General features: G+C 44.1%; 2 protein-coding genes across 5 annotated transcripts; one reads left to right on the top strand and one right to left on the bottom strand.

Annotated features, from left to right (window-relative positions):
• The first annotated feature begins 7,409 nt into the window (after window positions 1–7,409).
• LOC138754768 (butyrophilin subfamily 1 member A1-like) lies at window positions 7,410–38,189 on the top strand. 4 transcript variants are annotated; one of them, XM_069919564.1, is made up of 10 exons: window positions 7,410–7,680; window positions 9,719–9,809; window positions 12,690–12,783; window positions 14,873–14,954; window positions 16,488–16,835; window positions 20,040–20,324; window positions 30,779–30,898; window positions 32,213–32,239; window positions 34,371–34,397; window positions 36,805–38,189. In XM_069919564.1, exons 4-10 carry the CDS (start codon window positions 14,891–14,893, stop codon window positions 37,431–37,433), a joined length of 1,500 nt encoding a protein of 499 aa, XP_069775665.1. In that variant the 5' UTR covers window positions 7,410–7,680; window positions 9,719–9,809; window positions 12,690–12,783; window positions 14,873–14,890; the 3' UTR covers window positions 37,434–38,189. The 4 variants fall into 4 exon arrangements, with proteins under 4 accessions (XP_069775665.1, XP_069775663.1, XP_069775662.1 ...); XM_069919562.1 differs by lacking the exon at window positions 9,719–9,809; XM_069919561.1 differs by lacking the exon at window positions 12,690–12,783.
• Window positions 38,190–44,677: 6,488 nt separating this feature from the next.
• Window positions 44,678–51,319, bottom strand: LOC138754767 (zinc-binding protein A33-like). Its single transcript, XM_069919560.1, is given in 7 exon segments — window positions 44,678–46,319; window positions 46,322–46,845; window positions 48,305–48,420; window positions 48,504–48,526; window positions 49,883–50,116; window positions 50,202–50,297; window positions 50,846–51,319. Coding segments are annotated over 7 exon segments (1,548 nt in total). The 5' UTR covers window positions 51,305–51,319; the 3' UTR covers window positions 44,678–46,223.
• Window positions 51,320–64,042: the final 12,723 nt, after the last annotated feature.

Below are 64,042 nucleotides of genomic sequence, written 5' to 3'. Positions count from 1 at the left end.
CTCACAGTGGAATTCCATTTCAAAGTGTATCTTCAGATAAATCCCCATGGCTGAGTTTAATTACATCTGCTAGTTCTGAAAGTAAGGTGACCTGAGAGTGGACCCAGTGTCGTCAGTTCCACATAAGCAAAAAGCATCTGGGCACATGGTTTTAATCCTCCATTACACCACATGAACGTATGATTTCCTTTCCCAGGAAATCTGCAACAGGGACCATACTACTGGTGTGCCTGATGTCCCCAGAGCTCGTCCTACTCCAGAAGCATGTGAGGAGCCGTAAGTCTGACCCATTGGTCAAAAGGGTCCACCTCCTCCATGCCAAACCCTCCCCCCCCAAATATGCCTACGTGGTATACCCTGACAGACATGAAGACGCTGTCTCTGTCAGGGACTTGGCTCCCTCATGGGCCCTGGAGACCACTGCTGACCACCCCACACCGCCCTCTCTGTTGAACACACACGATGCACCTGACCCCTGGTTCCTTGCCTCTGCTCCAATGTAGAATATACCAAACCCACCAGCACAACACCGATGAGTATGTACAGGCACCCGAGACCGTCCAGGATCCTGCCACTCACCGAAGCTGCAACCAGTACAATGGTGGTCCCAGCGAATGACCAGACCACCTGAAAGGCTGAAATTGTGACTTTGAATTGTAACCTTGTAAGTTCCACATCACCCTGCTGGACTCTTTTTTTTTAAAAACAAGGGTTGAATGTGGTAAGCCACTATTATAATTGTCTGGTCAGGCACACCTATTGGCCGATTGTACCTGTGGCTCCTCCCCACAGGCTCCTGTATAAAGGTGGCTGTTCCACAGCCTCCACCACAGTGCAGGACAGTTGAACAGCATGAATGTGCCTTTGTTCTTCTTTTTGTAACTTTTTATTTATTGCACTATATACAAATGTTCTTCATTAAATATATACAGTGATATTTTTTTTTCTTCCCCCCCCCCCCTTCCCAACCCCCTCAAAAACCAATAAATATACAAAATATAGAAAAGAAAATCCACACAGAAAAACTTTAGGAGATGGAGGTCCGAAGTCATAATTTTCTGTCATATTTCATATATGGTTCTCAAATTTGTTTGAACAATGTATGTTTATCTTTTAGGTTATAGGGAATTTTTTCTAATGGAATACACATTAATTTCTAGATACCATTATTGTATTTTCAGGTTCTCTTCCATTTTCCAGGTTGTCATTATGCATTTTTTTGGGCTCTATCTAATTTGAGACCTAGTTCTTTGCCTCATATTATTTAACAGAAAAATTTCTGGGTTTTTTTGGTATGTTGTTCTTTGTGATTTTGCTTAATATCTGACTTCGTTCTTCCCAATAGGCTTTTATTCACTTACGAACAAAGGCACATTACAGGACCAAATTAAAAGAAAAAGACTATTAGCCTATTTGTTTCTCAACAACAGTTTTTCAAATAATTGATGGTGCATCAGGGATCAATGTGGGGGCAATGGGATCAGTGTGGGGACTGATGCGGGGCTGTGGGGAGAGAACGAGGGCAGTGGGATCAGTGTCGGGACTGATGCGGGGCTGTGGGGAGAAAGCAGAGTGGTGGGATCCATGTGGGGACCTAGGCGGGGCTGTGGGATCAGTGTGGGGATTGGAGCGGGGCTGTGGGGAGAGAGTGGGGCGGTGGGATCCGTGTGGGGATTGAGGCGGGGCTGTGGAGAGAGAGCGGGGCAGAGGGATCAGTGTCGGGACTGATGCGGGGCTGTGGGGAGAAAGCAGAGTGGTGGGATCCGTGTGGGGACCTAGGCAGGGCTGTGGGATCAGTGTGGGGATTGGAGCGGGGCTGTGGGGAGAGAGTGGGGCGGTGGGATCCGTGTGGGGATTGAGGTGGGGCTGTGGAGAGAGAGCGGGGCAGAGGGATCAGTGTGGGGACGGGTGGGGTGGTGGGATCAGTTTTGGACCGCGGTTGACTGCCAGTAAGTGAAACCATGGAAAGCAGAACAGCGGATAAGGGGGGAATAACTGTATTTATTTTTAAATATAAAGTAAAGACAAAGCAGGTCAAACATTGTCCTTTATATAGCAAAAATAAAGATACATAACCAACATTTGGGGCTTGAGCCCTGTAATGATATGGTATTGTATGTACTGACCAATACAGGCATGTGCTGGCCTGCCCTCCTGTTAACATCCTCTCCTAGACTCCTCCCTGGACTTCTCCCCTGTCACCCAGGTCGAGCCACTTCTTCCTTCCCTGCACTTCCCTAGCTTGGACCTGGGCCAGCAGTCTTGTGTGTAATAAAGCCTATCGTTCCCCTCAGAGTCTTTGTCTCTGTAATTATTGGGGCAACTGGTAGTGCCCAACAATTTATTACATACCATTTTTTAAAGTCTCCGGTAATGGAGAAGTTGCTGTGCCCTGATCAGCTAGAGGGAAATCCTCAGGTCCCAGGTGCATCCGAACTCTTTGAACAGTGGGTGAACTTCTTCAACAACTTCCTCGAGGCGCCACTGGAGTGGTCGATTCGGACGAGAAGAGGCTGAAGGTCCTACAGGCAAAAGTCAGCCAGAGGGCTTTCCAGGCCATCCGAAGCAGCGCGACCTACATCAAGGCGATGGCTGAACTACAGGCGCTATACAAGCCCAATGTTAATGAAATCTACTCCCCTTACCTGCTTGCGTCCCATAAACAACAGCCTGGTGAGTCAACTGAAGAGTTTATTTGATCCCTGGTCACACTGGGAAAAGACTGTTTGGGACACCCCACGGCAATGATATCGATGACCCAGTGCGTGGAAGATCTGGTCTGGGACACCTGTGTGTCGGGGTTGAGGTCGGATTATATCCGACATCGTCTCCTCAAGGAGGATCAAATCCTGCTAAAAAGAGCAATCCGATTGATCAGAACTTTAGATTCAGCCCAGCGCCACGCGGAGTTGATCGCAGGCAGAAGCGGGCCTTCCACGTATGTACCACCAAGAGGGCCGCCGTCCTGGGAATCAGCATCGGGGGCAACCGACCCGACCATGGCTGCGGTGATGCCAGCATTATCGAGATGGCTTGGAGGAAGAGACAAAATGTGGTGTAGCTAAGTTTGCGGATGACACCAAATTGAGTGGAAGAGCAAATTGTAATGAGGATGTGGAGAGTCTGCAGATGGATATAGTTAAGCTGGATGAGTGGGCAAAGGTCTGGCAGATGGAGTACATTGTTAGTAAGTGTGAGGTTATCCACTTTGGCAAGAAAAATAAAAGAGCTGAATATTATTTAAATGGGGAAAAACTACAGCATGCTGTTGTGCAGAGGGACTTGGGAATGCTTGTGCATGAATCGCCAAAAGTTAGGTTGCAGGTGCAGCAGGTTATTAAGAAGGCAAATGGAATGTTGGCCTTCATCGCTACAAGAATTGAATTCAGGAGTAGGGAGGTAATGTTGCAACTGTATAAGGTACTGGTGAGACCGCACCTGGAGTACTGTGTCCAGTTCTGGTCTCCATATTTGAGGAAGGATATACTGGCTTTGGAGATGGTCCAGAGGAGATTTACCAGGTTGATCCCTGGGATGAAGGGGTTGACTTATGATGAAAGATTAAATCATCTAGGATTGTATTCGGTCGAGTTCAGAAGAATGAGAGGAGATCTTATAGAAACATAGGATTATGAAGGGTATGGATCGGATAGATGTAGGAAGGTTTTTTGAGCTGGCTGGGGAAACTAAAACGAGAAGACACAGTCTCAAGAATCGGGGGGAGTAGATTTAGGACAGAGATGAGGAAAAATAGTTTTTCGCAGAGAGTAGTGAATGTTTGGAATTCTCTATCCAAGGAACTGGTTGAGACTGCTTCATTAAACATATTTAAAATTCGATTAGATAAATTTTTACATGATAGAGGAATTAGGGGATATGGGGAGAAGGCAGGTAAGTGGAGTTGGGTCATAAATTAGATCAGCCATGATCTTATTGAATGGCGGAGCGGGCTCGATGGGCCATTTTTTGCCTACTCCTGTTCCTACTTACTATGTTCCTATGTTCGAGATGCCTCTGATCCGCGAAAGTAGCCACGTGCTCGGGCTGCGGGAAGAAGGGCCACTATCAGTAGGTCCAGAACCTTGTCCAGAAGCAGCGCGGCATCTGCAACCGACTGCATGCGTGGTAAGGGGGGGGGCGCCATCTTACTTGCTACTGCCCCCATCATCTACACCGCGGCCTACCTCATCAATGACATCATTTCCACCCTCGATGACACCATTTCCGCCTTTTTTCCCCGAAAATGGCCACGTGGTCAACATGGAGGTCACCATCTTGGGCATCAGGCCTCCCCACCAATGACGAGGAGATACCTTTCCTGGCGTCAGTCACCCTGAACAAAGCCAGCCCTCACCCGATCACGAACTCCATGACGCAGATCAAGGTGAATGGGTACAAGACGAACTGCTTCTTCGACAGCGGCAATACTGAAAGTTTTATCCACCCCGAGGTGGTCCGCAGACTCTTCCCTTCCCATCTGGCCGATAACTGGATTGGTAATGATGGCAGCGAAGGACCAACAGACTTGTATCGGGGGTACAGTGTAGCGTCCCTAACGGTGGAGAGGAAATGTTACAATGACTTTGTACTGTTGATCAAGCCCCAGCTCTGTGCGCTGATCCTCCTGGGCCTCGACTTCCAGAGTCAGTTCAGGAGTGTGACGATGGCGTTCGGGGGCCCCCAACTGCCGCTTACCATTCACAACCTCCAGCTCTCGGACCCCACTCCCCAACCAAGCACCCAGTCTCTGGCACCGCCCTGAAGCCTCACCACCCTGTGGATGGCCCCTCTGTCATTATTTGCGAACCTCTCCCCAGACTGAAAACCGATCGCCACCAAGAGTAGGCGCTATAGCACTGAAGATATGGAGTTCATCTGGGCTGAGGTTCAGAGACTCTTGGCGGAGGGGATCATAGCCCCTAGCTCCAGCCCCTGGAGTACGCGGGTCCTCGTGGTCAGAGGGGCAGGCAAGCCCCGGATGGTGATTGAGTATAGTCAAACCATCAACCGCTTCACCCAGTTGGACGCATACCCGCTACCCCGGATAGCCGACTTGGTCAACAATGTCACGCAATATAGTTTTTTCAAACATTAACCTCAAGTTGGCTTACCATCAGCTCCCCCTCCGCCCGAGTGATCGAATCCAGACGGGATTCGTGGCTGACGGCAAACTATTTCACTTCCTGCGGGTGTCTTTCAGTGTTACTAAGTGTCTCTGCTTTTCAGAGCGTTATGGATCGGATGGTGAAGGAGCACAAGCTGACGGCAACGTTCCCATATTTTGACAATGTCATCATCTGCGGCCACGACCAGCAGGACCACGACGCTAACCTCGTCAAGTTCTTATGTACGGCCAAGTCCGTCAACTTGACGTACAACAAGGACAAGTGAGTGTTCAATACAGATCACCTGGCCCTTCTCGGATATGTTGTGGCACATGGTGTCATTGCCCGGACCCTGACCACATGAGACCACTCATGGAGTTCTCAGTCCCAAACACCCTAAAGGCACTGAAGAGGTATTTGGGGCTATTTTCCTATTATGCACAATGGGTGCCCAATTACACCGATAAAGCCCACCCCCTGATTAAGTCCATAACCTTCCCATTATCGGCGGAAGCCCAGGCTGCTTTTCACCAGATCCCAGGAGACATCGCAAAGGCCATAATGCATGCCGTGGACGAATCCATCCCCTTCCAGGGGGAGAGCGATGCCTTTGACTTCACACTGGCCGCCACACTTAACCAGGTAGGTAGGCCGGTAGCATTTTTTTCCCGCACCTTGCACGGTCATGAACTCTGGCATTCCTCCGTCGAGAAGGAGGCACAAGCGACCGTTGAGGCGGTGCGCCACCGGTGACATTACCTGGCCGGTAAAAGGTTTACCCTGCTGACAGACCAGAGGGCAGTGGCCTTCATATTCAATACGAAACAGCAGGGTAAAATCAAAAATGACAAGATTCTTAGGTGGAGGATCAAGTTATCGCCACCTATAATTACTATATCTTTTATTGGCCGGGTAAACTCAATGATCCCTCAGTTGCCCTATCATAGGGGGCATGCGCCTGCATGCATCTCAACCGTCTCCAGGCCCTACATAACAATCCGTGCCACCCCAGAGCCACGAGGTTGTACCATTTCGTCAAGACTCGGACCTCCTGTACTCCGCAGAGGACGTCTGGTCCACGAACAGATGCTGCCAGATCTGCATGGAATGTAAGCCATAGTTCTTCCAGCCAGAAAAGGCACACCTCATTAAGGCCACACGCCCCTTTGAACGACTCAGTGTCGATTTCAGGGGTCCCCTCCCAACCTCTAATAGCAATGCCTACTTCCTGACGGTGGTGGATGAGTTCTCCAGGTTCCCCTTTGCTATTCCCTGTCCGGATATGACCTCGACGACAGTTATCAAGGCGCTGCGTAGCATCTTCACCCTGTTCAGGTACCCCGACTCTATTCATAGCAACTGGGAGTCCTCGTTCATGAATGAGGAACTGCGACAGTACTTCTTGGCCAGAGGCATAGCCACCAGCAGGACCACCAGCTATAACCCCAGGGGTAATGGTGGTGCTCCTGGTCCTCAGGTCCACAAACATGCCAGTGTCCCACTGGCAGGTCATTTTGCCCGAGGCGCTCCATGCCATCCGATTGCTGCTGTGCACCGCTACTAACACCACCCTGCATGAACGCCTCTCTGCTTTCCCGAGGAGATTGGCGAACGGTTCATCCATCCTTCCATGGTTGGCAACCCTAGGGCCGGTCCTGCTATGGAAGCATGTCAGGGGCCATAAGACGGACCCACTGTTGGAAGCGATGCACCTCATACATGCCAACCCCCAGTACGGGGGTACAGTGTGAGGTACCCTGATGGCCACGAGGACACGGTGCCAATCCGAGACTTGGCCGGAGACCCCGAAACAGCCCTGCCTGCGGCGACCAGCCCACACGACACAGGAGTGCAATCCTGGAGTCCGAGCCGCCCGGCTCCTCACCCCAAGAGTCGACCCCCACCCACAAGACATCGGACCACCCCTTTCCCCGGGAGTTCCCCACCATCACCCCACCCCAAACTGTTCCCACCCCAGCCTCCCCCGTGACGGCCTCCTCCCCCCGAGGAGCAATGCACGGACACGCCTGCCACCCCGCCAGTCCGGCAGGAGGAGGAACCTCGACTCAGAGAGAGGGTCTGCCTTTCCCATTTTTTTTTCTTCTTCCCTCTCTCTCTTCCCCTTCCTCATGATCGTTGCTGGTGGTTTCTATTTAAAAAGAGGGGGTGAATGTAATGATATGGTTTATTGTATATAGTAGCCAGTGGATTCTCCCCCGTGACCCAGGCCATAAAGGTGAGCCACCTCCCCCTTCAGGCTGTCTCTGTTATTGTGAGGGCGCCTGGTAGTTTTCAACAAGCCCTTCATCGGGGTTTTAAATAGGATTTAAAGGGATTTGTAATTTAAAACAAATTTTGCGTCTAAAATGCTCAATGATGCCACAACAGAACCAATTCCGGGCTAGTTATCCTGGTTCTGGCTACAGGGCGCAGTTCGGACCATTGAAACGCCAAGTTTCACTCTCTCCGACCCGCCCCCTTGGAAGCGCCCGAGACTCCGGCGGCTGCTCGCATTCACGCAGCAGAGGTGACCCTGAGGGAGGGAGAGCGGGGACTTGGGTGCCGGACTGACCAGGTGAGAGGAGCGAGGGGTAACATGGCCCCGCACGGCATCCCCCTTCCTTTTACCTTCGCCCTCCCCCCCTCCCTCTCCCCCTCCCCCCCTCCCTCTCCCCCCTCCCTCTCCCCCCTCCCCTCTCCCCCTCCCCTCTCTCCCCCTCTCCCCTCTCTCCCCTCTCTCCCCCTCTCCCCTCTCTCCCGTCCTCTCTCCCTCCCTCCCTCTCTCCCCCCCTCCCCTCTCTCCCCCCCCTCCCCTCTCTCCCCCCCCTCCCCTCTCTCCCCTCTCTCCCCTCTCTCCCCCCCTCCCCTCTCTCCCCCTCTCCCCCTCCCCCTCCCTCTCTCCCCCCTCCCTCTCTCCCCCCTCCCTCTCTCCCCCCTCCCTCTCTCCCCCCTCCCTCTCTCCCCCCTCCCTCTCTCCCCCCTCCCTCTCTCCCCCCTCCCTCTCTCCCCCCTCCCTCTCTCCCCTCTCTTCCGCTTTCTCCTTTTCTCTTTCCCTCCCTCCGTCCCTCCCCCCGAAAGCACTGAAGAGACAGCAGGTCGGTAGAAGGGATCCCGTGGATTCCACCCTCTCCCCGCTGAAACGCTGCAGAGCTCTTATCTATTGATCTCAAGTCCAAATGTGCAGACGTTCCTGATGAAATGGTTCCCAGTCGGGAAGGAGCGGCTGCCTTGAACTCGCGTTTCCAGTAAATTGACGAGGCTGCGGGAGCGGAAAATATATACAGTAATTACGGTAGCCCAGCCCTCGGCTCCTAATGCAAATTTATGTACATTGCCGTATATTTCGGCGTATAAGACAGCCTTTAGATATGCAATTTCAGTCTGAATGGCATGGTTTTATGTATATTGGGTGTATAATACGACCCATAAATATGTGCGTTGGCTGAACTGTTGGACTTGGCCGGAAGGTGGGAGCATCTACAAAACCGAGAAAGTGGGAAGCCAGTTTTAACTTTTAATGGAGACATACATTTCGGCCCACGAGTCAGTGCCACCCATTTTATACCCCATTAAAACCGACACCCTGATATGCCTTTGAAGGGCGGGAGGAAACTGGAAGCGCCCGGGGGAACCCACGCAGACACGGGGAGAGCGCCGCCTCGCAGAGAGCGCCGCCTCGCAGAGAGCGCCGCCTCGCAGAGAGCGCCGCCTCGCAGAGAGCGCCGCCTCGCAGAGAGCGCCGCCTCGCAGAGAGCGCCGCCTCGCAGAGAGCGCCGCCTCGCAGAGAGCGCGGGATTCGAATCCTGCTCGGTGGCGCTGTAAAAGTGTTGCACTAACCGCCTGATGGGCTTGCTAAATTCGTCTCAGACGGCAATCATGATATTGAAGGATTTTAGATGCAGTTTTTGTTTAAACAATAACAATTTATTTCAAATAGCGTAAAAATTTCTTGTAGGGTGAGGTCTGAGTGGGTTATGGAGTCAATCAAGTGGTATTTTGGGCAGAATTTTAAGGATTTTGCAATGCCTTCTAAGACAACCCCTGTTTTTGACGTTTTTTTTCGGCATTTCAAGGGTTGTCTTAAACACTGAAATATACGGCATGTATTTGGAGACCTCAAGACCGACACCTGTTCTGTTACTCCACGACAGAATGCCAAGCCATGTTTTCATGATGTTATTATTAACTGTTTGAAAAATCAATGGGGTTCCTTTCACTCCCTTTCTTCTATCGTTATCATTTTAAAAGTATTGACAATGAAGCAGAATTAGGCCATTCAGCCCATCTAGTCTCCCCCACCATTTAATCATGAGCTGATCCACTTTAGCCCCCTTGCCCGGCCTTCTCCCCATAAGCTTGAATGCCCTATCATGGCAGCAAAAAATTCAATTAAACACATCGACATAAGGGATTACCTAATGGCAGTGTCTAAAGACATCACAGTGGAATACAGGGTCAAAAAAAATTTTTTTTTACCCAAACATAAGTTTTGAACTCTTAAAGAGGAGGAAGGAGTTTAATACAGCAAAATCGATTTTATGGAAAAAAGGTTACAAATTCATGTTAAGACATCCAGCTGTACTTAAAATATTTATACCCGCGGAACAAAACAGACTGTTCTCGGATCTGGAGGAAGTGCAAGAATTTGCAGAACGTTTGCACGACAGATGAAGAGATGTAACGAGAATGAAGAACGGCAATAAAGTATATATAAAGATGTAAAAACAATGTATATGTAAAGAACTAAAGAGGGAGAAGGGAAGGAAGAAAGTGGGGAACAAGAGAGCTTTGTTATTTGTGTTTGTTTAAAAAAAAAAGTGTTTCCTGGGGAGGGCTGGGGGGGGAGAGGGAATAACCATCACTGCAAAATCAGTTGACACTTGCGAGCAAGATCGCAATCTAAATTGAAAGGGGAGTTGTGTTTGACCGGCAAGGGATAAGGGGCTACTCGAGGGGGGGAGGGCATTTGGGGGTTATGGTATTTGTGGGTGTGGGAACTGCTGTGGTATTTTATGTTTTAAATGTGTTGTCGTACATTAAGTTTAATAAGGGAAAATTAAGAGATGAAAATGGGAAAAAGGGGGATGGAGGTGGTGAAGAAGTGAAAAAGAAATATAAGCAAGATTTAAGATGGCCATGTTGAACTATATGCCTATAAACATTAATGGAATACATAATCAAATCAAAAGGAAGAGGCTACTAAATTTGTTGAAGGAAAAAATAGATATAGCATTTGTGCAGGAAACGCATCTAACTGAACTAGAACATAACAAATTAAAGAGAGTCTGGGTAGGACACATAACAGCAGCATCTTATTATTCAAAAGCTAGAGGTGTAGCCATACTATTTAACAAAAATATACCAATTAAAATAGAGTAGGAAATATTAGATCTGGCAGGGAGGTATGTAATGATAAAATGTCAGATATACTTAGAATTTTGGCATTTGCTCAATATATATATGCGCCTAACAAGGAAGATCAAAAGTTTATGCAGGATATTTTTTTGAGGATTGCAGACACACAAGGAAATATATTGATAGGAAGAGATTTTAACTTTAATTTGGACACAATGTTGGATAAAACTAGACAAAAGACAAGTAATAAGAATAAAGTAACCAAATTTATGGTTAAATCAATGCAGAAAATGAAACATGGATATATGGAGGAGGCAGCACCCAAGAGAGAAGGAATATTCATATTATTCGAGTAGGCACAAAACTTACTCAAGGATCGATATGTTTTTATTGTCAGCCTACATTCAAGGGAGAGTTAGGAAAACTGAGTATAAAGCTAGGGATTTAATATATCCTGTACTTTATGGTTATTCTATTATTGGCAATAGAACTGCAGGACATCCCACCAAGAACATATAGATGGAGGTTAAACTCCATGCTACTTAAAAGGCAGGAATTTGGGGAGTTTATTGAATGCCAAATTAAAACATATTTTGAAATAAACACAGGATCAGTGAAAGATAAGTTTATATTATGGGACGCAATGAAAGCCTTCATTAGAGGGCAGATAATAAGTTATGTGACTAAGATGAAAAAGGATTACAATTGGGAAACAGAGCAGTTGGAAAGGGAGATAGTAAGTTCAGAAAAGGAATTAGTAAAAGGGGATGATATAATGAAAAGGAGAGAATTGGTGGACAAAAAAATAAAATATGAAACATTACAAATGTATAAGGTGGAGAAGAACATAATGAAAATAAACCAAAAAACACATAAAATATTAGCCTGGCAACTTAAAACAGAACAAGCTAAAAGAACGGTATTGTCATCAAGGAAAAAGGACAAACAAATTACATATAACCCAACAGAGATTAACGAAAACTTTAAGGAATTTTATGAACAATTATACCAAACTGAGAATGAGCGGAAAGATGATAAAATAGAGGAATTTTTAGCTAAAATTGAACTGCCAAAATTGCAAGAAGAAACTAATAAAACCATTTGAAATAGAGGAAGTACAGGATATATTAAAAAAGCTGCTGAACAATAAAGCATCAGGAGAGGATGGATTTCCAATAGAATTTTGTAAAACATTTAAAGAGTTATTAATTCCTCCTCTCCTGGAAGTAATGAACCAGGTAGAAGAAGCACAAAATTTATCAAATTCATGTAAGACAGCAATAATTACAGTAATACCAAAGACGGGGAAGGATCCATTATCACCAGCATCATGTAGACCAATATCTCTACTTAACTCAGATTATAAGATAATAGCAGAATTGTTAGCAAACAGATTGGCTGATTGAACCAAAAATAGTAAAACAAGATCAAACGGATTTATTAAGAAAAGACGAACAGTGGATAATGTCTGTAAACTTATTAATCTAATTCATGCAGTTCAAGGGAATAAGAAACCAACAGTGGCTGTTGCTTTAGACGCTGAAAAAGCCTTTGACAGAGTAGAGTGGAACTATTTACTTAAAGTATTACAGAAGATTAGTTTACCAGAAAAATATATAAATTGGATTAAAGCATTGTATAATGGACTGTTAGTGAAGGTAGCAGTGAATGGATATGTATCGAATCAATTTAAATTAGGTAGGTCAATTAGAGAGGGATGTTCATTATCCCCCTCATTGTTCGCCTTAGCAATAGAACCTTTGGCAGAACTGATAAGAATAGAAAATAAAATAAAAGGGATAAAAATAAAGAAGAAGGAGAATAAAATCAGTTTATTTGCGGATGACATCATAGTAAACCTAACAGAACCAGAGATATCAATAAAAGAATTATATAAGAAACTGAAGGAATATGGAGAAATATTGGGGTACAAGATCATCGCAAATATAAGTGAAGTGATGCCAATGAGTAATGCAGATTATACAGAATTTAAAAAAGAATCACCATTTAAATGGCAAGCACAAGCAATCCGATACCTAGGTATTAGATTAGATAATAACTTAAGCCACTTGTACAACCTAAATTATCAGTCACTAATAAAGAAAGTCACTAATAGAGAACATTAGAAAGAATTACCGCTAAAGTTGATAGGAAGGGTAAACTGCATTAAAATGAATGTGTTCCGAAGGATACAATATTTATTTCAAACATTACCAATTCCCTTAACAGAATTTTTTTTTAATGAACTTCTTCTTTGGCTTGGCTTCACGGACGAAGATTTTTAATGAACTAAAGAGAACAATAAGGAGATTCTTGTGGAAAGGTAGGAAACCGAGGGTAGCGTTAGATAAATTAACAGAGAGGTATAATCAAGGTGGTTTGCAGTTACCAAACTTTAGAAATTATTATAGATTATAGATATTTATCAGATTTTTACCAGACGAGGGAAAAACCAGACTGGACTAAGATAGAACTAGATAAAATAGGCGAGAAGGTACCAGAACATATAATTTATAAATGGGATGAAAGGCTGGTGCAATATAAAAGCTCACCATTATTGCATCATTTACTTAATACATGGAAGATCCACTTAGAAAGGAAAATAACAAATGACCAAATACCAAAAGTATTATTGATAAAAAATCAGCTAATCCCTTTTACGATAGACAACCTTTCCTTTAGAGAATGGAAGAGAAAATGAATCAAAAGAATAGAAAATTGTTTTTTGGGAAATAATTTATTAACATTTGAACAGTTGAAGTACAAATATGAAATAACTCGTGGTACAATGTTTGCATATCAATTGAAAGCTTATTTAAAGGATAAATCGGGAAACAACTTGAGATTACCTGAAGGAAGCAGCTTTGAATATGTGATTACACACACAATGATGATTAAAAGATTTATAAGGAACATGTACATTAAGCTGCAAGATAAGGAAAATGATGAAATAAACTATAAACCTAAGCAGAAGTGGGAAAAGGATTTAAACATAAAGATAAAAAATGAGGCATGGAAAAGTTATGTTCTGGAACTATGAAGAATACAATAAACACAAGGTTACGTATGATCCGTATAATTGGTTACACAGGGTATATATTACTCCTCAAAAATTAAAAGAATGGGATTCAACATTATCAAATAGATGTTTTCGCTGTAAGAAGGAAATGGGAACAACATTACATGCAACTTGGGCATGCACGAATGTGAATACGTTTTGGGAAGAACTAAATAAAATTACAAAAAATAACATACCAAAAAAACCAGAGATCTTTTAAGTAACATAAGAAGTCTGGTGCCTGTGACATCACAGGCCGAGTTAACAACCCTCATCTTAAGCATTGTACCAGACAGTGATGCAACCAGCCAGAATGCTCTCCATAGTCCACCTGTAGAAGTTTTCGAGATTCTTCGGTGATGTACCGAATCTCCTCAAACTCCTCACAAAGTATAGCCGCTGGTGAGCCTTCTTCATGATTGCGTGAACATGGAGGCTCAGGGACAGATCCTCGAGATGTTGACACCAAAGAATTTGCAGTTCTTGATCCTCTCCACGACTTAGTCCTTGTTGACATGTTCCCCTGACTTCGTCCTGAAGTCCACAATCATCTTGGCTTTGCTAACATTTGCTAAGGGTGAAAGGTGAGATGTTTACTGGGAACATCTTCACACAGAGAGTGGTGGGAGTGCGGAACGAACTGAAGTGGTGAATGTGGGCTCCATTTTAACATGGATGAGAGTGGTATTGTCCCAGGTGCAGATAAATGGGACTACACAGAATAATAATTCAGCACAGATTAAATGGGCCCAAAGGCCTGCTTCTGTGCTGTAGTGTTCTGTGGTATTAATAAGAAGGGTTGGGAGTTTAAGAAAGAGTGTTGGACAAATTATGATGGGTATAGATTGAGTTAATTCAAACAGGCTTTTCTGAGGTTAGGAAAGATATAAACCAGAGGATTTGGGTTAAAGGTGAAGAGTTGAAGCAAACATTCAGGGGAACTTCTTCACACAGAGAGTCGTGGGAGTGTGGAACAAGCTGAAGGGGTGAATGCAGGTTCCATTTTAACATTTTTAAGAAAAATTTGGACAGGTACATGGATGGGAGGGGTATGGCCCGGCTGCAGGTCCGTGGGACTAGCCGGTGGTTCTCAACCTTTTTCTTTCCACTTGCATGTGGGATAGGTGCTCTGAGGTTAGTATGGGATTATTTATGTGAGTGGAAAGGTAAAAACAGAACTGGACCAGGCAAAATCATACTGGATGGACTGAAGGGCCTGTTTCTGCGCTGTAATGCTCTTGAAGGTTGAAGAAGCAGGAAATGTTATGAATGTGGATGTAAGTGGTACCGGTGGAGCTACAGACATGCTGACAATTTGCTTATGTTCCACTAAAAAAAATTGTATTTTCTTCAGGCAATCAATTCCATACCCATGATGGATAAAACTTGGTTTGGGGAATTGTTCCTAATTTGCATTCTTCAGACTAAATTATCAGGTAAAGATATTTGATTTCTTTTTGTTTCATTTTATTACTTTATTTTAATGTTTTTTGGTGCAACTATATTAATTACATACCCATGTGCTTCTGGAACAAACTACTGTATATATGTGTGTAATTGATGAATTTTGTGGACCAATTTTTTGGGTAAAATTTAGGGTAGTGAATGGAAAGTATTCTGCTTGGAGGACAGCGACTAATAGACCCCTGATCTTAGTGATATTTATGAGTGACCTTGATGAAGGGCAGAAGGATGGGTCAGTAAGTTTATGGATGGAGGAGTTGTGGATGGAGCTGAAGGTTGTCGTAGGTTACAAAAGAATATAGACAGGATGCAGATTTGGGAGGAAAAGTGGCAGGAGGAGTTCAATCTGTATAAATGTGAGATGATGCAATTTGGAAGGTCAAACCATAAGGCTGAATACAGGGTTAATGGTCAGATACTTGACAGTGCAGAGGGACCCTGGGGTCCAAATCTATACATCTCTCAAGATTGCCTTGACAGGATAGTTAAAGAAGGCCTATGGGATGCTGGGCTTCATTAATTGGGGGATTGAGTTCAAGAGGAGAGAGGTCATGTTGCAACTCTACAAATCTCTGGTGAGACAGCACTTGTGTTCAGTTCTGGTCACCTCATTATATGAAGGATATGGAAGCAATGGAGAGAGGGCAGAGGAAATTTACTGGAATGTTGTCTGGATTTGAAAATCATTCTTATGAGGCAAGGTTAACAGAGCTGGGACTTTTCTCTCTGGAGCGAAGAAGGATGAGAGGAGACTTCTTAGAAGTCAACAAGATTCTGAGAGGCATGGATAAGGTGGAGAGTCAGTGCCTTTTTCCCAGGGTAGGAACAGCAAATACCAGGGGACATCTGTACAAAGTGAAGGGAGGAAAGCTTAGTGGAGACATCAGGGGTGAGTTTTCTTCACACAGGGATGATGGGACTAGAGGTGAGACTACCAGGGATGGTGGTGGGGGCATTTAACAGACTCTTAGACAAGCAGATGGATGAAAGAAAAATAGAGGGTTATGGGGTAGAAAAAGTTTAGTTTTTTATTTGGTTGGAATATTATAACATTGCGGGCCAAAGGGCCTGTACTGTGGTGAAATGTTCAGCTCTCAAGTTTAAAGATATCATGTAATAGCCTAGCTATTACATGTAATATTACACAAAATTGTGTTCTGTCTGCCATAAGGGAAAGAGTCACTGTGGATATTGCCCAGCACCCCTTACTGTACAAGAGAAAGAGAAGCAAAAGGGAGTCCTTTCAGAGACACTGGGTGTCCATAGATCCACCTCCAGCGCTCCCGCAGCTCTGGATCCAAACCTCCGACACAATCAGGAAGCCTTCAGCACCCGAGGCCCCTTGGGAGTCTTTCTTGCCCTCAGCAGCCTTTCGAATCCCAGCTCCGATACCTGGCTTCCTCCACACCTGCCCTGGGCATCTCACCATTCCTAACTCCCCACCCTTCCATCCAAAACGAATTCCTGGATTATAACTGATCGGCTCGTCTGAAATGTTTTGACAGGAGGTTTTCGGGTTGTCGGACCAAACGTCTCGCCGGTGGTCTTGACAGGTGGAGATGCATTGTTGGAGTGTCGTACGGAACCGCCAGTGTCCTTGACAAACCTGGAGGTTCGATGGTTTAAGGACAGCTTTACTTCGCCAGTGCATTTGTACACCAGGGGTCAGGACCAACCGATGGAGCAGGATGCGGCTTATCGAGGGAGGACGGAGCTTTTTAAAGAAGCATTTAATGTTGGAAACGCCTCCCTCAAGTTGAGGAATATAAATCCATTTGATGACGGAGAATACAAGTGTTTTATCGATTTCAAAACAATCTATGAAGAAGCAAAGATACATCTAAAAGTTGGAGGTTAGAATCTATCATTCAAAATCTTGTATTTTTACAATTAATTGGCAAACTCTGAGACTTAGACCAGCCAAATACCATCGTTTAAATAGGAAAAGTCGCAGCATGACACACTTAGTTATACAGTTCAGAGATCCCTGGTTGCGTGCAATTCAATCCTTTGTTTTTAGTGGTTGGTTTGGGGTAGATTTAGTCTCCCTCCTCTTCTCCGTAGTAGTGTTTCCCTCACCTCTGGTATTCCAGCTTTGTGGACTCCAGAGCAGACTCCCCGAACTCAAAACTGCTCGAGTCTTTGAAGGGCAACTTCAACCCACATTATTCACTCAAAACATATAATTTACTTCTCAAATACAAGTACTATGTCAGCTTATTTAGAATTTCCTTCCCTCCCCACAGAACTTTGAAAATTAAACAATTGCTCTAATTTTCCTTTGTGTAATTATTGTGGTGTGAGATATAATTGGTGTAAGAAATTATATTGTACCAATCTTAGTCTGGCGTTGATCACCGATCAAGGTAAATCTGACCAATGCTCATTGATCATTATTCCCAAGACTAACTCCCACCTCTCCCTCGATCTTTGCAGGCCCAGTTTTGGGCTTTCGCTGAAGTACAAAGTACATTCTGGATATAAATTTAGGAGCACCTCCTGTTTTAGGGCCCATTTTTCCTTCAGGAAGGATCTTAACTGGAGAAAGTAGTGGAAGGTTCCATGAGGACATGAGCTTGTCTATTTTCATAGCAGTCCGATTCCCTTTCAGTGCCAAATATCCAGAATTTTGTTACCTAAATTCACAGGCATCAGTTTGTTTTTGGCGATATTACAATCTCTTTACTGATACAATCATTAATTTCCTTTCAGATTTTTACCAGATGTTTTCGGATGGGGTTATCTGTTCTTTTATTTATTAATTTGGCATTTGTTTTGTAAATGAAGTCTTTTGCCAGCCCTTTCCCCCATGGTATGTAATCCTATGCTAACCCATTTTGGTGGTTCACCTTCGTCAAATAAAGATTTGGGAAACCATGACTGGGCTGCCAAGTGATATTTCCTAAAATCAGGTCATCGTATCCTTCCCCCCGCCCCCCCTACAAATTTATAATTCCAAGTCAGTCTTGCCATGGAGATCCCGAAGACCTTGCCATTCCACAGGAATGCTCTTATGCTGCCATTAAATATTCAAATAAAATTGTGGTAGATAAATAGGAATGCATTGAAATAAATACTGCAATCTCGGCAGCAACTTCATTTTGATACAGTTTACCCTGCCTTTCAACGTGATGGACAGGCTTTGATCTTTTCGAGGATCGGGGTATAGTTGAATTTCTATAAGTTTCCCAAATCTCTGTCCTTTGTTATCCTTAGGTGTTTAAAACTACCTGATTGCCACTTGAAACGGCTCCCCTGTTTATATCTTTCGTAGTTCGAATCAGTCAGGGTCATAATCCTACTTTTTTCCAAATTTACTTTATATCCAGAGATTATGCCGTAATCTTCCAGGGTGGCCTGCAATTTGGGTAATGACTCAGCTAGTTTAATATAATAGCACATCGTCTGCGAATAGGTTTATTTTATGTTTATTTTGCCCCATCTTGAATCCCCTTGTGTGTGGGTCCTTTCTAATATATTCTGCTAATAATTCAATGTAACCAAATAATCATTTAATAATTACAGTACGGAATAGGCCATCTCAGCTCCTCTCGTCCTCACCAGTTTAAGTGAACTCCTCTAGTCCCACCTACCTGTTCCCTGCCCCCTCACATCCATGCACTCATGCAACCTTCTCTGAAATGACAGAATTGACCCTGCTGCAACCACCTCTTCCAGAAGGTCATTCCACTCAGCACCCCTCTCTGAGTGAAGAAGCTTCCTCTCATGTTACTTCTATACTTATGCCCCCTCGTTCCAATCTCACCTACCCTTAAGGGCAAGAGCCTATTCACATCTATTCTGTCTATCCCCTCATAATTTTAAATATCAAATTTCCCCTCAACCTTCTACGCTCTAATGAATAAAGACCCAGTCTACTCAATCTTTCTTTGTATTCTAGAAATATCTAATACAAACAGCCCTGGAGACAGTGGACAACCCTGTCTGCTAGACCTATTTAAGGGGAATGTCGTCGAAATTTGGCCATTTTTCATGATACTTGCTTGAGCTTTAGAAAATAATGTTTTTACCCAATTAATATATGTTTGTCCCAGTCCAAATGTTTCCATTTCTTTAAATAGATATGGTCATTTCAATCTATTGAAGGCCTTTTCTGCATCCACTGGATTGTGCCGAATGTATTAGATTCAATTATTTTCCCAAGTCTCTTTTTTTTAATAAAACCTGCTTGGTCCAGCTTTATTAATTTTGGGAGATATTGGCCAATCCCTAAGCCAGTGCTTTGCCTATTATCTTGTCATCTGTATTTAATAGCGCAATGGGTCTGTAAGACGCAGGTTTTCATGGATCTTTATTCTTCTTGGGTAACATCACAATTACTGCTATTTGTGGGCCCAGCCCTGACCTCTGAGACACACCACTCATTGTTGATTGCCAACTAGGAAAATACCCATGTATCCCAAAACTCTCTGCTATCTATTGGTTAACCAATCCTCTATCCTTGCTCGTGCATCACCTCCAACTCTAAATTTTTTAAATTTAGGCATATAGCGTGCTAACAGGCCACTTCAGCTCATGTGTCTGTGCCGCTCAATTTATACCCAATTAACCAACACTCCTGGTACGTTTAACGGCGTTGCGTTAACCGCTGCGCCCACCGTGCCTTCCAGATAACTCCGATGTTGTGTAAAAGCCAAACCATGGGGTTATTTACAATGATTCTAAAAGATGGAGAGTGGCCTAGTTAGCGCAGAGGATCGCACGGTTAGTGTGGTGTTATTACACCGCCAGTGACCCGGGTACAAATCCATCGCGGTCTGTAAGGAGTTTGTGCATTCTCCCTGTGACCTGCGTTGGTTTCCTCCAAAAACATAAGGGGGTTGTGGATTGATTGGTTTGTTCGTCTTAAGAGCTGGAAGAGCCTGTTATCGCGCTGTACGACTCATTTTTTTAAAATATCTTGGGTATGCTTTCAGCTTCTGCAGAAAATGCATAGGTCAGTAAAGCAAAGAACCTAATTTATACTCTGACCTAATCTTCTGGGTAAACTCAATTCTTAGTTCACCTCTTTCCTGATAATTGTACTTGAATTGCAGGTATGGGACATCAGCCTTTGATTCACATGGAAGCAATCTCTCAGTGGGGTATTCGTCTTACCTGTACATCTAATGGTTGGTATCCACGGCCAAATGTCCATTGGATCAATGGAAAAGGAGAAATTATTTCAGCACAATCCCTGACCATAGAGAAGGACCGGTTGAGTGGCCTTTTTAATGTTTTGAGTCGGGTTGATGTAAGAAGTGATTCCGTGAATAGGTTTTCTTGCCTAATGCAAAACCCTTTATTGAACAAAGGTGAAGAAGCAGATCTCCAAGTAGCAGGTACGTGAATGATTTTTAATTGTTTTATCACCAAACACCCGCCCCCAACAAAACTGTTTCCTCTTTGATGCGGCACGGTTAGCGCAACGCCGTTACAGCACCAGCATTTGGGGGTCTGGGTTCGAATCCCGCGCTGTTTGTAAGGAATTTGTACGTTCTTCCCGTGTCTGCGTGGGTTTTCCCCGGGGGCTCCGGTTACCTCCTACCGTTCAGAACATTCCAGTGGTCAATTGGGTGTAATTGGGCGGCAAGGACTCCGGGGCCCAAAGGGCCTGTTTCCGTGCTGTATGGACGTATGATGGCTGTTTCCAGGTATGGTTCCGAGGTGTCATTTCTATCCTGGAAATACCTTCAGAGCAGGTCACACAGCCTTTCCATTAACATCGCATTGGAACCAGAGACCACAACAGCACAGAAAGTGGTCCTTTGGCTCATCTGGACCCTGCCGATTATTCTGCCTAGTCCCATAGACCAACAGCCAGTACATATCCCTCCATACCCCTTCTCAAACCCACAACGTTCCTCTTGGGGCAAAGGTGCACGAATGCAACTGGTTGCAGTTTTGTTTCAGACTTTGGGACAAATCAGTTCTTTTATTGTCATGAAATAGTACTGAACACGTAATATTACGGGAAATGGCCTTCTGCCTGGCGTAAAGCAGACAAAGATTTGCTGTTAGTTTCACCTGTTGCCCCTTATAGTGCGAGAGAAAGAGAAGTCCCTTCAGAGACACTGTGGTCCATGGATTCGCCTCCAGCGCTCCCACAACCTCTGCAGCCACACGGACTCCTGTTTGATCCATCGGCAGCCCGAGCTCCAGGTCCAAACCTCCCGACATCATCACCTGAAGCCCTTCGGGGGCCTTTCTTGGCCTCAGCGTCCTCTTGAATCCCGATTCCGATACCAGGTTCCCATGAGCCAGTCTCCAGCAGCCCATATCCTGCATCCTTCACTGATCCGCTGCCATAGTCAGGTCATCTCCTGTGCTTCTCCTTTTCAATGGGGTGGGGGGGGGGGGTTTGTTCTCCCAATTCTGGTATCCTGCACCACTCCATTGCTCCCCCAGAATCTGGTCCACTGCCCCCTATGTGCACTGCCATTTTGGGCACAGACTTCTGCAGTTCTAAGATATCAAAAAAGAAACACTGCCGTCTACTTTAACAGACTGTTTAAAGCCTGTACAGAGCCATCGGGATTAGGAGAGGGTGGTAGGAGCCTGTGGGGGTTGTGCTTCATGCCCTCCTGGGCCTTTCAGTCCTTTTAGTCTGTGCCAAACTATTATTCTGCCCAGTCCCACTGACCTGCACCCAGTCCATAGTTCTCCATACCACTCTCATCCCTGTACCTGTCCAAATTCTTCTTGTGTTAAAATTGAGCCCGCATTCACCACTTCAGCTGGCATCTCTGTGTAATGTTCACCCTCATGTTCCCCCTAAACCTTTCCACTTTCACCCTTAACCCATGTTAAAGTCCTAACCTGTTAAATCTTTCCCTGTAACTCAGTTCTTGAAGTCCGGGCAACATCCTAGTAAACCTTCTCTGCACTCTTTCAGTCTTATGGCTGTCTTTCCTGTAGTTAGGTGACCAAAACTGCACACAATTCTCCAAATTTGGCCTCTCCAATGTCTTACACAACTTTACCATAACATCCCAACTCCTATAGTCAATACTTTGATTTATGAAGGGCAATGTGCCAAAAGCTCTTTTTACATCCCTGTCCACTTGTGTCGCCACTTTCAAGGAATTATGAATCTGTATTCCCAGATCCCTCTGTTCAACCACACAACTCAGTGCCCGACCATTTGCCGTATATGTCCTACCTTGGTTTGTCCTTCCCAAATGCAGCACCTCAAACTTGTCTGCATTAAATTCCATTGGCCATTTTTCCAGCCGGTCCAGATCCCTGTGCAAGCTTTGAAAGCCTTCCTCGCTGTCCCCAACGCCTCCAATCTTTGTGTCATCTGCAAATTTGCTGATCCAATTTCCCACATTATCTCCAGATCATTGATATAGACAACAAGCATAAATGGACCCAGCCCTTATCCATGAGGCCCACCACTAATCACAGGCCTCCAGTCTGAGAAGCCATCATCCACCACCACTCTCTGGTTTCTCCCGTATAACCAATGTCGAATCCAGTTTACTACCTTGCCATGAATACCAAATGTCTGAACCTTTCTGATTAACCTCCCATATGGGCTTTGTCAAAGGCCTGACTAAAGTCCATGTAGAAACATTCACAGCCTTTCCTTCATCAACTTTCCTGGTAACCTTATCTAAAAACCCTACCAGAGTAGTTAAACACAACCTACCACACACAAAGTTGTTGACTATCCTTAATCAGTCCTTGGCTATCCAAATACTTGTATATCTGATCTCTAAGAACACCTTCCAATAATTTACTGACATAAGGCTCACCAGCTAACAATTTCCAGGGCTACCTTTGGAGCCTTTTTTAAACAATGGAATAACATGAGCTACCCTCCAATCCTTCGGCACCACACCCGTGGCTAAGGATATTTTAAATATTTCTGCCAGAGACTCTGCAATTTCTACACTAGCCTCCCTCAAGGTGTGAGGGAACATCTTGTCAGGCCCTGGGGATTTATCCACCATTATTTGCTTTAAGGCATCAAGCACCTCCTCCTCTTTAATCTGTATGGGTTCCATGACCTCACTGCTTGTTTTCTTAACTTCCCTTGACTCTGCCAGTTTTCTGAAGTAAATACTGAACAGAACACCCAATTAAGATCTCCCCCATCTCATCCAGCTCCATACAAAGCCAACCACTCTGATCTTCAAGGTGACCAATTTTGTCCCTTACTATCCTTTTGCTCGTAATATACCTGTAGAAACCCTTAGGATTTTCCTCCACGTTGTCTGCCAAAGCAACCTCATGCCTTCTTTTAGCCTTCCTGATTTCTTTCCTGAGCTTTTCGTTGCATTTTTTATTCTCCTCAAGTACTTCTTTTGCTCTGTGTTGTCTATACCTGCTGTACACATCTCTCTTCTTCTTAACCAGATCCCCAATTTCACTTGAAAACCAAGATTCCCTATGCCTACTAACCTTGCCTTTAACTGGGACGGCACAATTGGTTTTACAGTTAGCGTAATGCCTTTACAGTGCCAGCGGTCGGGACCACAGCTTGAAATCCGTGCTTTCTGTAAGGAGTCGGTATGTGTCTGTGTGGGTTTCCCTGGGTGCTTCGACTTCCTCCCACCATTCTAAACGTACTGGTTAATTGATCGTAAATTGGGCGGCACGGACTCATGGGCCAAAATGGCCTGTTAATGTGCTGTATCCCTAAAAATTTAAATTACGACATGACCATACAAACTCTGTACACTCAAAATTTCATCTTTGAAGGTCCTCCACTTACCTCGCATGTCCTTGTCAGAGACAATTCATCCCCATCCACGCCCTCTAGATCCCTTCTCATCTCCTCAAAATGGGCCTTTCTCCAATTGAGAACCTCAACCCGAGGCCCAGACCTACCCTTCTGTCACCTGACCTGTCTTGTTCCCTAATAGGAGATCCAGTATTGCCCTCTCTCTAGTTTGTACCTCTCTGTATTCTTTTCTGAACACATTTTTCAGCCTCCAAGCCATCCAGCCCTTTTACAGTGTAGGAGTCCTGGTCGATATAGGGAATGTTAAAATCAATTATCACAACCTTGTGTCTGCTAACCTCTCAGCAGATATGCTCCTCCAATTCTCATTGACTATTGGGCGGTCTATAATACAACCTCATGAGTGCACAAAATTACCTTTAGTCTACCGTAAGACCAACAAAGAGCATTGATTGATGCCCCTTATAGTCAGGGAAAGACAAGCAAAAGAGAGTCCCATCAGTGTCTCTGGATTCGTCTTCAGCGCTTCTGCAGTCACACAGACTCCTGTTCAACTGGAGCCATTGGCAACCTGAGCTTCAGATCCAAACCTCTGACATGACCAGGAAGCCTTCAGCGCCCGAGGTCCCCAGTTCCGATACCTGGGTCTTGCGAGCCACTATCCAGCAGCCTGATGCAAGTCCTTTGACAGCAGCCCACGGTCTGTGTGGGTTCCTCGCCCACAAGTCGACAACAGCACGCTGCCCATTTGCGTCCTTCAGCCACAGATCCCCTCTCTGGTCCACCGCCATGGTCACCGTCCTTAGGGTCGTCTCCTCGGCTTCTCCTCAACGAAGCCATTCTCCTCCTTCACGGTGCCCTGCGCCAGTCCGCTGCTCCCCGGGAGTCTGCAACCCCTCAAGGCCACTGCCGAACACAGGAGCTGCCCTCCATTTAAGCAGGCTTTTTTTATTTTTTTTTATTTTTCACACCATAAACCACATTAACCATGATACATACTCTTTCCTTTTCAAATATATACAGTGCCATTTTCTCCCCCCCCTCCCTCCTCCCATCCCACCCTCCCTACCTCACCCCCCCCCCCCCCGTCCATTTAAAGTACAAAATCTAGGGTACATTAAACCAGTCAAACAATGTTGTCATTCAATAAAAATAAACAAGAAATTCCACTGAGTCAATTCTTTTCATTTCCTTCTCCTTTCGTTAATTTAGGTAGTGAATGTCCCCGGTAGGTTTACTCTATTGTGTTTCATGTAAGGCTCCCATATTTGTTCAAATATTTCAATATTATTTCTTAAACTATATGTTATTTTTTCTAATGGAATACATTTATTCATTTCTATATACCATTGTTGTATTTTCAAATTATCTTCCAATTTCCAGGTTGACATAATACATTTTTTTGCTACGGCTAGAGCTATCTTAACAAATCTTTTTTGTGCACCATCCAAATCAATTCCAAATTCTTTGTTTTTTATGTTACTTAGGAGGAAGATCTCTGGATTCTTTGGTATATTGTTTTCTGTAATTTTATTTAATATTTGGTTTAGATCTTCCCAAAATTTTTCTACTTTCTCACATGTCCAGATTGCATGAATTGTTGTTCCCATTTTTTTTTACATCGAAAACATCTATCAGATACTGTTGGGTCCCATTTATTTAACTTTTGAGGTGTAATGTAAAGCCTGTGTATCCAGTTATATTGTATCATACGTAACCTCGTATTTATTGTATTTCTCATCGTTCCAGAACATAACTTCTCCCATGTTTCCTTTTTTATCTTTATATTTAAATCTTGTTCCCATTTTTGTTTAGTTTTACCATTTGTTTCCTCATTCTCCTTTTCCTGCAGTTTAATATACATATTTGTTATAAATCTTTTGATTATCATTGTATCTGTAATCACATATTCAAAATTACTTCCCTCTGGTAACCTCAGACTGCTTCCTAATTTGTCCTTCAAGTAGGATCACAATTGGTAATATGCCAACACTGTATCTTGAGTTATATTGTATTTATCTTTCATTTGTTCAAAGGATAATAATCTATTTCCTGAAAAACAATTTTCTATTCTTTTGATCCCTTTTTTCTCCCATTCTCTAAAGGAAAGGTTATCTATTGTAAAAGGGAGTAACTTATTTTGCATCAATATTAGTTTTGGTAATTGATAATTTGTTTTATTCCTTTCTACATGAATCTTTTTCCAAATATTGAGGAGATGATGTAATACTGGAGAACTTCTATGTTGTACCAATTTTTCATCCCATTTATATAATATGTGTTCAGGTATCTTTTCCCCTATTTTATCTAATTCTAATCTCGTCCAGTCTGGTTTTTCCCTTGTTTGATAAAAATCTGATAGGTATCTTAATTATGCGGCTCTATAATAATTTTTAAAGTTTGGCAGTTGTAAGCCTCCTTGTTTATACCATTCTGTTAATTTATCTAGTGCTATCCTCGGTTTCCCCCCCTTTCCATAAAAATTTCCTTATTATTTTCTTTAACTCCTTGAAGAATTTCTCTGTCAAGTGTATTGGCAATGCCTGAAATAGGTATAATATCCTTGGGAAAATGTTCATTTTAATACAGTTTATCCTTCCTATTAGTGTTAGTGGTAAATCTTTCCAATGCTCTAAATCGTCCTGTAATTTTTTCATTAGTGGATAATAATTGAGTTTATATAGTTGGCTGAGATTTTTATTTATTTGTATACCTAGGTATCTTATTGCTTGCATTTGCCATCTAAATGGTGATTCCTTCTTAAATTTTGAGAAATCCGCATTATTCATTGGCATTGCTTCACTTTTATTTACGTTGATCTTGTAACCCAACACTTCTCCATATTCCTTCAATTTCTTATATAATTCTTTTATTGATAGTTCTGGTTCTGTTAAGTATACTATAACATCATCCGCAAATAAACTGATTTTATATTCCTTGTCTTTTATTTTTATCCCTTTTATATTATTTTCTGTTCTTATCAATTCTGCTAGTGGTTCTATAGCTAACGTGAACAATAAGGGTGATAGTGGGCATCCCTGCCGTGTTGACCTGCTTACGTTAAATTGCTTTGATATATATCCATTTACTGTCACTTTCGCCAATGGCCCCTTATATAATGCTTTAATCCAATTAATATATTTCTCTGGTAAGCTGAATTTTTGTAGTACTTTGAATAAATAATTCCATTCTACTCTGTCAAAGGCCTTCTCTGCGTCTAAAGCAACTGCTACTGTTGGCGCTTTACTCCCTTCTACTGCATGAATTAAGTTAATAAATTTACAAATATTGTCTGTTGTGCGTCTTTTTTTAATAAATCCAGTTTGGTCTCGATTTACCATTTTTGGTACATACTCTGCTAATCTGTTTGCTAATAGTTTAGCTATTATCTTATAATCTGTGTTAAGTAATGATATTGGTCTATATGACGCTGGTGCAAGTGGATCTTTCCCTTCCTTTAGTATTACTGTAATTATTGCTGTTTTACATGAATCTGGTAAGCTTTGTGTTTTATCAATCTGGTTGATTACTTCCAGGAGGGGAGGAATTAATAAATCTTTAAATGTTTTATAGAATTCTATTGGGAATCCATCCTCTCCTGGTGTTTTATTATTTGGTAATTTTTTTATTATCTCTTGTATTTCTACTATTTCAAATGGTTCTGTTAATTTATTTTGTTCCTCTATTTGTAATTTTGGTAGTTCAATTTTAGTTAGAAATTCATCTATTTTCCCTTCTTTCCCTTCGTTTTCAGTTTGGTATAATTGTTCATAGAATTCTCTAAAGTTTTCCTTGATCTCCTTTGGATTATATGTGATTTGTTTGTCTTTTTTCCTTGATGCCAATACCATTTTCTTAGCTTGTTCTGTCTTAAGCTGCCATGCTAGACTTTTGTGCGTTTTTTCCCCTAGTTCATAATATTTCTGTTTTGTCTTCATTATATTCTTCTCCACCTTATATGTTTGTAGTGTTTCATATTTTATTTTTTTATCTGCCAATTCTCTTCTTTTAGTTGTATCTTCCTTCATTGCTAATTATTTTTCTATATTTACTATTTCCCTTTCCAACTGCTCTGTTTCCTGATTATAGTCCTTCTTCATCTTGGTTACATAACTTATTATTTGCCCTCTAATGAACGCTTTCATTGCATCCCATAGTATAAACTTATCTTTCACTGATTCCGTATTTATTTCAAAATACATTTTAATTTGTCTTTCAATGAATTCTCTAAAATCCTGTCTTTTGAGTAGCATGGAGTTTAATCTCCATCTATACATTCTTGGAGGGATGTCCTCTAACTTTATTGTCAATATTAAGGGTGAATGGTCCAATAGTATTCTAGCTTTATATTCTGTTTTTCTTACTCTATCTTGCATACGAGCTGATAACAAAAATAGGTCTATTCTTGAGTATGTTTTATGTCTAGCCGAGTAATATGAATATTCCTTTTCATTTGGGTGTTGTTTCCTCCATATATCCAAAAGTTGCATTTCTTCCATCGATTTAATTATAAATTTGGTTACTTTGTTCTTTCTGTTAATTTTTTTCCCAGTTTTGTCCATATTTGAATCCAAATTCAGGTTGAAATCCCCTCCTATTAATATGTTCCCTTGCGTATCTGCTATCTTCAAAAAAATATCTTGCATAAACTTTTGATCTTCTTCGTTAGGTGAATATACATTGAGTAGATTCCAAAACTCCGAATATATCTGACATTTTATCATTACATATCTCCCTGCTGGATCTATTATTTCCTCTTCTATTTTAATTGGCACATTTTTTACTAATTAATATAGCTACTCCTCTTGCTTTTGAATTATACGATGCTGCTGTTACGTGTCCTACCCAATCTCTCTTTAATTTCTTGTGCTCCAATTCAGTTAAATGTGTTTCTTGCACAAATGCTATATCAATTTTTTCTTTTTTCAGTAAATTTAGCAGTTTCTTCCTTTTAATTTGGTTATGTATTCCGTTAATATTTAAAGTCATATAGTTCAGAGTAGCCATTTTATACTTTGTTTATCTTCCCTTTCTGTTTCTCCATCATCACCTTTCCTTCTTATCCATTTCTGCTTTCTTGTTTTGAACACTTTATAAGACAACATTTCTAAAACATCAAACATTTTCCTTATTCTCCTATTTAAAACTTCTTTAACCCCATTCTCCCCTCCCCCTCCTGAGTTGTCCTTTATCCCTTGTCGGACAACCACATCTCCCCTCTCCATTTGGATTTGCGAATTCACTCGCAAGCGTCAGCTGATTTTGCAGTGTCCGTAACTCCTCCCCACCCAGCCCCCCCCAGAAAAGATTTCAATTTTCTTATGTAACAAAGGTCACTCTTTTAATTCCCTCCTTATTCCCTCTATTCCATTTCCCTCCCTTATTAATTCTTGTCTATACTCTATATATTTTCCTCTAAATATGGATACATTCATGTATGCACACTAAATATATACACACATGTACCCCTTTACACACATACATATAGATCGTGGTCATTTTTACTCTTCTTACATGTCTTCATCTCTCTGCTTGTTTTGTAGTTGTTCTGCAAATTTCCTTGCTTCCTCTGGATCCGAGAATAGTCTGTTTTGTTGCCCTGGAATAACTATTTTAAGTACCGCTGGGTACCTTAACATAAACTTATATCCTTTTTTCCATAGGATCGTTTTCGCTGTATTGAACTCCTTCCTCTTCTTCAGGAGTTCAAAACTTATGTCTGGATAGAAAAACATTTTTTGACCTTTATATTCCAGTGGCTTTTTGTCCTCTCTTACTTTCTTCATTGCTTTCTCCAATATATTTTTTCTTGTTGTATATCTTAAGAATTTTACTAAAATGGATCTTGGTTTTTGCTGCGGTTGTGGTTTCGGGACTAAAGTTCTATGTGCCCTCTCTATTTCCATTTCTTCCTGTAATTCTGGTCTTCCCAGGACCGTGGGGATCCAATCTTTTATAAATTCTCTCATATTCTTGCCTTCTTCATCTTCCTTAAGGTCCACTATCTTTATATTATTTCTTCTATTATAGATTTCTATTATATCTATCTTCTGAGCTAACAGCTCCTGTGTCTCTTTAACTTTTTTATTAGATTCTTCTAATTTCTCTATTAAGTCTTCTACTTCCATATCTACAAATGTTTCTCGTTTTTCCATATTTTCCACTCTTTTTGCCAATTCTGATATGGCCACTTCCATTTTATTCATTCTTTCTTATGCATTCTTAATTCTTCTTTTTATCTCATTAAATTCTTGTAATTGCCATTCTTTCACTGATTCCATATATTCTTTAAAAAAAGATACATCCATTGTCTTGCCTTTCTCTTCTTCATCCACTTCTTTCTGTTCTTCTTCTTCTTCTTCCTCTGGATTGACCATCTGTTGTTTCCTTGTTTTCTTTTTACCCTCTTCTTTCTTGTTGTCGTTATTGTCTGTGTTCTGCACCTGCTGCTGTGCTGCAGGTGTCTCTCTCAGCTGTGGAGATCGACTCCGCAGCTGGTCCCCCCTCCCGTCAGTGTGTTTTTTTTCATGCGCATCCTCGCGCATGCGCAGTTGCGCACTTTTACTCGGCTCTGCGAGCCATTTTTGTAGTCCCGAGCCCGGGACTTCCACTGACCTGTGGGAGCGGGCCTCTCTCTCCGCGGCGGGCCTCTTCGGACAGGTAAGGCCTTCACCTTCTTCTTCCGACGTCTTTCCTTCTTCTTTTCTTCCTGTTGTTTTTGGTTTTTCTTTCTTTGCTGCCATTTTCTCCACACTCTTACTTTCACTTTGTTTTGGTTTTTAAGTTTGTGCCTTTGCTTTTTCTCTATCTTTTTTTAACTTTTCTGGAGAGGGCTGGAGTTCCCCGACCGGCCACTACTCCATCATGTGACTCCCCCGCCATTTAAGCAGGCTGATTAGAGCGGGGATGGAGGACTGGGCGGTAGGACCCTGCGGGAGAGCGCCGAGTCTCGATTTCCCCACTCTCCCTGGGCCCACGTGAGCGGCAGTGCTGCTGTTACAGCACCTTCACCATTTTTTTCAAGTCAAGTCAATTTGGGATGCAAGTTGCATTGCGATGGTGGGCAACAGACGTCAAACACTGACTTCTTACTTTCCTTTACAGCTCTGTTCTTTCCCAAGACCAACATATGGATGGTACTCTTCTTGTGTATGCTCATTTCCCTGATTATTGCTAGTGTTGTTGAAGTCCTGCACCACTGGAGGAAACGTGAAAAAACTAAAGGTAGGTGCAAGTAATAGTCTGGCGCATTCCTCTAAAATGGGCTGTAAAATATTATATCAGCAAAAACGGTGGGTTGGAATTTGATGTCAGTTGGGGCACTCTCCCCTGAAACCACTTGTCTGGCAAACATTTCTGATTGAGTTTTCTGTTCACCACGTCTCATGTTAACAGATGTGTTAACAAAGGTGGTTCTGAGACCCGGTCCATTTTCAGAACTCACCAGTAACTGAGGCAGCTACTTGTGGTCGAGGATCAGTTGCTTCATCCGTGAAGAGTGGAGGTGTACACGTGGGCCACTGCTGCACCTGTGTCCCCACAGGGTCTGACCGATCAAGGCCTGGGCGAGATGGCGATGAGATCCAGGACACTGTGACCAGGTGGTGCTTAGTGGCCAGTTATATGTGTGGACGCAGGCACATGCACACACATGCGCGCACAAATACATACTTTTGCACACACATACACATGTGTGCACACACAAATGCACATGTACACACAGGCACACAAACACAGATTCCCTCACCCATGCATGTGCACACACGCACTCACACACACATATGCAGGCACGTACACCCACACTCACTCTCACACATGTGCATATAGGCACACACACCTGCTCGTCCACATAGGCATGTGCACACATACATGCTCTCGCACTCACACACGGCCTCACACAGGAATGCCACCATGGTCACTTTCCCTGTAGGATCGTCTGCCGTGCTTCTCCCCGCTACTGGTGCCCGGTGCTGGTCTGCTGCGCCCCGGAGTCTGCAACTCCTAGTGTCCCCCGCCCAGCACAGTTGCCGCCATCTTGGGCACAGACCCTGCGGCTGAAGGATTTTATTTATAAACATCGCTGGCTCCTTTAACAGGCTGTTTAAACCTGTATGGAGCCATTGGCATTAGGACCGGGCAGTTGAACCTCTCGGAGTTGTTCAGTCTAAAACAACTGATTAAAAATCCACCGTGCAAAACAATACGGGAGAATTAGTTGATCTATATGTTCCACGTAAATGTTCTGTGAGCAACAGAATTATTGGTGGCAAGGATCTTGCTTCTGCTCAAACCATTCTTGCAGTAGTTGATAAAGTATCTGGGAGATGCTGTCTGAGCACAAAGCCGAGACCATCTAGGGAACTAGTCACAGGATTGGTGTATCCAATGATTTTATCCTGAGCCCGGCAAAGAACAGTGTGGCCAAGGCTGTCTGTGTTTTGGGGAGCTTGATGTTTGTATAGAAAGAAAATAAATATATATTTTTCTGTGTGTCGGGGCACATGGAATCTCTCCTAACGAATCTCTTTGCTCTTTCAGAACTGAAGCTGTTTTGTACTTTGGAAGGTAGGTTGTCCCTGAATTGATTCCATTGCTATATTTTAATTTTGTTAAATCTGGGGACTTAATGAACAAGTTTATTGTCAGTGAGAGTCCTCGAGCACACAGCAGACCCTTCAGCCCAACGAACTCATTCTGACTAACTTGGTGTACTGAGCCTGTACCTGCTCTGTACCCCCCCCAGACCACTCTCATCCATCAACCTGTCCAGATGCCCCTTGGATGTTGTTGTCGTGCCCACCGAGATTCCTCTGGCAGCTCCTTCCATCTATGGACCACCGTCTCTCAATTCACTCCTCACTTTTGTATGTACACACACAACAATGAATTCTTCATCATACAAAACGCCACCCACCCCTACCCCCCCGACCTTCTCATTGGCTGTCCCCCACACAGGTGATCTCGATGCACTTAATCTCCTCCTCCTGCAAACGAGATCCATCACAGTGTACATACCCTGTGTTCTGACCCGTGCATGAGCACAGCTACTCCCTCTTGTTGCCCCAACTCCCCAGATACGTTACCAGCGGTGACCAGCACCACTCCTGACACAGGTAAATACTTGACCATGACAATCTTTTCCCTCTCACCCTTCAGTTCTGGAACTATTTCCTCAAGCTCCAGATTCATTTACCTCTAATTCCGGAACAGCGCATCCATGTTCCGGAACTGTGCACCCTCGTGTTGTAGAACAATTTACCAAACCCCCCCCCCCCCCATGTTCTAAAACAGCTCTCCTCTGATTCTAGACCAGCCGCTCTTGGTCCCAGAACAGTTACCCCTGGGTCAGACACAATTTACCTCTAGTTCTGGAACCATTTATGTCTAATGTTAGAATTATTTACCTCTACTCCTACAATCATTTACCTCTAGTTCTAGATTTGTTTACCTCAAGGACAAGAGTGGTTTGCCTGTAGTTCTAGAATCACGGACCCCTCATTCTAGAACTTCCTGCCTTTGGTTCTAGAATAGTTTCCATCTAGTTCTAGAATCATTTACTTTAGAGCTCATAATTTCACCTCTAATTCTGGAACAATCCTCCTCTCTTTCTAGAATTGTTTGCATATAGTTCTAGAGTAATTTACCTCTAGTACTAGAATTATTTACCCTGGGGAAAGCACTTGTGTGTAGACTCCAACAGCAGGCAGTGTAGTAGTAACAGCGTGGAGTGAATGTACAGCCCGCAGTGACCTTGGATGCGGGGGTAGATCTGACTACCACCCATCAGACCTGGCAGAGGCTCCATGGCCGGCACACGTGGAGGGGCAGGTGGCGGGGGTTCAGAGTGCGTGGAACCCAGCCTCCCTGATTCCATCGGTGACACAACCCCATAGAGCGGTCCTGTGCAAGTCAGCTCGCACTGTAATAAAACACACAATGTACAACAGTTTCCTTTATTTAGCCTTGATAATGCTAGCAGGAGTGAGGGGTACAAAGAAAGAGTTCAGTAGCTTGTTCTCTGCACTGAGCCCCACTCAAAGCATACAGTGTGTTCATCCCACTTTTATACATCTTTGGGCAGGGGTCTGCGTGAGACCCTGCAGGCATTTCTTGTTTTTGCACAACATTGCAGTGTCTGCAGATGGCTGGGAAATGTCAGGGTGTCCTTATTCTTGGTTTATTTACTTTTACTGCATTCTTTATGGTATTAGTTACTATCTCACTACTGCACAGGGAAGGTCATGTTAGCAAACAATTACATTCCCACCATCTTACAAGGCATTTTCTCACCTCATTCATTAACCCTTTGATAAGCATAAATGTGAAAATTATTCTTTCACAGTCCTTCGCCTTAAAACTGGCTAGAATTTGTTTTATGTGTCAGGTCAATGAGCTATCTGAGAAGATGATCGGGATGTAAAGCTGTGTGACTCAGTCCTTGCCAGTGATGTAAACGGAGTGAGTGGCAATGTGGGAAGAAAGTTGTCGAATAGACCACATATTTTTGGGGCTAGAGAGATGAGAGCCTTAAGCTGGTCCCAGGGTTGATGTCGGAGGCATCCGAGACAGGACATGATGACTTTGTTACAGATCACCCAATTCCCATTGTAGAACGGTGAAGAAAAACCCACTTGGTTCAAAATTTAAAAATAAAACAACTGAAAACTTTTAAAATAATATTATCTTTTCTTTACAGGTTATGATGACACGAAAATAAATGACGGTAGGTTGACAGATGAAATCCCAAACAACTAATGTATTTATTGAGGTGTTTAAATGTGATGAGTATCTGATTATTTAGAGGTAAACTTACAAAGCTTTGTCAGGAATTATCGAGTACCAAATCCTGAAGAAAATATTCAATCATTCAAGCTCCCTGTGTGGAGGGATGAGCAGCGATGAGATTTGTTGATTGCTCTGATAGGTTGTCAAAAGCTTCACCAAACAGTTTGAATATGTAGGAGGATAGTGAAAGAAAGATGGGATGGTTGGGGGAGGGGAGGTGGATTTTGGACCTTGGGATTCAGGGGAAAGGTTTAGGGAAGGGACTCTGGATCTGGGGCTCCGGGCGAAGGTTTGGTGGGGGGGGTTCTAGACCTGGGGCTTTGGGGGAAGTCTTAGGGAGGGGACTCTGGACCTGAGGGCCAAGGGGAAGACAGGGAGGAGACTCAAGCTAAGGCTCCGGGGGAAGGCTTAGTGAGGGGACTCTGGACCTGAGGCCCTGGGTAAAGGCTTAGGGAGGGGACTCTGGACCTGGGGCTCCGGGGGAAGGCCTAGGGAGGCGACCTGAGCTGAGGCTCTGTCCTACACAATGATGCAGCCAGACAGGACAGTTGTGCTCCAGTTAAAGCTTGTCAGAGTTATTGTCGGAGTACATACATGACATCACATAGAACACTACAAATCTCTGGTGAATATTGTGTTTGTTTCTGGTCACCTTGTTATAGGAAGGATGTGGAAGCTATGGAGAAGGGGCAGAGGAGATTCACCAGGATGTTGCCTGGATTGGGAAACAAGTCTTGTGAGGCAAGGTTAGCAGAGCTGGGGCTTTTCTCTTTGGAGCATAGAAGGATGATGGGAGACTTGATAGAGGTCGATAAGATTCTGATAGGCATAGATTGGGTGGACGGCCAGCGCCTGTTTCCCAGGACATCAAAGGTAGGGGAGGGAGGTTTAGGGGAGTCATCAGGGGTAATTTTTATACAGAGAATTGTGGGGGCCTGGAATGCCTTGACGGGGATGATGGTGGAGGCTGGAACATTAGGGGCATATGAATGAAAGAAAAATAGAGGGTTACGGGGTAGAGTGCTTTTTTAAAGAGATATATAGGTCAGCACAATGTCAAGGGCCAAAGAGCCTGTACTGTGCTGTAGTGTTCTATATTCTAACCTTAGATTCTTTTTTCTGCGGGCAAGGCAGAATCACCACGTACTGTAAAAACTGTACACACGTAAACAAATAGAGGTGAAGGTGGGGGCTGGTAGCTTTGGCCTCCTTTAATGTAAGGAGAGGTTTATTGGGACTGAGTCTAGGCACAGTTCGAATGTGATAACAGACTTTATTTGCCCGTGAGAGAAATTGACCACAATTATACACACACTCGTACAAAGTACTGAAAGTAATCGCATTGGACGCAACAAAGGAAGCTCTTACTATAAACCACACTAGATCGGGATTAAACACTAGAGGAAAATGCAATAGCAGTACCCACCACCCCTCAACCAACGTTAATTAAGAAAGAGAAGCCTGGTATGATGATGATTAATCAGTGGGCACCTCAAAGCTCCGCACCCTTTGCTGGCACACACCTTGGTATCGATTCTCCAGCGTTGGCTCCGGCTCGTGACCTGGAGTGGAGCTCGGGTTTGTCCCTTGGGGAAAATAGACCCACCAACTGAGTGGGTCGGGCGTTATACCCCCTGCTGTCCAGTGGGCTGGCCCAGCTGATTAATGGAGCCAGTGGAGACCTATGAGATCTTTTGAAAAGGCCATTTGCAAGGTGAGGGCTCATCCTGGGTGGTCTTGGCCTTGATTGACAGATGTGGTGGCTTCCCGCCAGGTTCCTACCAGAGAGGACACATGGCCCTCCCCAATCCACATTCCAATCAGGTTCCAGCTGGGGAGGTCATATGACCCTTCCCAATCCACATCCTCTGACCAAGTTATCACCAGAAAGGTCAGGTGATCTTCCTAATCCACATTCCCACCAGGTTCCAACTGGAGAGGTGCATGGCCCTCCACAATCCCACCAGATTCCCACTGGAGAGGTCATGTGACCCTCCAGGTTCCCACGAGAGAGGTCATGTGACCCTCCATGTTCCCGCCGGAGAGGTCACATGATGCTCCACATTCTCACCAGGCTCCTGCCAGAGAAGTCACATGATGCTCCACATTCCCACCAGAGAGGTCATTGACCCTCCCCAATCCACACAACCTCTTTGGGATAACGCAAGGTTTACGGGGCTGTGGTAGTGCACTCTTTCACTGAACCAGTAGGGGAGAGTTCAGAAGTAGAGGATGTGCCTGACCTGCCCTGGTAAATCATCAGGAGCACTTGGATTCTACCCATTTCTTGCCTGTGGGGTTCTCCTTGCTCAGCCGGGCCTCTAAAAACTCATTTTCTCCCCTAGCTTCTGTGACCCTGGACAAAGAAACAGCGAACCCTAAACTCGAGCTTAAAGATGAAAACTCCATGAGGCTGACTGATGATCACCATCAACGCTCTGACCCCATGAAGTATTTCACAGACATGGAATGCGTGCTGGGGTCAAATAAATTCACATCAGGACAGCATTACTGGGCAGTGGATGTGGGGATGAATCAGAAGTGGAGTCTGGGAGCCGCCTTGAAGTCCGTGGAAAAGAGAGGAAAGATTGAAATCGTGCCACAGCACGGATTCTGGTCCATCAGCTGTGCTGAAGGCCAGCTTTATGCGAATGACAATCAACCCACCCAAATCTCAGTCCAGGCCATCCCGAAGAAGTTGGGAGTTTATCTCAGCTACAAGTCTGGGAGAATTGCTTTCTACGATGTGGCTTCCAAGTCCCTTCTCTATGCTTTCACTGGAAATAATTTCCAGGAGGAACTTTATCCATTCTTCGGGACCGAGGAGGTGAACCAGTGGATGAATGTTTTCCACGGCCAGTCTCTCAAATTGCATCGGAACTTAGCCACTCAACGGTGCTGGTTTTATAACATGTTTGTCAAAAAACACAAAGACCACACAGAAGAACAAGAACTTAGGTTGCTGAATCATTGAGGTAACAGAAATTGCCAGTGGGAATTCTGCTGGTTCAGGTAGTATCAATGAATGAGGGACATGTATTATCAAATCCACCATTGCAGATTCTAAATAAGTGTGTGTGTGTGTGTGTGTGTGCATGAGGGAATGCAGCTGATGGGCACATCCCAGGATGCAGGAGCTCATGCTGAGGGATGCACTGAGGCTTAGTGCAGCCAGGGCCAGTTTTAAGCCTATTTGATCAAATTGGGCCCCGCGCCTCAAAGGTGCCCCGTGCACGTGTTTGAGCCCAGGCTTTGAGCAGAGAACACTGTGACAGACTTCGTTTAAACTGGTAAGAAAATAATAATACTATAGGCCTTATAAACTGAGGGATTTGTCAGTGAACTCGTGTAGTTATTGCCCTTAAATGATCATATTATCTCAGTGAAATAATTTTAGACTGCACACCTGATATAAGTCACCAAGAGCAAATTTCTCTTAACGATCAGGTATGTGTCTGATGGTAACTTGGGTCCTTCAGGTGTTTATGAACATTTCATAAAGTTTATGCAGGTTGAAAGGAGCACAGGAGAAGATTTATATAAAACATTATTAAACACACTGAAGAAATTAAATTTAGAGGTGAGAGACATTTGAGGCCAAGGCTATGATAACGGTAGCAACATGGAAGGTCACACATCTGGAGTACAAGCACGACTGTTGAAGGATAATTCAAGAGTTTTCTTTGTACCATGTGGATGTCACAATTATAACCTTTTACTCGGAGATGTAGCCAAGTGTCCAGATGCTATAACAGTTTTTGGGATTTTGCAAAGGATCTACATAGTGTTCTCAGCATCAACTAAGAGGTGGGCAGTTTTTAACAAACATGTACCCGGGTTATCAGTGAAACCCTTGAGCAACACAAGGTGGGAGTGTCGGATTGATAGTGTTAAAGGTATTTGTTATCAGGTTGGGGAAGTATATGATGCACTTCTGGAAATATCAGAGATAACAGATGAGCCCAAGATAAAAGCAGAAGCTGAATCTTTAGCAAGCCAGCAAAACGACTACAAATTTTTAGTTTCTTTGATATTTTGGCATGAAGTACTTTTTCAAGTTAACTATGTAAGGAAGGAACTACAAGGTGAAACAAAGGACATTAATGAAGGCATGAAGTCATTTGAAAAACTATTATCATGGCTAAGAATTTATAGAGAGGGCGGTTTTAATTATGTCCTAATAGGTGCAAATGAATTGGCTGAAGCTGTTGAATTACCATTGATGTTTAGACAATTTCAAGAAAAAAAACTACATAGAAGAAAGAGAATGTTTTCATGTGAGGCAAAAGATCAAGCTTTAGATGATCCAAAAGAAGTTCAGTGCTTCAGCTTAGTGCTAGACAAAGCTATTCAATCTTTAGAGTCTAGATTTAAGCAGCTTAAAAGCCATGTAAAATTATTTGAATTTTTAAATAACTTTGAGAGCTTACAAAAGCAGACCTTGAAGCAGATTTAACTGACACCATACTAAAACAGAGCACTGATGGAGGGGTAGTTACTGAAACACACTAAAGACGTGGATGGTTATCTGTTGGCCGAAGAACTTGAAGGTCTGAAAACTTTTATTCCCTTCAGTGTCGTTAAGCCTCAAGCCCTGTTTGAATACCTGGTCGAAAACAATCGATTCACAGCATTTCCTCATGTTTTTATTGCTTTGAGGATTTACTTAACGATGCCCGTAACAGTCGCATTGGGTGAAAGAAGTTTTTCAAAACTAAAACTGATTAAAACATACTTACGGTCAACCACTTCACGAGAGAGACTAAACAATTTGGCAATGCTATCTTTAGAAAATGACATTACTAAAAGCATTGACTTTGAAATTATTTTGAAAGATTTTGCAAATAAAAAAGCCAGAAAACTCTGTTTCTAAAAGACCTGCGCATAAACATTATGTCTGTAATTGGCTTAACTTGTATTAAAAAATTAAAACTTTCATATTGTCTTTCAATATTTAGTATACCAAGCATTTAATGCTTTTTGGCTAAGACTAGCATACTACATGAAATATAAAACATTAATTTCGACTTTTGTAGAGTAGAGGCCCTGCTATCAATTTTCTAATTGCGCCCCACAATTCCTAGCACTGACCGGCCCTGGGTGCAGCCAATGTGAAAGCGCTGTGCGGAAGGAACACATTCTAGAATCCTCCCATCACTATGCACTGGGGTTGAGACCATGGTGGGGGGGGTGGGGGGGGGGAGTAGTGACAAGGTGCCACAGTGGTGAGAAAGGCGTAAATCAGTGGTTTTCAAACGTTTTCTTTGCACTCACATACCACCATAAGTAATCCCTTTAATCACAGAAGCACCTATGGCATACCTTTTCATCAAGGTATGAGCTGCGATTTCCAGCACTCTTGAGTATTACACAAATTTTATGTTATCCTGCATTGCTATATTTAAAAAGGTCAAGGTAGATAAATCTCCAGGTCCTGACAAAATAATCCTTAGGACCCTGAAGGAAGTTAGCGAACAAATAGTGGGGGCATTGACAGAAATATTTAAAATATCACTGGCCATGGGGGAATTGCTGGAGGGTGGCTCGTGTTGTTCCGCTGTTCAAAAAAGGATCCAAAAGTAGACATGGTAATTATAGGCCTGTAAGTCTGACAGCAGTGGTGGGTAAGTTAATGGAAGATGTTCTTAGGGATGGTATATACAACTATTTGGAAAGACAGGGATTCATTCAGAGTAGCCAGCATGGTTTTGTACGTGGTAGATCAGGTCTAACACATCTTGTAGAATTTTTCGAGGAGGTTACTAAAAAGGTTGATGAGGGGAAGGCAGTGGATGTTGTCTATTTGGACTTTAGTAAGGCTTTTGGTAAGGTTCTCCATAAGAGTTTAGTAAGGAAAGTGGAAGCATTATGTATTAATGATGAAGTGTTAGAACTATTATTGGGGAATGAGATAGGGCAGGTGACGGAGGTGTGTGTTGGGGAGCACTTTGGATCCAGTTTCAGCTTAATTATGGAAAGAGTTAGGTCTGGTCCAAAGATGAAGGTCTTTGAGTTGGAGAAAGCCAGATTTGAAGAGATGAGAATGGATTTACGGGGAGTAGTTTGGGATGATCTTTTTTTCTGGAAAGGATGTTGCGGAGAATTGGGCAGCATGTAAAAGTGAGATTTTGAGAGTGCAGAATCTTTACATTTCTGTCAGGAGAAAGGCAAGGCCAAATGGTCGAGGGAACCATGGTTTTCTAGAGAGATTAGGAAGTTGGTTCGGGATAAAAGGGAGGCCTACATTAAAAACAAGAAGTAAAGGATTGATGAGATGTATGGACAATACATAGATTGTAGAAAGAACCTTAAGAGGGAAATTAGAAAGGCAAAAAGAAAGTACGAGGTGGCTATAGCAAATAGGGTGAAAGCAAATCCGAAGGGTTTTTACAAATATGTGAATAGTGAAAGGAAAGTTAAGGATAGAATAGGTCCACTGGAAAATCAGAGCAGAGGAATGTGTGAGGAACCATATGAGATGGGGGAGATAGTGAATACATTCTTCTCGTCGATGTTCACGAAGGAAAGAGATATTGAATTGTGTAAGATAAGTTAGACAAAAGGGTTAGTTATGGAAAAGATAGGGATTAGGAAAGACGGCATTTTAGAACTTCTGGGGTGTATAAAGGTAGATAAGTCTCCTGATCCTGATGGGATTTTTCCAGGACCTTAAGGGAGGTGAGGGAGGAAATAACGGAGGCTCTGACAGTGATTCTTCAATGGTGCTGAGGGATTGGCAGGTTGTAAACGTGGTTCCGCTGTTTATAAACGGTGTAAGGTGTTGGCCAAGCAACTATAGGGCCAGGAAGTTTGACATCGGTGGTGAGGAAACGAATCGAAGGAATTCTTAGGGATAATATGTATAAATATTTGGATAGCCAGGGATTGATCAGGGATGCCCAACATGGGTTTGTGAGGGGAGAGTCATATTTGACGAATTTTGTTGAATTTTTGGAAGAGGTGACCTGAAAGGTTGATGAAGGTAGAGCAGTTGATGTGGTCTATTTGGATTTTAGTAAGGCTTTTGATAAGGTTCCGCATGGAAGGTTAGTGAAGAAGGTTCAATCTCTAGGGATTAATATAGAGACGGTCAGATGGGTTCAGCGGTGGCTGGAAGATAGGCACCAGAGAGTCATGTCAGGATGGAGGCCAGTGACGAACGATGTGCCTCAGGGATCATTTATATTAATGATTTGGATGATAGGGTGGTAAATTGGGTGAGTAAATATGTGGCTGATACAAAAATAAGGGGAGTTGTGGATAGTGAGGAGGGACTACAGAAGGATTTGGACTGTTTGGAAAGATGGGCTGAAAGGTGGCAGATGGAGTTTAATGTAGATAAGTGTGAGGTGTTTCATTTTGGGAAGATTAACCAAAATAGGACATATGCAGTGAAGGGGAAGGCATTAAGGAATGCTGAGGAATAGAGGGATCTTGGAATAACGGTTCAGTGTTCCTTGATGGTAGATTCCCATGTAGATAGGGTGATGAAGAAGGCTTTTGGTATGCTGGCCTTTATAAATCATAGCATAGAATATAGGAGCTGGGAGGTGATGTTGAGACTGTTTAAGGCATTGGTGAGGCCAAGTTTGGAGTATTGTGTGCAGTTCTGGTCCCCAAATTATAGGAAGGATATCAATAAGGTAGAGGGGTGCAGAGAAGGTTTACAAAAATGATGCCTGGATTGCAGTATCTTGAATACGGAGAAAGATTGAGTAGACTGGGTCTTTATTCATTGGAGTGTAGAAGGTTGAGGGAGGATTTAATAGAGGTATTTAAAATTATGAAGGGCATAGATAGAGTAGATATGAATAGACTCTTTCCCCTGAGGGTAGGGGAGATTGGAACGAGAGGTCATAAGTTAAGGGTTAGGGGGCAAAACTTTAGGAGCAATATAAGAGGAAGCTTCTTCACTCAGAGACTGGTGGCTGAGTGGAATGACCTCCCAGAAGTGGTTGCAGCAGGGTCAATTCTGTCATTTAAGAGAAGGTTGGATGAGTGCATGGATGTGAGGGGTTCTGGATAGGGAGCAGGTAGGTGGGACTAGTGGAGTTTCACATAAATCGGTGTGGACTAGAGGGGCCGAGATGGCCTGTTTCCCTACCGTAATTATTATATGGTTATATGCACCTTTGTTCTGCCTTTTTTGGACTCCACGTGGCACCTCTCTCTCCAGGTTGGGGTGAGTCATGAGGTCAGGTAGCAAGAGCCGTGTCCGTACCGGTCAAGGGGTGGGGGCGTGTAGTATCACCTTGACCCTGACTGTTGAATGTGCTTGTGTAATTGCCCCCAGTCTCTGTCGGTTCCTCCCTCATTATCCAAAGTGTACATTTACCCCTTGTGTATTGTATGTGTGCAGAGGTTTGCTGAGAATATTGACCCTGTTGTCCTGTTTACATTCCCAAAATAAACGTGTGCTTTGTACCTCACCTTTGGACTGGTTCTTAACCTGTGGGACCCACATGAACCCAAATAACAAATGGGTCACTTGTTAAATGGATTCCAAGGAACATGGTGCTCACTACTGTCTCCACTACTGAGGTATTGGTGGGTAGTGGAGGGTGGTCATCCCTGGACTCTGGAAGTCCACGATCATCTCCTTCGTCTTCTCCAAGTTGAAACACACCATATCACAAGATTTTCCACCTCTTCTCTGTGGAGCGACTCATCGTTGCCAACGACTGTTGCGTCTTCTGCAAACCTGATGACTCTGTTGGAGCTGAATCTGGCGATGCAGTCGTGGGTCAGTATCATGAACAGGAGGGAGTGAGCTGAGGTGCAGCAGTGCTCAGCATGAAGGTGCTGACGTTCTCCTGCCAACCCAGACAGATCTTTCCATTAGCAAGTCCAGAATTCTGGTTAATACAGAGAGGGGTGTGGAGTCCCAATGAGGACAGCTTCTCCACCAGCCTCTGGGAATGATCGTATGAAATGCAAGAGCTGAAGTCGATGATCAATGGCCTGCCATATGAGCTGTCGTTCTCCAGGTGAGCCAGGATGGAGTGAAGGGACAGGACTATAGTATTCATCAGTGGAAAGGTTTCATCTGTAATAGGTCCAGCGACTCTGGGAGGAGCTCTTTGAAGCGTTCTATCACCAGACAAAAGCATTTCAGAATGATAGCGGTTTAGTGCCAGGAGGCAGTAGGCACTGTTAATGTCACCCTCTTTGGTGCTGGAATGAAGATGGCTGTCTTGAAACCTGTGGGGACAATGGACTGCTGCAGGTGAAGATGTTGTAAGGACCTCTGTCAGTTCTTCTGCACAATCCTTCAGTACCCAGCCAGGCACTGGTCCTGCCTCCTTGTGTGGGTTCAATTTGGAGAGGGATCTCACCTCAGCTGCAGTCATGCAGGGGGCCCGTTCATCAGAGACCATAGAACTATACAAAATTACAGCATGGAAAACAGGCCCTTTGGCCCTTCTAGCCTGGATGCCAAATTATTATTCTCCCCAGTCCATAGCCCTCCACACCCCTCCCATCTATGTACCTGTCCACATTCTGCTTAATGTGAAAATCGATCTTGCATTTACCACTTCAGCTGGCAGCTCGTTCCACACCCCCACCACTTCGTGTGAAGAAATCCCCTCTAATGGAGGATCAGAGGGGTCTGGGGGTTCAGGATGGTCAAAGCAGCTGTGCAGGTTGATCCTGTGGTTACGATAGTGTATTGGCCTTCATTAATTGAGGAATTAAATTTAGGAGCTGAGAAGCAATGTTGCAGCTATATAGGACCTTGGACAGATCCTACTTGGTACTGTGCTCAGTTCTGGTCACCTCACTCCTGGAAGAATGTGTAAGCCATAGAAAGGGTGCAGAGGAGATTTAAAAGGACACTGCCTGATTTAAGTAAGCCTTATGAAAAGAGGTTGAGTGGTTTCAGCCTTTTCTCCTTGGAGTGACAGAGGATGAGAAGTTACCTGATAGAGGTGTATTAGGTGAGGAGAGGCATTGATCGCATGGATAGTCAGAGGCTTTATTCTGGGGCTGAAATGGTCACAACAAAAGGCCATTGGTTTAAGGTGCTGGGGAGTAGGTATAGAGGAGATATCGGGTACTTTTAAAAAATATATATACGTAGGAAGTGATGAGTGTGTGGAATGGCCTAGTAATTTCTAGGGTAGGGACATGTTCGGCACAACTTTGTGGGCCGGAGGGCCTGTACTGTTGTGACAGGCTCAGAGAACCCCAAAACCCAGCATTCAACAAGACAAATGGTTACTTAAACAAGTTACTTTTAATCATATTTCAACATGAAAACAAGATCACACTTTATATTACTATTAACTTAACCCCCTTTTAATCCTAACTGCACATGTGTACAAGTTCAGAAAAGTTCTTTGATTCACAGTCCAATCTCACTCCCCAAAGTTCATTGGTATCAGGCAATTCTTATACTGTGCACAGAATTTAACCTTTATGAACCTTGTTCACTGGTATCAGGCGATTCTTATACTGTGCACAGAATTTAACATTTATGAACCTTGTTCACTGATATCAGGCAATTCTTATACTGTGCACAGAATTTAACATTTGTGAATTTCACCAGGCTTTGGTGCTTGAAAGGTAGTTACCGCTCAGGAAGGTTCCTGTTGTTTTTCAGAGAGAGATTTGTTGCTTGTTGGACACAAACTGATTCCTTCCAATCAGCCACTTCCGTGTCTTGCCAAAGAAACTTGCCCCATCAGGGTTTTCCAAATGATGACCATTCTCTTTCAGGACACCACAGAGTCCCTTATCTCAGGTGAAATATTATACACCCAGCCCTCTCCTCTTGTATGGACCATAAGGGCTTTGACCAGGCTGAACTAAGAACTTACAACTCGTCTTTCAAACGGGATTTTTCCACGAACTTGCCAGCTTGTCCTGTTCCAGTCCCAGCTGCTGCTGCTGAACTGTATTATCTCTCTCTCTCTCAGAAAACCACATGACCCTCTTAGAAAGACTGCGGCTCCAGACCCAATCTTCCAAATCCATTCAACTGCTGCTTTCTAAATCAATGATCCAATACTCCACAGCAGGTCCAATTAACACCTACTTGTGAAATATTTAAAGGCATTTTTCAAAGTTTTTCAAAGGCACCTGGACCATCTGGCTTGAGCAGAGCTCTGGCATTTTAAATGAAATTTGCGTTGTGAAGTGTTTGTGTCTGTGTGTGACCTACATTAAACCATCCCCCCCCCCCACCACAATTTATCGCATTTAAAACATATCTACATACAATATAAAATATAACAATCTGTCACACGGTACTGCAAGTTTCGTATATTTCTACGTTCTCCCTGTGTCTGTGTGCACTTCCACCAGATCTCCAATTTCCTCCCACTCTTCAGAAACGTACAGGGGGATTGTAGGTTAATTTGGGTGTAAATGGGTTGTAATGGTTGAAATGGCCGGAATTGGTTTCTACCATGCTTTAAATTAAATTTTTTAAAAATTGTATTTCGGGCCCGAGTCCTTTATCAAGGTGTGGTGCAAGTCATTACTTTCATCTCCTTCTCGATCTACACCAAATGCCATCTTGTCTCCCATCCTCACACTCTTCGTTCAACAAGCAAGGAAGGGCAGTTTTACTCTTCCCATGCATATTTTATTTCCACTCATATCATTTCCAGGCCCAGTTCAGGGTTTGTAATGCATTATTTGGGGATTAAAGATTATCAAAGGTTTTGGGGAGATGGCCGGGCAGTGGGGCTGAGTGGGAGAATGATGGAATGGCAGGGCAGACTCGATGGGCTGAACGGCCTATTTCTACTCCTTTATTTCATGGTCTAAACACCCATTCAGTGCTGGACCTGTTGCCAATGGGGTTCCTGTCCCACAACCCCACTCCAGATGCCAGTCCTGGGACCCGACCCCTTTTTTTTTTACAGAACCGGAGCAGATTCTCAGCCAGTTTCCATCCCCAGTGTGGAAGAAAGGATAAACTTTCCCTGTGAATTTATTCCCAGTGAAGGTGTGGAGATGGGACTTGGTGTCAGCGCAGTAAAATGAAACGGTCCCGGACTCGTAACTGAGATAAACTCCCACCGTCCCGGGGATGGGACCGGAAGTGAGAGGGGATTGAGAAGAGCTGCTGGTGTAAACTGCCTGACGGTATCGCTCGATGCTCCAGAATCCATTCTCTGGGGTCAGCTCGGCTCGTCCTTTCCTCTCCACAGACTCTGCAGCAACTCCCAGACTCCAGCCCCGATTCCCTGCCACCTCCACCTCCCAGTAGTGTCTTCCTGAGGTGAATCCCTTCACACCCAGTGCATTAAACTGCTCAATAAACCTCTTCCTGCTGTTGTGGAGATTCCTCCTGACTCCAGTCCATCTCACACTCCTCAGATCCATGGATATCTCGAGTTCTGGATGGGCCGTGTCGGTGTCCAAGGTCACAGAGGCTGGGGAAGAAACACAGGATTAGTGAGTCCGTTTGAATGCGGAAGGTGAGAAGTCTCCCGACACTGTGATTGTAGTCCCATAGATACTGTGTGACCTGCTTTCTCCAGCATGTTTGTGTATTGCACAGATTATTATGTTATTCAGGGAAGTCTACGGATACTGGAACACACAAACATGCTGGAGATGAGGAAGGGGTTGCTCTCTGAATGGGAAGGGAAAGGATTGGGGAACTGGAGGAAAGGAACAGAGGGATAGGGAGAGAGAGAGAGAGAGACTCAGGAAGGGGGTTAATGGAAACTGCAGAACTTGATGTTAATATCATCAGGTTAGGGAATACAAGATGTTGGTCCTCCAGTTTTCAGGTGGCCTCAATTTAGCAGTGTATGGGGCCATGGACAGATATCGGTGTGGGAATAAGATCACGGGTTTAGACAAATTGTGAATCTTCCAGGGGTTTCCTATAGCACAGCTCAGGCAGCTGACTGGAGAGGGGTTCTGTGAGGTAGGCAGAAGTTTAAGATGCAGGACCTCAAGAGCTTAGTTCACTTCAGCCAATTTAAATTCCCGGGAGTCACTATCCCAGAGAACCTTTCCAGCACACAAATGGCATCATGAAGAAAGCACATCAGCACCTCTACTTCCTCGGAAGCTTGTGGAGGTTTGGAATGACTCTGGGAAATTTCTACTGATGTGTGGCAGAAAATGGGCTGACCGGCTGTATCACAGTCTGGTCCAGGGACACCTATATCCCTGCGCAGAAAGCCCTGCAATAGGTAGCGGACACAGCCCAGGATATCACAGGCAAAATCTTCCCCACCATCGAGAATATCTACAGTGAATGCTGCCATCGGAGAGCAGCAGGAAACATCAAGGATCCACATCACACTGTTCTTGCTGCTGCCAGCAGGAAAGAGGTGTCGGTGCCACAAGACTCACAGCATCAGGTTCAGGAACAGTGGACACCCCTCCACCATCTGACTCAATCAGAGATTAATTTAAGGACTCTCCAAAGGCAACATTCTACAAAGATGATCTTGATGGTGGGAAAGTTTTGCCTGCAGATGCTGTGATTGTAGCAAACACACCGAAATGCTGAAGGAACTCAGCTGGTCTTTTCAGCATCTAAAGGAGACAGTAGCCCCCTTTCAAACTGCAGCTCCTGGGTCCCAAGTGCGATTTACTGGGGCAAAGCTGCTGGAAGCACCCTTCAAATCGCAGGGGGATTGACCCATTAAATCGCCAACCCTGCAATTTGGGGGGGGGGGTGGTTCTCGCCTCTGCAATGAAGCATCACGCATTCACTGGTGGTACTGCCAGATGTTCGGATGTTGGCTGCCCGGTGACACGTGCACAAGCGCTGACGTCACCAGAATAAGCAGGTCAGCGTTTTCTTTTTCAAATCAGCTGCCAGTCTCACATTTGAAAAATCACCTTCAGCGAAGTATGCCAAATCTTTACCTGATTTAATATCTCCCAACAGTTCTCTCCACACTGCAAATGGTAACGTGCACTTGACATTTTCCAGTGACAGGTTGCCTCCTACCACCGACACTCCCTGCCCTATTTCAGAAAAGCTATAACATTTCATCAGCTGGTTACCATTTCATCGTAAATAGTCATCCAAATTGTATAAAGTATCACAATGAACTTGTCCTACCTTCGTTTCTGAGAAATTCCTTCCTGAAATAATCAAAGATAGAAACCAGAATTAACTGAGAGGCATGAAAATGTGAAATAGCCGGCCTTGGAGCAGGGCTCAGGCCTGGAACGTAGGTTGTACAATCTTTGCCTTCTATGGACGCTGCAAGATTTGCTGAGTTTGTCCAACGGCAAGGTGTGCACTAAGTGGGTGGGCCGGGCTAAACCTTGATTGGCAGGTGGTCCGTCTTCCGACCAGGTAGTGGAACGTGACAGCCATGATCCTTCACAATCCAATTTTAACTAATTCATGATGAATTTATCATGAATAAAGTATTTTTTGGAAAAAAATTAGCTCAGGCCTCGAACTTGATCCCATGGTTCATGAAAGATAAAATGCAGGGAATATTCAGCAGGGCATGCCACATCTGTGCAAGTTGGGGAACCGTATTTGTGCGAGTAAGGGGGTGGAGATGCAGCGGTCCCGCGGGGTCCAGACGACCAGTTGACTGCCATAGTTTCCACACGGGCTTTGAATGGGGGGGTTTTATTTAAAATCTCACCTCTGAGGGTCTGCGCCCAAGATGGCAGCACCTATTAATGGGTACAGACTCCGGGGAAGACGAGGACTGGAACAGGGCAGCAGAGGTCGGAAAGAACACCACCCCTCCCCCCCACCCCAGTCTGAGAAGGAAAAGCAAAGGAGGTGACCTGCAGAGACAGTGAGGGAGCTCTGTGGCTGAGGGACCAGTGCATGCGGTGGGGCCGCTGGTGACTCGAGGTGAGGAACCCCCAGAAGCTGCAGGCTCCTGGAGACTGCTGTTGGGAGGCTCGTGCCGGGCTGCAGACTGCGAGAGACCAGTTCGAACTGGCTGGAGGAGTACCAGGACGCGAGAAGGTGTTGAAGGGTCCCTGTGTCGGGGAGGGGTTTTTGGATCTAGAGCTCGGGGGGGGGGGGGGTGGGGGGGAAAGAACTGAACTCTGTGGGGCTGCAGAAGCACTGGAGGCGAATCTACGGACACTCGGTGACTCTGGGGGGGACTCTCTTTTGCTACTTCCTCCGACTGTAAGTGGTACTTAAGCAGTTCCTGCTGGTGGCAAATCCGTCTGCCTTGCAGCAGCAAAAATAAATTTTGTTTGATATAATTGTTTTATTATTATGATAATAAATTAAATCTTGATCTTGACAGTCAGTGTTCTGAGACTCTGATTTACTTGGGAATGTTTCAGTGGGTCGGAAACACACTCACCAGTTCTACAGCCCTCATCTCTCACTCTGATAACAAATTAACATGGTCCTCTTTGGACCATCCATCACTGCCTCCCAAACATCCACACTCCTTACAAACAGCTCCTTTACAGGGTGAGTTGCATTCACACACAAACTCACTTCCTCACCTTCAGGAAGGTCACCCCGTTCTTCTGGTCCATCTGCTTCTGCAGGTGAGAGAGCTTCTTCTGAATGAAGACCAAATGCTCTTGAATTTCTTTCAGATTGCCCTCGACAATGCTGACAATCCTCTTCTCCTCCTGTTGCAGGCCTTTGATCAAGCACTGCTCTTTCTTCTTGAGAATCTGGTGCACTTCAGCGAATTCAGACGCGAGGCGAGACTCCAGGTTGCGAGCGTCTCCCTTTTTGTTTTTGAAAATTGAACCCAAACATCGTTACGTTAGTGTCGAAAAACCACGGCCCCAAGACAGTGGAGCTTTTCCTTACCTTAATAGTTGCAATCTTGTGTATCTGCTTCCGTTCCATTTCCTGAAATTCTGCTTTCTTCCTTGTCAGCGAGTCAATGCCAGATTTCAACTGCTCCTGGGTTGGGTAATGAATGAAGAGGACATTCAGCACAGAGACAGGACCCTTCTCGTCGGTGCTCAACCATTCTATTTCCCCTTTGTCCCACTGATCCACCCCCTCCCATCGTCGATGCCTGATTTCAACTACTCCTGGGGTGGGGAATGAATCAAGAGGACATTCAGCACAGAGACAGGAGCCTTCTCGTCAGTGCCCAACCATTCTATTTCCCCTTAGTCCCACTGACCTCCACCCCCCCCCCCCCCCCCTCCCATCGTCAATGCCAGATTTCAACTGCTCCTGGGGTGGGGAATGAATCAAGAGGACATTCAGCACAGAGACAGGACCCTTCAATTTCTGCTTAGTCCCACTGACCTGCCCCCTCCCATCCATGGGCCTATCCAGATTCTTTTGCAATGTGAGAATTGAGCCTGTCTTCAGCATATTCCACGCTGTCTGTGTGTGGTTCCCCCTTCACTCTGGTCTGTATTTACAAGAGTCAGCTTGCATCTACTCTGCCTGCACCCCTCAGACTGCTGGCCCAAGAGCATGCAACCATTCCCAACCTTGTAGACGCCCACCGCTTCTTTAATGGGCATGAAGTTGTGAGTCTTGTGCTCCAGCGCATCTCTGCAGACCAGGCAAATCAGCGCCTTGTCCGTGTCGCAGAACAGTTTCACCTTCTCGCCATGCTCCCCGCACAGAAGCGGCCGCCCCTTCGCGGTCCGACTCGTGGCCGCAGCCTGGGCTTTCTCCGCCAGACTCGCCAGTGCCCAGTTCACGGCCGTGGGCACGTCAGCCAACTCCCGCCGGCACTCGGGGCAGCAGCGCGGCCGCTGCGTGTCGGCGCACCGACTGATGCAGCCGCGGCAGAAGTTGTGGCCGCACGCCAGCGACACCGGGCTGCTGAAGAAATCCAGGCAGATGGGGCACGTCGCCTCCTCCGCCCAGCTCTCATCCAGCTCTCTGCAAGCAGCCATGGCCCGAGCACTTCCTGGTTCTGGTCCACGCCCTGGCCCGCCCATCTCTGGCGGTCCCGCCCTGGGAGGGTGAGGAAGGCGACTCTCGTCCCTTGATCAGTTTCAACCTTGTTGGGCAAAACGGTCGTGTGCAGCTAGGTGCATGGGCTGGCCCACCCCCCTGAACCTGTGACAGCACCTCCCTCCTAGATACCAGCAACATGCTGGCACTTTTAGTTTAAATGTTTTATTTTTCATTCTATGAATCATATTGACCAAAATACACACAAACATTTCCCTCTTGAATATACAGTGTCATTTTCTCCCCCCTCCCTCCCCCTTCCCATCCCCCTCCCTCCCCCTTCCCATCCCCCTCCCTCCCCCTTCCCATCCCCCTCCCTCCCCCTTCCCATCCCCCTCCCTCCCCCTTCCCATCCCCCTCCCTCCCCCTTCCCATCCCCCTCCCTCCCCCTTCCCATCCCCCTCCCTCCCCCTTCCCATCCCCCTCCCTCCCCCTTCCCATCCCCCTCCCTCCCCCTTCCCATCCCCCTCCCTCCCCCTTCCCATCCCCCTCCCTCCCCCTTCCCATCCCCCTCCCTCCCCCTTCCCATCCCCCTCCCTCCCCCTTCCCATCCCCCTCCCCACCCACTCAACCTTCAACATATAGGATACATTAAACCCATTAAACAATGTCCTCACACAATGAAAATAAACAAGAAAATTGTGTCATCTACTTTTACACACTGGGTCAGTTCATTTCGTTTTCTTCTCCTTCTGTCATTTGAGGTCTGCGGTAGGACTTCTCTGTTGTGTTCCATGTACCGTTCCCAAATTTGTTTGAATTCTGTGATCTTATTTCTTAAATTGTTATTTTTTCCAATGGAATACATTTATTCATTTCCATGTGCCATTGCTGTACTTTCAGGCTCTCTTCTGATTTCCAGGTTGACATAATACATTTTTTTTGCTACAGCTAAGGCTATCATAATAAATCTTTTTTGTGCTCCATCCAAATCGAGGCCAAGTTCTTTACTTCTTATATTACTTAGAAGAAAGATCTCTGAATTTTTTGGTTTGTTGCTTTTTGTGATTTTGTTTAATACCTGACTTTGATCTTCCCAAAACTTTTCCACTTTCTCACATGCTCAGATTGCATGTACTGTTGTTCCCGTCTCCTTCTTACAGCGAAAACATCTATCTGATACTGTTGGGTCCCATTTATTTAACTTTTGGGGTGTGGTGTATGGCCTGTGCAACCAATTATATTGTATCATGCGTAACCTCGTGTTTATTGTATTTCTCATAGTTCCGGAGCATAGCTTTTCCCATGTTTCATTCTTTATCTTTATGTTTAGATCTCATTCCCATTTTTGTTTGGGTTTACAGCTTCTTTCCTCATTCTCTTTCTCTTGCAGTTTGATGTACATATTTGTTATAAATCTTTTAATTATCATTGTGTCTGTAATCACATATTCAAACATGCTGACACTTTAAGGCAGGGACAACCAAACTTATGATCAATTTCAGATGTTTGAGAGCTGCAAGACATGAAAATATATTACATTTGTGCTCTTACATAGTTTATTATAAAAACTTTCTATAAGCAGCAAGAAGTCTATGTATGCAATCATATTTGTTCATGCACGTATTTTTTAAACTACTTTTAGTCTCAATAATCAACAAGTAGACCTACTGTATATACTCGTGTAATAGAAGAAATTTGTGGACTAATTTCTAGGGTAAAATGTAGGGGATTGACTATTACACACTCACGACTTTTGTTTTGATCTGTGCACCTGCCATTTCATCACCTGTGGCCTCTTACTCTAATAAAGGTGAGACAACCACCTACTGAATACTCCTGACCTTCCTGGCGAGAGGCAAGGCCGCTTTTTTAAGACACCATCTTATGTTGATGGAGTGAAGTCTGGGGCTTGTGATGTCACAGGCCAAGTTAACAACCCTCTGGCGTTTATGGAGACTTGCTTGATTAAAGTTCCGCTTCCATCTAATGCTCTACTTGGTCGATGTGTCCTTCAAAGTGACGGGAGATCTGGACCGGGTGGTAGGTCTATGTTTGGGGTGTCGGGAGATCGGGTGGGTGGGCAGCAGGGGGCGTTGGGAGCTTGGATGGGTGGGTTGCCAGGGCCAAAAATGGGTGGGTTTGACCTTTTACATGGTATTAACTCACTGACGAAAGACAAAGGAGGAAAAACCCAACACCCAACCCCAACCAACCAATTTTCCCCTGCAACCGCTGCAACCGTGTCTGCCTGTCCCGCATCGGACTTGTCAGCCACAAACGAGTCTGCAGCTGATGTGGACATTTACCCCCTCTATAAATCTTCGTCCGCGAAGCCAAGCCAAAGAAACTATTACATATGTATATACAGTATACATACCAAATTTTAAATCAGAAGCCAAGCCCACTAACATACCGTTGTGAGCACAGGCTTGTACAATGCCTGTCTCATCTACGAGCCGCACATCATGTGGCAAAGAGCCGCACATGGCCCGCAAACCACAGTTTGGCCACCCTTGCTTTAAAGCTTATCCATCATGACTCTCTGTCGGTTGATTGGTAGGGCAATAGGCCCCTCAGCCCTTCTGGTGTGTGCATATCTATTATTCTGCTGAGTCCCACTGATCAGCAGCCAGTCCATACCTCTCCCATCCTGTCCAAATTCATCTGAAGTGTTAAAAACTGAGCCCGCATTCACCACTTCAGCTGGCAGCTCCTTGCACACTCTCTGCGTGAAGAAGTTCCCCCAGTTAAAGGTATTAAATGTTCCACTAGTCACTTTTAGAATGTAACGTACATGAAATCTTTTAACTTTTACCTACTGCAGTGGTTTTCAAACTGCCCCCTAAACTCACATTCCACCTTAAGTATTCCCTATGCCATAAGTGCTCTGTGGGATTGCTTAAGATGATATGTGAGTGGAAGGAAACATCAGTTTTAATCATAACTAATTGACTTGTTATGTGCAAAGGAAATGGGCCTATGACCATTTTTCTCAACAAAATATTTCAGTAACAATTGGGTCTCGGGCAGTGATTCTCAACCTTCCCTTCCCACTCACACCCCACCTTAAGCAATCCTTTACTAATCACAGAGCACTGATGGCATAGGGATTGCTTAAGGTGGAATGTGAGTTTAGGGGGCAGCTTGAAAACCACTGGCCTACTGTAAAGCAGACAGAGAGTCGCCACTTTGTCCAGCACCCCTCACAGAAACCTACAGCACTTGGTGTTCCTAGGCGGTCTCCCCTCCAAGTATTGATTAGTCCTGAGCTTGCTTAGCTTCCGAGATCAGACAATCTCCAGTGTATTTAGGCTATTAGATGCTGTTTTGTTCCCCCTTTCCCCCTCTCACCCTTAACCCATGTCCTCTGATTTGTGTCTCACCTCTGAGGATCATATCTCTGAGGATCTGTCCTGGAGCCTCCATGTCGGTGCAATCATGAAGGCTCGCCAGCAGCTACACTTTGCGAGGTGTTTGAGGAGATTCAATATGTCACCAAAGACTCTCAAAATCTTCTACAGGTGTACCGTGGAGAGTGTTCTGGCTGGTTGCATCACTATCTGGTATGGAGGCGGAAACCCTCAGGACAAGAATAAACTCCAGAGGGTTGTTAACTCGGCCTGTGACATCACAAGCACCAGACTTCACTCCATCGAGGACATCTACATAAGGTGGTGTCTTAAAAAAGCAGACTTTATCTTCAAGGACCCCCACCACCCAGGCCATGCCCTCTGCTATCTTCGGAAAAAGGGTACAGGAGCTGAAGACGAGCACTCAGCAGCTCAAAGACAGTTTCTTCCCCGCTGCCAAGAGTCTTTTTCTTGCACTATTTTATTTTTGTAAGGTAGTTTTTAGAAATGTTTGCCCTGTGATGCTGCCACAAAACCACAGATATTGTGACTTGTTCATGACAATAAATTCTGATTCTGACCTCATCTCAGTGGGGAAAAGCCTACTTGCATTTATATATACCCTTCATTTTGAATAACTCTATCAAATCTCCCCTCATTCTTCTACGCTCCAAGGAATTAACGTAACCTCCTAACCTGGTTAACCTTTCCCTGTAACTCAGTTCCTGAAGTCCGGGCAACATCCTAGTAAGTCTTCTCTGCACTCTTTCAATCTTATTGATATCTTTCCTGTAGTTAGGTGACCAAAACTGCACACAATCCTCCAAATTTGGCCTTGCAATTTCTAATACTTTACCATGACATCCCAACTCCCATACGCAATACTTTGATTTATGACGTTCAATGTGCCAAAAGTTCACTTTACACCCTGTCTCTCTGTTCTATCGCCCTCCTTAGTGCCCAGTTTCCAGTGTATATCCATCCAAAATGCAACACCTTACACTTGTCTACATTAAATTCCATCGGCCATTTTTCCAGCCGGTCCAGATACCTCTGCAAGCTTTGAAAGCCCTCCTCGCCATCCACACCTCCAATCTTTTGTGTCATCTGCAAACTTGTTGATCGAATTCACCACATTATCATCCAGATCATTGATAGAGACAACAAACAACAATGGTCCCAGCACCGATCCTTGAGGCCCACCACTAGTCACAGGCCTCCAGTCTGAGAAGCCGTCACCCACTACCACTCTCTCATCCAGCCAGTGGCGAATCCAGTTTAATACCTCACCTTCCTGACTAACCTCCCACATGGGACCTTGACAAGCCCCTAATTAAAGTCCACAGCCTTTCCTTCATCAACTTTTCTGGTAACCTCCTCATAAAATGCTATAAGATTGGTTAAACATGACCTACCACACATAAATCCATTTTGACTATCCCTAATCAGTGCTTGGCTGTCCAAATACTTGTACATCCAATCTCTTAGATCACCTTCCTACAGGTTACCTCCAACTGATGTCAGGCTCATTAGCCTGTCATTTCCAGGGTTACTTTTGGAGCCTTTTTAAACGACGGAAAAACATGAGCTACCCTCCAGTCCTCCAGCACCTCACCCGTGGCTAAGGACATTTTAAATATTTCTGCAGAGCCCCTGCAATCTATACACTAACCTTGCTCAAGATCCCAGGGAATATCTTGTAAGGCCCTGGAGATTTGTCCACCCTTATTTGCTTTCAGACAGCAAGCAGCTCCTCCTCTTTAATCTGTATGGGTTCCATGACATCACTGTTTGTTTTTCTAACTTCCCTTGACTCTGTGTAGTTTTCTGAAGTAAATGCTGACACGAAAAAATTTCAGATTCTCCCCACCTCTTGGCTCCATACAAAGCCAACTACTCTGATCATCAAGAGGACCAATTTTGTCCCTTAGTATCCTTTGTTATTTTTTATTTTAAAAATAGACTTTATTCATGATAATTTACAAAAAGAACACTATTCTTTTCAGTCCCATATCCACACATTCCTATTAATGTACATTGTTACATTTGTTCTCTAACTACACCATTACCACCACTGTCGTACCTTGTCGCTTCTTCCCCGCCCCCCCCCCCCCCCCCCACTGTTTGAGGGACTTCCCCTCAGTGCCCGGTATTGGGAGGACTCTAGACTGTTGACCTTCCCCACAGTGCCATGTTAGCTACACCAAGCCTCAGATCTTTCAGCTGCCCCTGTTGGGGAAGAGATACAGGAGGATCAGAGCCAGTACCACCAGGCTGAGCAGCAGCTTCTTCCCACGGGCAGTAAGAATGCTGAACGACCAAAGAAACTGCTCACACTGACCCTCTGAGACTCTCATTTGTACAAAACAAAACTTTAAAAAATTTATTTGTATAGATAAAATACTTGTCCTGCGTATGTATTGTTTGTATGTGTGCTACGTCTGGTTGTGTGTCTGTGTGTTTTGTACCGAGGACAATAAACTTGACTTGACATTCCCATGAATGTACATTATTACATTTGTTCTCTCCATAGCCCATTACCACCACTGTAGTACCTTGTCATTACTCCCCCCTTTGTTATTGTTGGGACTTCCCCTCAGTCTCAGCTCCCCAATGCCAGGTAATGGGAGGACTCTAGACTGTGGTCCCTCATGCACTAAGCCTCAGTGTGTCCCTCAGCACGTACTCCTGTAGCCTAGAATGTGCCTGTTGGCACTGTTCCCTCACTGACATCTCCATGTGCTGAAAGACCAACAGGTTTCAGTAGACCAAAGTGCACCTTTCACCAAGATGATGGTCTTCCAGCAGTCCTGGACGACTGACTCTGTATGTGTCCCCATGAATTGCCCGTGGATCAGAGAGCCGCAGGGGAGGAACTGAGACAAGGAATCTTGTCAGACTTCTGTCAGACTTTCCCTGTAGAAAGTACTGGAGTAACACCTGTGTGAATAAGGTGATTCTGAAACATGGACTGTTACAGGATTAACATTTAACTCTCTTTGATCCCTTATCTCTTCCTGCAGCTTATACTGATTTTTTTTTTTAATTAGACATACAGCATGGTAACAGCCCCTTCCGGCCCATGAAACCCATGCTGCCCAAAAAACCTACAAGCCCCGTATGTTTTGCACTCAGAGAAAACCCACACAGGCACGGGGAGAACGTAGAAGCTCCTTACAGACAGTGCCGGATTCGAACCTGTTGCTGAAATAGCGACGCGGTAATCTTGCTGGCTGAGCTACAAGTCAGAAAAGCTTTGTCCAACGTCATCCAATCACATCCCAGACAGTTTCATTATGAAACTCTTGGAACACATCTCAGGAAATGAAACTCAGTTAAACAAGAGAGTCTGCAGACCGACACTGGGGTTGAGTGCACTACACAAATGTGCTGGAGAAACTCAGCAGGTCAGGCAATGTCCTCAGGAACTAAAGTTTGACCAACGTTTTGTTCCTGGGCCCTTCGTTGGGTATAAAGCAATAATTAAATAAATATAATAATGTACAATCAAAAAAGTATTACATTTAAGGTATAAGGAAATTAAATCTTTTGTTATGAACTCCACCCGACATCCAATCTGCTGTGACTCTGTCCTGCCCAGGGTTGCCACTGTTGAACCCATCCTTCGAGTTACAGATCACCTCCAGTCCTCATGCAGGATGGCCTGAAGGGAAACTTATAGGTTGAGTCAGTGGTGAAAAAGGCAAATGCAGTGCTGGGGTTCAAGAGGAATAATACATGAGAGCAGGAATGTGATGGTGAGGCTTCATAAGGCACTAGTGAGACCTCAGAGTATTTTGAGCAGTTTCGAGTTCCTCATTTATATGCTGACATTAAAGAAGGTTCAGAAGAGGTTCACAAGGATGATTCCGGGAATGAGTCATTATATGAGGAGTGTTTGACAGTTTTTGACCTGCCCTCGTTGGAATTTAAGTGAATGAGGGTGGGACCTCAATGAAACACTTCAAATGTTGAAATGTGTAGACAGAGTACATGTAGAAAGGTTGTTTCTTCTGGTGGGGGAGTCCAGGATATGAGGGTACAACTTCACGATTGAAAGGCGTCTGCTTGGAAACAGAGATGCGGAAGAATTTCTTCAGCCAGAGGGGGGTGAATCTGCGGAATTTGTTGCCACAGGGGGTTGTGGAGGCAGTGTCGTTGGGTGCACTTAAGCAGAGATTGATAGGTTCTTGATTAGCCAGGGCATCAAATGTGGTGGAGAGGAGTGTATGGAGTTGTGGGTGTCTGGAATGCATTGCCAGGAGTGGTGGTAGAGGCCTGAACAATACGAGCATTTAAGAGACTCTCAAGACAGGTCCATGGATGAAAGCAAAATTGTGTTTATGAGATAGGGAGGGTAGGTATTTTGGGTTGGTACAAGTGCTGAAATGTTCCATTTTAAGGCCAGACAGTAGGACTGAGTGGGAGAGCAGATCAGCACGATTGAATGCTGGGACAGATTTGATGAGCTGAATGGCCTATTTCTGCTCCCATGTTTTGTGGCTGTTTGTGTCAAAGGGCGCTGCTTTCTTTATCTTCCTATATGACAACAGGAGATGTATTTTCACAATTTACCAACTACAAACTAGGTTGTGGTCTTCCGGACCAGGGAATCTTCTAGAGAACCCAAAGGAAGTGCAGTGGTGTTTATCCGAGCTTCAGCTGGTGGAGACATTAGAACCTGTGGCACAGCATTAAAGAGATGTTTGTAAGGGGCAGGGCGATGTAAAACTCACACGCTGCAAAAAAAATCACATGACTGAGATTTTCACACTATTTACATACCGGATGTTCAAAATATTTATCAATTCCACTGGCATTTACCCAGCAATACAAATTCTTTTAAATTTCTCATCATCATTCAGGAGCCTTGCTGTTTGGCACGGGCGATCATTTTCCCCCCATCCGTCACAGTCTCTGACCCTCTGAATTGTAGTTGTTGCCTCCTTCGGGGCTTCCCATTGCCTTCTTCAGTTGCAGTGCCCATCTGCCCAGCGTTTTTAGTTTTCCAACCATAAATTCCAATTTGTAGAATCTGCTTGCAAACAACATTCGCCATGTACAATCCATGGCTTCACGTGACCCTGATTGGGAGGCTAAACAGGTACTACACCTTGCCCAAGCCTGGTCTCAGACTCTCTCACGATTGGAAATGTCTTTTCCACGTCTACTCTATCCAACCTTTACAATATTCAGAATCACAGAATTTATTTTCATGAAAATATTACAAAATTTGTTGTTTTGCAGTAGGATCACAGGGCAAACATTTATATAAACCACTGTACAAAATAAAAATAAAAATTCAAGGATCATTCAGAATCTGATGGCAGCAGGGCATAGTGCAACACACAAATACGCTGGGTGTAATCCAACATACAACCGTCCCAGGGTATGGTTCAACAAATGCACCAGGGTGTAGTGCAACCCACAAATGCACTGGGGTGTAATGCAGCACACATTGCCAGGTGAAATGCAACACACAAATGTGACAGGGTGTCAGGCCACACACAATCGTGTCAGAGTGTAAGTGCAAAACACAAACATGCCAGGGTGTCAGGCAAAACACATTGTGCCAGGGTGTAGTTCTGCTTCCATGTTCTGTGGCTCTGCCTGATAACTGATGATATAGGTACGTGCTTGTCTGATCCAACTGAGCCCCTCCACCAATCCCTGGCTATTCATTGCTGGAGTCAGTGCTGGGGCTTGTTTTAGTGTCCAACAGGCTCCTAAATTCACTGTGAACCGGTTCTGTCTTTGCACTGAAAGTCAGGGGAGAGCTCCTCCAGCAATGTAGGGCACTCATTGCCGGTGTTTGCAGAAGTCTCCAACCTTGCTGTACACCACTCTGCCTTTCGAGAATCAGGGGAGAGCATGAACGCAGTGCCCCACTACCACAAATTTTGCAGTCGTGTATCCTGCATTGGGGACCTCGCAGATGTCAGCACACCCAAAGTGCAATGGAATAGTCTCGTCCTGGGAGATCCTCTATTATGGGCGACAGTCTCCACTCCATTGCAGCCATCTCAAGGGCAAGTGCATGGAGGGTGATGTTCCAATTGTACAGGAAGGATCTGATTGGGAGGGCCCCTCTCACCCCCAGCCAGGCCAAGACCTGGTGCTAGTTTGTGAGGCATTCTGCCAGATGACCTGGTCGGTTTGCTCAGAGAACCATCTCACTGGATCCATATAGTCCTTGTCTCTGTGTCTGCAGTGTGTTCCATATTGACCACTGCCTGATGGCCTTGTGGTCATAGATGTTGCTCTGGAAGAACTTTTCCATGAATGATAGGTGGTGTGGCAAAGTCCATCTAACTGGGACATTGTGTAGCAACAGGGCCAAGCTCATCCTTCGCAACATCTAGGACAGGTAAAACCTCAGCACACTGTGGCAAGGGTGTCCTTGTATTTTGGTTCCACGCATTGCCTGATGCGTAAGGTACACATTTCCCAAATTGTTTGTCGACGCCTACGTGGCAACCTGTCAAACTTTATCCATCTTGGAAGCCCACCCAAAGTAAAGGCGGCAGCACTGCCATTAGTGCAGACAAGCACTGCCCTGTGGGGTCCAACCATTCAGTCTGTCTGCCTTCAGCTCTGTACAGCCTTTAAATAACCTGTTAAAGGAGCCGAAAGTGGTTTACTTTAAAATCCCTCAACTGCAGAGTCGGGCATCAAGATGGCAGTGTCTGTTTGGCGGTGACCACGAGGGGTTGCAGACCCTGCAAAGCACGGGGCACCAGAAAATGGGGAGATCAAGCTCCGTTTGCAAAGGAGAGGCAGATTAAAGGCTGAAGAACACACAGGCAGCAGGCTACTCGTGACTCAAGATGAGGTGTTCACGCAGGCTGTGGGTGAATGCGGTAAAATGAGACACTCCAGGTTGCTGCAGAATGGCCAAAGGGGTACCAGGTATTGGAACTGGAATATGAGAGGGTGCCGAGAGCGCTGGAGGCTTCCTGATCACTTTGGATGTTTGGGTCTGGAGCTTGGGTTGCCGATGGTTTGGATTGAAGGCTGGGTGGTTGTGGAAGAGCTCGAGGCGAATCCACAGATACTCAGTAACTTGGGAGGGTTGGGGGGGGCTCTCTTTTCTCTAACTTGTAAGGGGCACTGGGCAATTTCTGCTGATAGTGAATCTTTGCCTACCTTATGGTAGACTAAAGGAAATTTCATGTAATATCACATTTTCTGTTGTATTACATAACAATAAAATCTTGAATCTGAACCGGAAAACTGCTCTGGCTTACAGCAGCACCGAGGGCTCCTTGCACCCGATGACCAAGTTCTTCCCCATTATCAAGAGGGAACACTGCACCCACAGACCCAATTTTTGGTGGACCTTGAGTTCTGCTCCAACCAATTCTTGTTGCTCTCCTCAGCCCCTCCAAACCAGATCCCCAACTCCTTCAGGTAATCAGATCTGACTGTGAAGGGGATAGTGGACCGATTGGGTCAGTTAACGAAGAGCATTACCTCACTCTTCTTCTGGTTTACCCTGGTGCTTTTTTTTAAAACTTTATTTAAAATTTTATAACATGAATAAAATAAAAATTACATTTAAAGAAATAAAAAATAAGATAATAAAAATTAGAATACTACCTCATTAAACTACACAAATTAACCCCCCCAATAATTATAACACAACATTAATCATCTAATTTAAAATTAGTCCAATGCTCCCCCCAAAATAAAGAGTGAAGAATTAATTAACAATATTGTAAATAAAATTAAAAAAAACCCCACTTACAAAAAAAGGATAAAACTTAACAACAACAAAAATTACTAACAACAAAAAAAAATATCAATACTAAAATAATACCCTTAAACATATATTTAAATCAAACATAATACATGTATTTAACAAATGAAATCCACTTTAAAACTAAGTTCAAATATTAAAATCATATATCAACCACATATCTGTTATTCAAAAAAATCATAATTAATAATACATAAATACAGAATTTCCATTAATACCAAGTTTCCTTTATAATTCATCGAGAACAAAAACATCCCTTAGAAAAACAATCAGATAAACTTTTTATTCCCTTCCCCTCCCCTTATATAAAAAAGAAAAAAAAAGAAAAAAGTTCAAACTCTTATAAAATTCTCCATATTCTTCATTTATAACATCTTCAAAATTCTCTATCGAAATTAACTTAATTTTATTAAACTCTTCTCCCTCAATGTATTTGTACTTAATTTTCTTTTTTTTCTTCTTATCACCTTTCCCCTCATCTTCCTCTTCATCTAATTCAACATCCTCAATTTTTGACTTATTATCTTCTGTGACATTATCCTCTTAAAAAAGAAAAAAGAGAACCTCCCCCCAAAAAAAGGAGAAAAAAGGAGAGAAAAAAACCTCCTAATTCCCTCTCAATTACAGTCAGAAAACAAAAAGAGTTTAAAAAAAATTATTTATTTAAAAAAAAATAATAAAAAAACCTTCACTTCTTAACCCAAAAATTAAAAAGAAAAAAAAAACAGGTCGGAGGTCACAACTACCTCCTCCTGTTTAAACCGCCCAAAGCGGTAACTCCCCCAAAATATTGGGTGTGAGATAACTCACAGGTAGCTGATGACTTCTGGAAACTAGTGCCCACCCAGTTCCCTCTCCCAACTCCCATTTCATTAAACTATCATCATTATTTAAACTATTTAAACTCTTCTCAAAAAAAAAGATAAAAAATTTATTTTTTTAAATCAACGTTACCACTTCGGTCACCATTGCTTCCATTTCTTTTAAAAGACTGGATCCCACCTTACATCTCTACTCTCTTTGGAGACCTTGAAGGACTACATCGTTCCTGAAACTGCATGATTGGTAGAGACTGAGCAAAGTCCATAACCTCTTTAAGATTGTCAAAGAACTTTGGTTAATTTCCATCCTAAAAAATCTTCAGTACTACAGAATACCTGAATGTTCCCTTATGTCTTTTTTTCCACAACCGTTCTTTCACAGAATTAAATTCGCGTCGTTGAAACATAATTTCTTGACTCAAATCTTGATAGAAGAAAACAGGATTATTCTGAACCATCAAAGGAGATCGATTTTGCTGGGCATTTCTAATAGCCGTACGTAAAATTGTCTCTCTGTCACAATAGTTTAAACAACGGATCAAAACAGATCTTGGATTCTGTCCTGAAAAAGATTTTCTTCTTAAAACTCTATAAGCACGTTCCAGTATTAAACCTTCAGGGAATCTATCCTCTCCTAACACTCGTGGAATCCATTCAGTAAAAAATTTTCTTGGATCTGGTCCTTCTATGCCTTCTGGCAAACCAACAATTTTCACGTTGTTCCGTCTAGATTGATTCTCCAAATAATCAACCTTTTTTGCTAATTTTTTATTTTGGATCTGCAATGTTTCAATTATTCTATTTTCATCTTGCAGTTGATCCTGTACATCAATTAAACCTTGATCACAC

This window comes from Narcine bancroftii, chromosome 2 (assembly GCF_036971445.1).
Source record: "Narcine bancroftii isolate sNarBan1 chromosome 2, sNarBan1.hap1, whole genome shotgun sequence".
Classification (NCBI taxonomy): domain Eukaryota; kingdom Metazoa; phylum Chordata; class Chondrichthyes; order Torpediniformes; family Narcinidae; genus Narcine; species Narcine bancroftii.
The sequence above is the reverse complement of the archived record's forward strand: the minus strand, read 5'-3'. Positions and strand labels throughout refer to the sequence as shown.

Coding starts and splice junctions, on each gene's coding strand:
- LOC138754768 (XM_069919561.1), top strand. Junction 14,955..16,487: donor TCTTCAGACTAAATTATCAG/GTAAAGATATTT, acceptor ATGTTTTGACAG/GAGGTTTTCGGGTTGTCGGA. Junction 20,325..30,778: donor AGCAGATCTCCAAGTAGCAG/GTACGTGAATGA, acceptor TTTCCTTTACAG/CTCTGTTCTTTCCCAAGACC.